The 71,445-nt window shown below is 38.8% G+C and overlaps 5 protein-coding genes across 5 annotated transcripts; 2 read left to right on the top strand and 3 right to left on the bottom strand.

The window, feature by feature from the left end:
• Positions 1 to 26,345: 26,345 nt before the first annotated feature.
• LOC141009729 (uncharacterized) lies at positions 26,346 to 29,772 on the top strand. Its single transcript, XM_073482422.1, has 6 exons — positions 26,346 to 26,395; positions 26,598 to 26,700; positions 26,887 to 27,015; positions 27,558 to 27,614; positions 27,742 to 27,870; positions 28,302 to 29,772. Exons 1-6 carry the CDS (start codon positions 26,346 to 26,348, stop codon positions 28,725 to 28,727), a joined length of 894 nt encoding a protein of 297 aa, XP_073338523.1. The 3' UTR covers positions 28,728 to 29,772.
• Positions 29,773 to 31,835: 2,063 nt separating this feature from the next.
• LOC141009640 (cytochrome c oxidase subunit 5B, mitochondrial-like) lies at positions 31,836 to 33,970 on the top strand. Its single transcript, XM_073482325.1, has 4 exons — positions 31,836 to 32,024; positions 33,392 to 33,462; positions 33,537 to 33,636; positions 33,726 to 33,970. Exons 1-4 carry the CDS (start codon positions 31,922 to 31,924, stop codon positions 33,836 to 33,838), a joined length of 387 nt encoding a protein of 128 aa, XP_073338426.1. The 5' UTR covers positions 31,836 to 31,921; the 3' UTR covers positions 33,839 to 33,970.
• Positions 33,971 to 34,455: 485 nt separating this feature from the next.
• On the bottom strand, positions 34,456 to 50,387 carry herc4 (HECT and RLD domain containing E3 ubiquitin protein ligase 4). The gene is made up of 25 exons (XM_073482326.1): positions 50,256 to 50,387; positions 49,008 to 49,279; positions 48,703 to 48,862; positions 48,394 to 48,470; positions 48,071 to 48,292; positions 47,905 to 47,995; position 47,443; positions 46,395 to 46,525; positions 46,066 to 46,220; positions 44,939 to 45,015; positions 44,198 to 44,322; positions 43,974 to 44,033; positions 43,592 to 43,703; positions 42,510 to 42,699; positions 42,232 to 42,404; positions 42,018 to 42,137; positions 41,826 to 41,924; positions 40,606 to 40,773; positions 39,808 to 39,951; positions 39,384 to 39,550; positions 39,096 to 39,162; positions 36,255 to 36,337; positions 35,933 to 36,116; positions 35,610 to 35,712; positions 34,456 to 35,491 (listed from the first exon to the last, which is right to left on the bottom strand). Exons 2-25 carry the CDS (start codon positions 49,231 to 49,233, stop codon positions 35,283 to 35,285), a joined length of 3,144 nt encoding a protein of 1,047 aa, XP_073338427.1. The 5' UTR covers positions 49,234 to 49,279; positions 50,256 to 50,387; the 3' UTR covers positions 34,456 to 35,282.
• A 4,838-nt stretch (positions 50,388 to 55,225) lies between these two features.
• LOC141009727 (androgen-dependent TFPI-regulating protein) lies at positions 55,226 to 58,215 on the bottom strand. The gene is made up of 6 exons (XM_073482418.1): positions 58,063 to 58,215; positions 57,851 to 57,976; positions 57,654 to 57,755; positions 55,976 to 56,091; positions 55,372 to 55,523; positions 55,226 to 55,263 (listed from the first exon to the last, which is right to left on the bottom strand). The coding sequence occupies exons 1-6, from the start codon at positions 58,213 to 58,215 to the stop codon at positions 55,226 to 55,228; spliced, it is 687 nt and encodes a 228-aa protein (XP_073338519.1).
• Positions 58,216 to 60,412: 2,197 nt separating this feature from the next.
• Positions 60,413 to 70,489, bottom strand: fam83ha (family with sequence similarity 83 member Ha). The gene is made up of 6 exons (XM_073481690.1): positions 70,254 to 70,489; positions 68,322 to 68,773; positions 68,041 to 68,205; positions 66,521 to 66,645; positions 61,727 to 65,759; positions 60,413 to 61,629 (listed from the first exon to the last, which is right to left on the bottom strand). The coding sequence occupies exons 2-6, from the start codon at positions 68,763 to 68,765 to the stop codon at positions 61,618 to 61,620; spliced, it is 4,779 nt and encodes a 1,592-aa protein (XP_073337791.1). The 5' UTR covers positions 68,766 to 68,773; positions 70,254 to 70,489; the 3' UTR covers positions 60,413 to 61,617.
• Between the last annotated feature and the right edge of the window lie 956 nt (positions 70,490 to 71,445).

The raw sequence follows: 71,445 nt of genomic DNA, 5'->3' as shown, positions 1-71,445 counted from the left end.
AAACTGCTGTGTCTCATTCTACCAGTATAACAAGACATGTCGGCATTGATTTCGAGCCGATGGCTCAAATGACCTGGGAGCTATTGAAAAAATCGGGCGGTGTATTCGCCAAAAATGCTGATTTTTCATTCAAATATTCATGAAAAATAGAAATTCCACTAAAATCCAATAAAAACTGCTGTGTCTCATTCTACCAGTATAACAAGACATTTGCCCATTGATTTCGAGTCGATGGCTCAAATGACCTGGGAGCTATTGAAAAAATCGGGCGGTGTATTCGCCAAAAATGGTGATTTTTCATTCAAATATTCATGAAAAATAGAAATTCCACTAAAATCCAATAAAAACTGCTGTGTCTCATTCTACCAGTATAACAAGACATGTCGGCATTGATTTCGAGTCGATGGCTCAAATGACCTGGGAGCTATTGAAAAAATTGGGCGGTGTATTCGCCAAAAATGGTGAATTTTCATACAAATATTCATGAAAAATAGAAATTTCACTAAAATCCAATAAAAACTGCTGTGTCTCATTCTACCAGTATAACAAGACATGTCGGCATTGATTTCGAGTCGATGGCTCAAATGACCTGTGAGCTATTGAAAAAATCGGGCGGTGTATTCGCCAAAAATGGTGATTTTTCATTCAAATATTCATGAAAAATAGAAATTCCACTAAAATCCAATAAAAACTGCTGTGTCTTATTCTACCAGTATAACAAGACATGTCGGCATTGATTTCGAGTCGATGGCTCAAATGACCTGGGAGCTATTGAAAAAATCGGGCGGTGTATTCGCCAAAAATGGTGAATTTTCATTCAAATATTCATAAAAAAAAGAAATTCCACTAAAATCCAATAAAAACTGCTGTGTCTCATTCTACCAGTATAACAAGACATTTGGCCATTGATTTCGAGTCGATGGCTCAAATGACCTGGGAGCTATTGAAAAAATCGGGCGGTGTATTCGCCAAAAATGCTGATTTTTCATTCAAATATTCATGAAAAATAGAAATTCCACTAAAATCCAATAAACACTGCTGTGTCTCATTCTACCAGTATAACAATACATTTGCCCATTGATTTCGAGTCGATGGCTCAAATGACCTGGGAGCTATTGAAAAAATCGGGCGGTGTATTGGCCAAAAATGCTGATTTTTCATTCAAATATTCATGAAAAATAGAAATTCCACTAAAATCCAATAAAAACTGCTGTGTCTCATTCTACCAGTATAACAAGACATTTGCCCATTGATTTCGAGTCGATGGCTCAAATGACCTGGGAGCTATTGAAAAAATCGGGCGGTGTATTCGCCAAAAATGCTGATTTTTCATTCAAATATTCATGAAAAATAGAAATTCCACTAAAATCCAATAAAAACTGCTGTGTCTCATTCTACCAGTATAACAAGACATTTGCCCATTGATTTCGAGTTGATGGCTCAAATGACCTGGGAGCTATTGAAAAAATCGGGCGGTGTATTCGCCAAAAATGGTGATTTTTCATTCAAATATTCATGAAAAATAGAAATTCCACTAAAATCCAATAAAAACTGCTGTGTCTCATTCTACCAGTATAACAAGACATTTGCCCATTGATTTCGAGTCGATGGCTCAAATGACCTGGGAGCTATTGAAAAAATCGGGCGGTGTATTCGCCAAAAATGGTGATTTTTCATTCAAATATTCATGAAAAATAGAAATTCCACTAAAATCCAATAAAAACTGCTGTGTCTCATTCTACCAGTATAACAAGACATGTCGGCATTGATTTCGAGTCGATGGCTCAAATGACCTGGGAGCTATTGAAAAAATCGGGCGGTGTATTCGCCAAAAATGGTGATTTTTCATTCAAATATTCATGAAAAATAGAAATTCCGCTAAAATCCAATAAAAACTGCTGTGTCTCATTCTACCAGTATAACAAGACATTTGGCCATTGATTTCGAGTCGATGGCTCAAATGACCTGGGAGCTATTGAAAAAATCGGACGGTGTATTCGCCAAAAATGCTGATTTTTCATTCAAATATTCATGAAAAATAGAAATTCCACTAAAATCCAATAAAAACTGCTGTGTCTCATTCTACCAGTATAACAATACATTTGCCCATTGATTTCGAGTCGATGGCTCAAATGACCTGGGAGCTATTGAAAAAATCGGGCGGTGTATTGGCCAAAAATGCTGATTTTTCATTCAAATATTCATGAAAAATAGAAATTCCACTAAAATCCAATAAAAACTGCTGTGTCTCATTCTACCAGTATAACAAGACATTTGCCCATTGATTTCGAGTCGATGGCTCAAATGACCTGGGAGCTATTGAAAAAATCGGGCGGTGTATTCGCCAAAAATGCTGATTTTTCATTCAAATATTCATGAAAAATAGAAATTCCACTAAAATCCAATAAAAACTGCTGTGTCTCATTCTACCAGTATAACAAGACATTTGCCCATTGATTTCGAGTTGATGGCTCAAATGACCTGGGAGCTATTGAAAAAATCGGGCGGTGTATTCGCCAAAAATGGTGATTTTTCATTCAAATATTCATGAAAAATAGAAATTCCGCTAAAATCCAATAAAAACTGCTGTGTCTCATTCTACCAGTATAACAAGACATTTGGCCATTGATTTCGAGTCGATGGCTCAAATGACCTGGGAGCTATTGAAAAAATCGGACGGTGTATTCGCCAAAAATGCTGATTTTTCATTCAAATATTCATGAAAAATAGAAATTCCACTAAAATCCAATAAAAACTGCTGTGTCTCATTCTACCAGTATAACAATACATTTGCCCATTGATTTCGAGTCGATGGCTCAAATGACCTGGGAGCTATTGAAAAAATCGGGCGGTGTATTGGCCAAAAATGCTGATTTTTCATTCAAATATTCATGAAAAATAGAAATTCCACTAAAATCCAATAAAAACTGCTGTGTCTCATTCTACCAGTATAACAAGACATTTGCCCATTGATTTCGAGTCGATGGCTCAAATGACCTGGGAGCTATTGAAAAAATCGGGCGGTGTATTCGCCAAAAATGCTGATTTTTCATTCAAATATTCATGAAAAATAGAAATTCCACTAAAATCCAATAAAAACTGCTGTGTCTCATTCTACCAGTATAACAAGACATTTGCCCATTGATTTCGAGTTGATGGCTCAAATGACCTGGGAGCTATTGAAAAAATCGGGCGGTGTATTCGCCAAAAATGGTGATTTTTCATTCAAATATTCATGAAAAATAGAAATTCCACTAAAATCCAATAAAAACTGCTGTGTCTCATTCTACCAGTATAACAAGACATTTGCCCATTGATTTCGAGTCGATGGCTCAAATGACCTGGGAGCTATTGAAAAAATCGGGCGGTGTATTCGCCAAAAATGGTGATTTTTCATTCAAATATTCATGAAAAATAGAAATTCCACTAAAATCCAATAAAAACTGCTGTGTCTCATTCTACCAGTATAACAAGACATGTCGGCATTGATTTCGAGTCGATGGCTCAAATGACCTGGGAGCTATTGAAAAAATCGGACGGTGTATTCGCCAAAAATGCTGATTTTTCATTCAAATATTCATGAAAAATAGAAATTCCACTAAAATCCAATAAAAACTGCTGTGTCTCATTCTACCAGTATAACAATACATTTGCCCATTGATTTCGAGTCGATGGCTCAAATGACCTGGGAGCTATTGAAAAAATCGGGCGGTGTATTGGCCAAAAATGCTGATTTTTCATTCAAATATTCATGAAAAATAGAAATTCCACTAAAATCCAATAAAAACTGCTGTGTCTCATTCTACCAGTATAACAAGACATTTGCCCATTGATTTCGAGTCGATGGCTCAAATGACCTGGGAGCTATTGAAAAAATCGGGCGGTGTATTCGCCAAAAATGCTGATTTTTCATTCAAATATTCATGAAAAATAGAAATTCCACTAAAATCCAATAAAAACTGCTGTGTCTCATTCTACCAGTATAACAAGACATTTGCCCATTGATTTCGAGTTGATGGCTCAAATGACCTGGGAGCTATTGAAAAAATCGGGCGGTGTATTCGCCAAAAATGGTGATTTTTCATTCAAATATTCATGAAAAATAGAAATTCCGCTAAAATCCAATAAAAACTGCTGTGTCTCATTCTACCAGTATAACAAGACATTTGGCCATTGATTTCGAGTCGATGGCTCAAATGACCTGGGAGCTATTGAAAAAATCGGACGGTGTATTCGCCAAAAATGCTGATTTTTCATTCAAATATTCATGAAAAATAGAAATTCCACTAAAATCCAATAAAAACTGCTGTGTCTCATTCTACCAGTATAACAATACATTTGCCCATTGATTTCGAGTCGATGGCTCAAATGACCTGGGAGCTATTGAAAAAATCGGGCGGTGTATTGGCCAAAAATGCTGATTTTTCATTCAAATATTCATGAAAAATAGAAATTCCACTAAAATCCAATAAAAACTGCTGTGTCTCATTCTACCAGTATAACAAGACATTTGCCCATTGATTTCGAGTCGATGGCTCAAATGACCTGGGAGCTATTGAAAAAATCGGGCGGTGTATTCGCCAAAAATGCTGATTTTTCATTCAAATATTCATGAAAAATAGAAATTCCACTAAAATCCAATAAAAACTGCTGTGTCTCATTCTACCAGTATAACAAGACATTTGCCCATTGATTTCGAGTTGATGGCTCAAATGACCTGGGAGCTATTGAAAAAATCGGGCGGTGTATTCGCCAAAAATGGTGATTTTTCATTCAAATATTCATGAAAAATAGAAATTCCACTAAAATCCAATAAAAACTGCTGTGTCTCATTCTACCAGTATAACAAGACATTTGCCCATTGATTTCGAGTCGATGGCTCAAATGACCTGGGAGCTATTGAAAAAATCGGGCGGTGTATTCGCCAAAAATGGTGATTTTTCATTCAAATATTCATGAAAAATAGAAATTCCACTAAAATCCAATAAAAACTGCTGTGTCTCATTCTACCAGTATAACAAGACATGTCGGCATTGATTTCGAGTCGATGGCTCAAATGACCTGGGAGCTATTGAAAAAATCGGGCGGTGTATTCGCCAAAAATGGTGATTTTTCATTCAAATATTCATGAAAAATAGAAATTCCGCTAAAATCCAATAAAAACTGCTGTGTCTCATTCTACCAGTATAACAAGACATTTGGCCATTGATTTCGAGTCGATGGCTCAAATGACCTGGGAGCTATTGAAAAAATCGGACGGTGTATTCGCCAAAAATGCTGATTTTTCATTCAAATATTCATGAAAAATAGAAATTCCACTAAAATCCAATAAAAACTGCTGTGTCTCATTCTACCAGTATAACAAGACATGTCGGCATTGATTTCGAGTCGATGGCTCAAATGACATGGGAGCTATTGAAAAAATCGGGCGGTGTATTCGCCAAAAATGCTGATTTTTCATTCAAATATTCATAAAAAATAGAAATTCCACTAAAATCCAATAAAAACTGCTGTGTCTCATTCTACCAGTATAACAAGACATTTGCCCATTGATTTCGAGTCGATGGCTCAAATGACCTGGGAGCTATTGAAAAAATCGGGCGGTGTATTCGCCAAAAATGGTGATTTTTCATTCAAATATTCATAAAAAATAGAAATTCCACTAAAATCCAATAAAAACTGCTGTGTCTCATTCTACCAGTATAACAAGACATGTCGGCATTGATTTCGAGTCGATGGCTCAAATGACCTGGGAGCTATTGAAAAAATTGGGCGGTGTATTCGCCAAAAATGCTGATTTTTCATTCAAATATTCATAAAAAATAGAAATTCCACTAAAATCCAATAAAAACTGCTGTGTCTCATTCTACCAGTATAACAAGACATTTGGCCATTGATTTCGAGTCGATGGCTCAAATGACCTGGGAGCTATTGAAAAAATTGGGCGGTGTATTCGCCAAAAATGGTGATTTTTCATTCAAATATTCATGAAAAATAGAAATTCCACTAAAATCCAATAAAAACTGCTGTGTCTCATTCTACCAGTATAACAAGACATGTCGGCATTGATTTCGAGTCGATGGCTCAAATGACCTGGGAGCTATTGAAAAAATCGGGCGGTGTATTCGCCAAAAATGGTGATTTTTCATTCAAATATTCATAAAAAATAGAAATTCCACTAAAATCCAATAAAAACAGCTGTGTCTCATTCTACCAGTATAACAAGACATGTCGGCATTGATTTCGAGTCGATGGCTCAAATGACCTGGGAGCTATTGAAAAAATCGGGCGGTGTATTCGCCAAAAATGGTGATTTTTCATTCAAATATTCATGAAAAATAGAAATTCCGCTAAAATCCAATAAAAACTGCTGTGTCTCATTCTACCAGTATAACAAGACATTTGGCCATTGATTTCGAGTCGATGGCTCAAATGACCTGGGAGCTATTGAAAAAATTGGGCGGTGTATTCGCCAAAAATGCTGATTTTTCATTCAAATATTCATGAAAAATAAAAATTCCACTAAAATCCAATAAAAACTGCTGTGTCTCATTCTACCAGTATAACAAGACATGTCGGCATTTATTTCGAGTCAAAGGCTCAAATGACCTGGGAGCTATTGAAAAAATCGGGCGGTGTATTCGCCAAAAATGCTGATTTTTCATTCAAATATTCATGAAAAATAGAAATTCCACTAAAATCCAATAAAAACTGCTGTGTCTCATTCTACCAGTATAACAAGACATGTCGGCATTGATTTCGAGTCGATGGCTCAAATGACCTGGGAGCTATTGAAAAAATCGGGCGGTGTATTCGCCAAAAATGCTGATTTTTCATTCAAATATTCATAAAAAATAGAAATTCCACTAAAATCCAATAAAAACTGCTGTGTCTCATTCTACCAGTATAACAAGACATGTCGGCATTGATTTCGAGTCGATGGCTCAAATGACCTGGGAGCTATTGAAAAAATTGGGCGGTGTATTCGCCAAAAATGCTGATTTTTCATTCAAATATTCATAAAAAATAGAAATTCCACTAAAATCCAATAAAAACTGCTGTGTCTCATTCTACCAGTATAACAAGACATGTCGGCATTGATTTCGAGTCGATGGCTCAAATGACCTGGGAGCTATTGAAAAAATCGGGCGGTGTATTCGCCAAAAATGCTGATTTTTCATTCAAATATTCATAAAAAATAGAAATTCCACTAAAATCCAATAAAAACAGCTGTGTCTCATTCTACCAGTATAACAAGACATGTCGGCATTGATTTCGAGTCGATGGCTCAAATGACCTGGGAGCTATTGAAAAAATCGGGCGGTGTATTCGCCAAAAATGGTGATTTTTCATTCAAATATTCATGAAAAATAGAAATTCCGCTAAAATCCAATAAAAACTGCTGTGTCTCATTCTACCAGTATAACAAGACATTTGCCCATTGATTTCGAGTCGATGGCTCAAATGACCTGGGAGCTATTGAAAAAATCGGGCGGTGTATTCGCCAAAAATGCTGATTTTTCATTCAAATATTCATGAAAAATAAAAATTCCACTAAAATCCAATAAAAACTGCTGTGTCTCATTCTACCAGTATAACAAGACATGTCGGCATTTATTTCGAGTCAAAGGCTCAAATGACCTGGGAGCTATTGAAAAAATCGGGCGGTGTATTCGCCAAAAATGGTGATTTTTCATTCAAATATTCATGAAAAATAGAAATTTCACTAAAATCCAATAAAAACTGCTGTGTCTCATTCTACCAGTATAGCAAGACATGTCGGCATTGATTTCGAGTCGATGGCTCAAATGACCTGGGAGCTATTGAAAAAATCGGGCGGTGTATTCGCCAAAAATGGTGATTTTTCATTCAAATATTCATGAAAAATAGAAATTTCACTAAAATCCAATAAAAACTGCTGTGTCTCATTCTACCAGTATAACAAGACATGTCGGCATTGATTTCGAGTCGATGGCTCAAATGACCTGGGAGCTATTGAAAAAATCGGGCGGTGTATTCGCCAAAAATGCTGATTTTTCATTCAAATATTCATGAAAAATAGAAACTCCACTAAAATCCAATAAACACTGCTGTGTCTCATTCTACCAGTATAACAAGACATGTCGGCATTGATTTCGAGTCGATGGCTCAAATGACCTGGGAGCTATTGAAAAAATTGGGCGGTGTATTCGCCAAAAATGGTGATTTTTCATTCAAATATTCATAAAAAATAGAAATTCCACTAAAATCCAATAAAAACTGCTGTGTCTCATTCTACCAGTATAACAAGACATTTGCCCATTGATTTCGAGTCGATGGCTCAAATGACCTGGGAGCTATTGAAAAAATCGGGCGGTGTATTCGCCAAAAATGGTGAATTTTCATTCAAATATTCATAAAAAAAAGAAATTCCACTAAAATCCAATAAAAACTGCTGTGTCTCATTCTACCAGTATAACAAGACATTTGGCCATTGATTTCGAGTCGATGGCTCAAATGACCTGGGAGCTATTGAAAAAATCGGGCGGTGTATTCGCCAAAAATGCTGATTTTTCATTCAAATATTCATGAAAAATAGAAATTCCACTAAAATCCAATAAAAAACTGCTGTGTCTCATTCTACCAGTATAACAAGACATGTCGGCATTGATTTCGAGTCGATGGCTCAAATGACCTGGGAGCTATTGAAAAAATCGGGCGGTGTATTCGCCAAAAATGGTGATTTTTCATTCAAATATTCATGAAAAATAGAAATTCCACTAAAATCCAATAAAAAACTGCTGTGTCTCATTCTACCAGTATAACAAGACATGTCGGCATTGATTTCGAGTCGATGGCTCAAATGACCTGGGAGCTATTGAAAAAATTGGGCGGTGTATTCGCCAAAAATGCTGATTTTTCATTCAAATATTCATGAAAAATAGAAATTCCGCTAAAATCCAATAAAAACTGCTGTGTCTCATTCTACCAGTATAACAAGACATTTGGCCATTGATTTCGAGTCGATGGCTCAAATGACCTGGGAGCTATTGAAAAAATCGGACGGTGTATTCGCCAAAAATGCTGATTTTTCATTCAAATATTCATGAAAAATAGAAATTCCACTAAAATCCAATAAAAACTGCTGTGTCTCATTCTACCAGTATAACAATACATTTGCCCATTGATTTCGAGTCGATGGCTCAAATGACCTGGGAGCTATTGAAAAAATCGGGCGGTGTATTCGCCAAAAATGCTGATTTTTCATTCAAATATTCATGAAAAATAGAAATTCCACTAAAATCCAATAAAAACTGCTGTGTCTCATTCTACCAGTATAACAAGACATTTGCCCATTGATTTCGAGTCGATGGCTCAAATGACCTGGGAGCTATTGAAAAAATCGGGCGGTGTATTCGCCAAAAATGGTGATTTTTCATTCAAATATTCATGAAAAATAGAAATTCCACTAAAATCCAATAAAAACTGCTGTGTCTCATTCTACCAGTATAACAAGACATGTCGGCATTGATTTCGAGTCGATGGCTCAAATGACCTGGGAGCTATTGAAAAAATTGGGCGGTGTATTCGCCAAAAATGGTGAATTTTCATACAAATATTCATGAAAAATAGAAATTTCACTAAAATCCAATAAAAACTGCTGTGTCTCATTCTACCAGTATAACAAGACATGTCGGCATTGATTTCGAGTCGATGGCTCAAATGACCTGGGAGCTATTGAAAAAATCGGGCGGTGTATTCGCCAAAAATGCTGATTTTTCATTCAAATATTCATGAAAAATAGAAATTCCACTAAAATCCAATAAAAACTGCTGTGTCTCATTCTACCAGTATAACAAGACATTTGCCCATTGATTTCGAGTTGATGGCTCAAATGACCTGGGAGCTATTGAAAAAATCGGGCGGTGTATTCGCCAAAAATGGTGATTTTTCATTCAAATATTCATGAAAAATAGAAATTCCACTAAAATCCAATAAAAACTGCTGTGTCTCATTCTACCAGTATAACAAGACATTTGCCCATTGATTTCGAGTCGATGGCTCAAATGACCTGGGAGCTATTGAAAAAATCGGGCGGTGTATTCGCCAAAAATGGTGATTTTTCATTCAAATATTCATGAAAAATAGAAATTCCACTAAAATCCAATAAAAACTGCTGTGTCTCATTCTACCAGTATAACAAGACATGTCGGCATTGATTTCGAGTCGATGGCTCAAATGACCTGGGAGCTATTGAAAAAATTGGGCGGTGTATTCGCCAAAAATGGTGAATTTTCATACAAATATTCATGAAAAATAGAAATTTCACTAAAATCCAATAAAAACTGCTGTGTCTCATTCTACCAGTATAACAAGACATGTCGGCATTGATTTCGAGTCGATGGCTCAAATGACCTGGGAGCTATTGAAAAAATCGGGCGGTGTATTCGCCAAAAATGGTGATTTTTCATTCAAATATTCATGAAAAATAGAAATTCCACTAAAATCCAATAAAAACTGCTGTGTCTCATTCTACCAGTATAACAAGACATGTCGGCATTGATTTCGAGCCGATGGCTCAAATGACCTGGGAGCTATTGAAAAAATCGGGCGGTGTATTCGCCAAAAATGCTGATTTTTCATTCAAATATTCATGAAAAATAGAAATTCCACTAAAATCCAATAAAAACTGCTGTGTCTCATTCTACCAGTATAACAAGACATTTGCCCATTGATTTCGAGTCGATGGCTCAAATGACCTGGGAGCTATTGAAAAAATCGGGCGGTGTATTCGCCAAAAATGGTGATTTTTCATTCAAATATTCATGAAAAATAGAAATTCCACTAAAATCCAATAAAAACTGCTGTGTCTCATTCTACCAGTATAACAAGACATGTCGGCATTGATTTCGAGTCGATGGCTCAAATGACCTGGCAGCTATTGAAAAAATTGGGCGGTGTATTCGCCAAAAATGGTGAATTTTCATACAAATATTCATGAAAAATAGAAATTTCACTAAAATCCAATAAAAACTGCTGTGTCTCATTCTACCAGTATAACAAGACATGTCGGCATTGATTTCGAGTCGATGGCTCAAATGACCTGTGAGCTATTGAAAAAATCGGGCGGTGTATTCGCCAAAAATGGTGATTTTTCATTCAAATATTCATGAAAAATAGAAATTCCACTAAAATCCAATAAAAACTGCTGTGTCTTATTCTACCAGTATAACAAGACATGTCGGCATTGATTTCGAGTCGATGGCTCAAATGACCTGGGAGCTATTGAAAAAATCGGGCGGTGTATTCGCCAAAAATGGTGAATTTTCATTCAAATATTCATAAAAAAAAGAAATTCCACTAAAATCCAATAAAAACTGCTGTGTCTCATTCTACCAGTATAACAAGACATTTGGCCATTGATTTCGAGTCGATGGCTCAAATGACCTGGGAGCTATTGAAAAAATCGGGCGGTGTATTCGCCAAAAATGCTGATTTTTCATTCAAATATTCATGAAAAATAGAAATTCCACTAAAATCCAATAAACACTGCTGTGTCTCATTCTACCAGTATAACAATACATTTGCCCATTGATTTCGAGTCGATGGCTCAAATGACCTGGGAGCTATTGAAAAAATCGGGCGGTGTATTGGCCAAAAATGCTGATTTTTCATTCAAATATTCATGAAAAATAGAAATTCCACTAAAATCCAATAAAAACTGCTGTGTCTCATTCTACCAGTATAACAAGACATTTGCCCATTGATTTCGAGTCGATGGCTCAAATGACCTGGGAGCTATTGAAAAAATCGGGCGGTGTATTCGCCAAAAATGCTGATTTTTCATTCAAATATTCATGAAAAATAGAAATTCCACTAAAATCCAATAAAAACTGCTGTGTCTCATTCTACCAGTATAACAAGACATTTGCCCATTGATTTCGAGTTGATGGCTCAAATGACCTGGGAGCTATTGAAAAAATCGGGCGGTGTATTCGCCAAAAATGGTGATTTTTCATTCAAATATTCATGAAAAATAGAAATTCCACTAAAATCCAATAAAAACTGCTGTGTCTCATTCTACCAGTATAACAAGACATTTGCCCATTGATTTCGAGTCGATGGCTCAAATGACCTGGGAGCTATTGAAAAAATCGGGCGGTGTATTCGCCAAAAATGGTGATTTTTCATTCAAATATTCATGAAAAATAGAAATTCCACTAAAATCCAATAAAAACTGCTGTGTCTCATTCTACCAGTATAACAAGACATGTCGGCATTGATTTCGAGTCGATGGCTCAAATGACCTGGGAGCTATTGAAAAAATCGGGCGGTGTATTCGCCAAAAATGCTGATTTTTCATTCAAATATTCATGAAAAATAGAAATTCCACTAAAATCCAATAAACACTGCTGTGTCTCATTCTACCAGTATAACAATACATTTGCCCATTGATTTCGAGTCGATGGCTCAAATGACCTGGGAGCTATTGAAAAAATCGGGCGGTGTATTGGCCAAAAATGCTGATTTTTCATTCAAATATTCATGAAAAATAGAAATTCCACTAAAATCCAATAAAAACTGCTGTGTCTCATTCTACCAGTATAACAAGACATTTGCCCATTGATTTCGAGTCGATGGCTCAAATGACCTGGGAGCTATTGAAAAAATCGGGCGGTGTATTCGCCAAAAATGCTGATTTTTCATTCAAATATTCATGAAAAATAGAAATTCCACTAAAATCCAATAAAAACTGCTGTGTCTCATTCTACCAGTATAACAAGACATTTGCCCATTGATTTCGAGTTGATGGCTCAAATGACCTGGGAGCTATTGAAAAAATCGGGCGGTGTATTCGCCAAAAATGGTGATTTTTCATTCAAATATTCATGAAAAATAGAAATTCCACTAAAATCCAATAAAAACTGCTGTGTCTCATTCTACCAGTATAACAAGACATTTGCCCATTGATTTCGAGTCGATGGCTCAAATGACCTGGGAGCTATTGAAAAAATCGGGCGGTGTATTCGCCAAAAATGGTGATTTTTCATTCAAATATTCATGAAAAATAGAAATTCCACTAAAATCCAATAAAAACTGCTGTGTCTCATTCTACCAGTATAACAAGACATGTCGGCATTGATTTCGAGTCGATGGCTCAAATGACCTGGGAGCTATTGAAAAAATCGGGCGGTGTATTCGCCAAAAATGGTGATTTTTCATTCAAATATTCATGAAAAATAGAAATTCCGCTAAAATCCAATAAAAACTGCTGTGTCTCATTCTACCAGTATAACAAGACATTTGGCCATTGATTTCGAGTCGATGGCTCAAATGACCTGGGAGCTATTGAAAAAATCGGACGGTGTATTCGCCAAAAATGCTGATTTTTCATTCAAATATTCATGAAAAATAGAAATTCCACTAAAATCCAATAAAAACTGCTGTGTCTCATTCTACCAGTATAACAATACATTTGCCCATTGATTTCGAGTCGATGGCTCAAATGACCTGGGAGCTATTGAAAAAATCGGGCGGTGTATTGGCCAAAAATGCTGATTTTTCATTCAAATATTCATGAAAAATAGAAATTCCACTAAAATCCAATAAAAACTGCTGTGTCTCATTCTACCAGTATAACAAGACATTTGCCCATTGATTTCGAGTCGATGGCTCAAATGACCTGGGAGCTATTGAAAAAATCGGGCGGTGTATTCGCCAAAAATGCTGATTTTTCATTCAAATATTCATGAAAAATAGAAATTCCACTAAAATCCAATAAAAACTGCTGTGTCTCATTCTACCAGTATAACAAGACATTTGCCCATTGATTTCGAGTTGATGGCTCAAATGACCTGGGAGCTATTGAAAAAATCGGGCGGTGTATTCGCCAAAAATGGTGATTTTTCATTCAAATATTCATGAAAAATAGAAATTCCGCTAAAATCCAATAAAAACTGCTGTGTCTCATTCTACCAGTATAACAAGACATTTGGCCATTGATTTCGAGTCGATGGCTCAAATGACCTGGGAGCTATTGAAAAAATCGGACGGTGTATTCGCCAAAAATGCTGATTTTTCATTCAAATATTCATGAAAAATAGAAATTCCACTAAAATCCAATAAAAACTGCTGTGTCTCATTCTACCAGTATAACAATACATTTGCCCATTGATTTCGAGTCGATGGCTCAAATGACCTGGGAGCTATTGAAAAAATCGGGCGGTGTATTGGCCAAAAATGCTGATTTTTCATTCAAATATTCATGAAAAATAGAAATTCCACTAAAATCCAATAAAAACTGCTGTGTCTCATTCTACCAGTATAACAAGACATTTGCCCATTGATTTCGAGTCGATGGCTCAAATGACCTGGGAGCTATTGAAAAAATCGGGCGGTGTATTCGCCAAAAATGCTGATTTTTCATTCAAATATTCATGAAAAATAGAAATTCCACTAAAATCCAATAAAAACTGCTGTGTCTCATTCTACCAGTATAACAAGACATTTGCCCATTGATTTCGAGTTGATGGCTCAAATGACCTGGGAGCTATTGAAAAAATCGGGCGGTGTATTCGCCAAAAATGGTGATTTTTCATTCAAATATTCATGAAAAATAGAAATTCCACTAAAATCCAATAAAAACTGCTGTGTCTCATTCTACCAGTATAACAAGACATTTGCCCATTGATTTCGAGTCGATGGCTCAAATGACCTGGGAGCTATTGAAAAAATCGGGCGGTGTATTCGCCAAAAATGGTGATTTTTCATTCAAATATTCATGAAAAATAGAAATTCCACTAAAATCCAATAAAAACTGCTGTGTCTCATTCTACCAGTATAACAAGACATGTCGGCATTGATTTCGAGTCGATGGCTCAAATGACCTGGGAGCTATTGAAAAAATCGGACGGTGTATTCGCCAAAAATGCTGATTTTTCATTCAAATATTCATGAAAAATAGAAATTCCACTAAAATCCAATAAAAACTGCTGTGTCTCATTCTACCAGTATAACAATACATTTGCCCATTGATTTCGAGTCGATGGCTCAAATGACCTGGGAGCTATTGAAAAAATCGGGCGGTGTATTGGCCAAAAATGCTGATTTTTCATTCAAATATTCATGAAAAATAGAAATTCCACTAAAATCCAATAAAAACTGCTGTGTCTCATTCTACCAGTATAACAAGACATTTGCCCATTGATTTCGAGTCGATGGCTCAAATGACCTGGGAGCTATTGAAAAAATCGGGCGGTGTATTCGCCAAAAATGCTGATTTTTCATTCAAATATTCATGAAAAATAGAAATTCCACTAAAATCCAATAAAAACTGCTGTGTCTCATTCTACCAGTATAACAAGACATTTGCCCATTGATTTCGAGTTGATGGCTCAAATGACCTGGGAGCTATTGAAAAAATCGGGCGGTGTATTCGCCAAAAATGGTGATTTTTCATTCAAATATTCATGAAAAATAGAAATTCCGCTAAAATCCAATAAAAACTGCTGTGTCTCATTCTACCAGTATAACAAGACATTTGGCCATTGATTTCGAGTCGATGGCTCAAATGACCTGGGAGCTATTGAAAAAATCGGACGGTGTATTCGCCAAAAATGCTGATTTTTCATTCAAATATTCATGAAAAATAGAAATTCCACTAAAATCCAATAAAAACTGCTGTGTCTCATTCTACCAGTATAACAATACATTTGCCCATTGATTTCGAGTCGATGGCTCAAATGACCTGGGAGCTATTGAAAAAATCGGGCGGTGTATTGGCCAAAAATGCTGATTTTTCATTCAAATATTCATGAAAAATAGAAATTCCACTAAAATCCAATAAAAACTGCTGTGTCTCATTCTACCAGTATAACAAGACATTTGCCCATTGATTTCGAGTCGATGGCTCAAATGACCTGGGAGCTATTGAAAAAATCGGGCGGTGTATTCGCCAAAAATGCTGATTTTTCATTCAAATATTCATGAAAAATAGAAATTCCACTAAAATCCAATAAAAACTGCTGTGTCTCATTCTACCAGTATAACAAGACATTTGCCCATTGATTTCGAGTCGATGGCTCAAATGACCTGGGAGCTATTGAAAAAATCGGGCGGTGTATTCGCCAAAAATGGTGATTTTTCATTCAAATATTCATGAAAAATAGAAATTCCACTAAAATCCAATAAAAACTGCTGTGTCTCATTCTACCAGTATAACAAGACATTTGCCCATTGATTTCGAGTCGATGGCTCAAATGACCTGGGAGCTATTGAAAAAATCGGGCGGTGTATTCGCCAAAAATGGTGATTTTTCATTCAAATATTCATAAAAAAAAGAAATTCCACTAAAATCCAATGAAAACTGCTGTGTCTCATTCTACCAGTATAACAAGACATTTGGCCATTGATTTCGAGTCGATGGCTCAAATGACCTGGGAGCTATTGAAAAAATCGGGCGGTGTATTCGCCAAAAATGGTGATTTTTCATTCAAATATTCATGAAAAATAGAAATTCCACTAAAATCCAATAAAAACTGCTGTGTCTCATTCTACCAGTATAACAAGACATTTGGCCATTGATTTCGAGTCGATGGCTCAAATGACCTGGGAGCTATTGAAAAAATCGGGCGGTGTATTCGCCAAAAATGGTGATTTTTCATTCAAATATTCATGAAAAATAGAAATTCCACTAAAATCCAATAAAAACTGCTGTGTCTCATTCTACCAGTATAACAAGACATGTCGGCATTGATTTCGAGTCGATGGCTCAAATGACCTGGGAGCTATTGAAAAAATCGGGCGGTGTATTCGCCAAAAATGGTGATTTTTCATTCAAATATTCATGAAAAATAGAAATTCCACTAAAATCCAATAAAAACTGCTGTGTCTCATTCTACCAGTATAACAAGACATGTCGGCATTGATTTCGAGTCGATGGCTCAAATGACCTGGCAGCTTTTGAAAAAATCGGGCGGTGTATTCGCCAAAAATGGTGATTTTTCATTCAAATATTCATGAAAAATAGAAATTCCACTAAAATCCAATAAAAACTGCTGTGTCTCATTCTACCAGTATAACAAGACATTTGCCCATTGATTTCGAGTCGATGGCTCAAATGACCTGGGAGCTATTGAAAAATTGGGCGGTGTATTCGCCAAAAATGCTGATTTTTCCATCAAATATTCATGAAAAATAGAAATTCCACTAAAATCCAATAAAAACTGCTGTGTCTCATTCTACCAGTATAACAAGACATTTGCCCATTGATTTCGAGTCGATGGCTCAAATGACCTGGGAGCTATTGAAAAAATCGGGCGGTGTATTCGCCAAAAATGCTGATTTTTCATTCAAATATTCATGAAAAATAGAAATTCCACTAAAATCCAATAAAAACTGCTGTGTCTCATTCTACCAGTATAACAAGACATTTGCCCATTGATTTCGAGTTGATGGCTCAAATGACCTGGGAGCTATTGAAAAAATCGGGCGGTGTATTCGCCAAAAATGCTGATTTTTCATTCAAATATTCATGAAAAATAGAAATTCCACTAAAATCCAATAAAAACTGCTGTGTCTCATTCTACCAGTATAACAAGACATTTGCCCATTGATTTCGAGTCGATGGCTCAAATGACCTGGGAGCTATTGAAAAAATCGGGCGGTGTATTCGCCAAAAATGGTGATTTTTCATTCAAATATTCATGAAAAATAGAAATTCCACTAAAATCCAATAAAAACTGCTGTGTCTCATTCTACCAGTATAACAAGACATGTCGGCATTGATTTCGAGTCGATGGCTCAAATGACCTGGGAGCTATTGAAAAAATCGGACGGTGTATTCGCCAAAAATGCTGATTTTTCATTCAAATATTCATGAAAAATAGAAATTCCACTAAAATCCAATAAAAACTGCTGTGTCTCATTCTACCAGTATAACAATACATTTGCCCATTGATTTCGAGTCGATGGCTCAAATGACCTGGGAGCTATTGAAAAAATCGGGCGGTGTATTGGCCAAAAATGCTGATTTTTCATTCAAATATTCATGAAAAATAGAAATTCCACTAAAATCCAATAAAAACTGCTGTGTCTCATTCTACCAGTATAACAAGACATTTGCCCATTGATTTCGAGTCGATGGCTCAAATGACCTGGGAGCTATTGAAAAAATCGGGCGGTGTATTCGCCAAAAATGCTGATTTTTCATTCAAATATTCATGAAAAATAGAAATTCCACTAAAATCCAATAAAAACTGCTGTGTCTCATTCTACCAGTATAACAAGACATTTGCCCATTGATTTCGAGTTGATGGCTCAAATGACCTGGGAGCTATTGAAAAAATCGGGCGGTGTATTCGCCAAAAATGGTGATTTTTCATTCAAATATTCATGAAAAATAGAAATTCCACTAAAATCCAATAAAAACTGCTGTGTCTCATTCTACCAGTATAACAAGACATTTGCCCATTGATTTCGAGTCGATGGCTCAAATGACCTGGGAGCTATTGAAAAAATCGGGCGGTGTATTCGCCAAAAATGGTGATTTTTCATTCAAATATTCATGAAAAATAGAAATTCCACTAAAATCCAATAAAAACTGCTGTGTCTCATTCTACCAGTATAACAAGACATGTCGGCATTGATTTCGAGTCGATGGCTCAAATGACCTGGGAGCTATTGAAAAAATCGGACGGTGTATTCGCCAAAAATGCTGATTTTTCATTCAAATATTCATGAAAAATAGAAATTCCACTAAAATCCAATAAAAACTGCTGTGTCTCATTCTACCAGTATAACAATACATTTGCCCATTGATTTCGAGTCGATGGCTCAAATGACCTGGGAGCTATTGAAAAAATCGGGCGGTGTATTGGCCAAAAATGCTGATTTTTCATTCAAATATTCATGAAAAATAGAAATTCCACTAAAATCCAATAAAAACTGCTGTGTCTCATTCTACCAGTATAACAAGACATTTGCCCATTGATTTCGAGTCGATGGCTCAAATGACCTGGGAGCTATTGAAAAAATCGGGCGGTGTATTCGCCAAAAATGCTGATTTTTCATTCAAATATTCATGAAAAATAGAAATTCCACTAAAATCCAATAAAAACTGCTGTGTCTCATTCTACCAGTATAACAAGACATGTCGGCATTGATTTCGAGTCGATGGCTCAAATGACCTGGCAGCTTTTGAAAAAATCGGGCGGTGTATTCGCCAAAAATGGTGATTTTTCATTCAAATATTCATAAAAAAAAGAAATTCCACTAAAATCCAATGAAAACTGCTGTGTCTCATTCTACCAGTATAACAAGACATTTGCCCATTGATTTCGAGTCGATGGCTCAAATGACCTGGGAGCTATTGAAAAAATCGGGCGGTGTATTCGCCAAAAATGGTGATTTTTCATTCAAATATTCATGAAAAATAGAAATTCCACTAAAATCCAATAAAAACTGCTGTGTCTCATTCTACCAGTATAACAAGACATTTGCCCATTGATTTCGAGTCGATGGCTCAAATGACCTGGGAGCTATTGAAAAAATCGGGCGGTGTATTCGCCAAAAATGGTGATTTTTCATTCAAATATTCATAAAAAAAAGAAATTCCACTAAAATCCAATGAAAACTGCTGTGTCTCATTCTACCAGTATAACAAGACATTTGGCCATTGATTTCGAGTCGATGGCTCAAATGACCTGGGAGCTATTGAAAAAATCGGGCGGTGTATTCGCCAAAAATGGTGATTTTTCATTCAAATATTCATGAAAAATAGAAATTCCACTAAAATCCAATAAAAACTGCTGTGTCTCATTCTACCAGTATAACAAGACATTTGGCCATTGATTTCGAGTCGATGGCTCAAATGACCTGGGAGCTATTGAAAAAATCGGGCGGTGTATTCGCCAAAAATGGTGATTTTTCATTCAAATATTCATGAAAAATAGAAATTCCACTAAAATCCAATAAAAACTGCTGTGTCTCATTCTACCAGTATAACAAGACATGTCGGCATTGATTTCGAGTCGATGGCTCAAATGACCTGGGAGCTATTGAAAAAATCGGGCGGTGTATTCGCCAAAAATGGTGATTTTTCATTCAAATATTCATGAAAAATAGAAATTCCACTAAAATCCAATAAAAACTGCTGTGTCTCATTCTACCAGTATAACAAGACATGTCGGCATTGATTTCGAGTCGATGGCTCAAATGACCTGGCAGCTTTTGAAAAAATCGGGCGGTGTATTCGCCAAAAATGGTGATTTTTCATTCAAATATTCATGAAAAATAGAAATTCCACTAAAATCCAATAAAAACTGCTGTGTCTCATTCTACCAGTATAACAAGACATTTGCCCATTGATTTCGAGTCGATGGCTCAAATGACCTGGGAGCTATTGAAAAATTGGGCGGTGTATTCGCCAAAAATGCTGATTTTTCCATCAAATATTCATGAAAAATAGAAATTCCACTAAAATCCAATAAAAACTGCTGTGTCTCATTCTACCAGTATAACAAGACATTTGCCCATTGATTTCGAGTCGATGGCTCAAATGACCTGGGAGCTATTGAAAAAATCGGGCGGTGTATTCGCCAAAAATGGTGATTTTTCCATCAAATATTCATGAATAATAGAAATTCCACTAAAATCCAATAAAAACTGCTGTGTCTCATTCTACCAGTATAACAAGACATGTCGGCATTGATTTCGAGCCGATGGCTCAAATGACCTGGGAGCTATTGAAAAAATCGGGCGGTGTATTCGCCAAAAATGGTGATTTTTCATTCGAATATTCATGAAAAATAGAAATTCCAATAAAATCCAATAAAAACTGCTGTGTCTCATTCTACCAGTATAACAAGACATGTCGGCATTGATTTCGAGTCGATGGCTCAAATGACCTGGGAGCTATTGAAAAAATTGGGCGGTGTATTCGCCAAAAATGGTGATTTTTCATTCAAATATTCATGAAAAATAGAAATTCCACTAAAATCCAATAAAAACTGCTGTGTCTCATTCTACCAGTATAACAAGACATTTGCCCATTGATTTCGAGTCGATGGCTCAAATGACCTGGGAGCTATTGAAAAAAACGGGCGGTGTATTCGCCAAAAATGCTGATTTTTCCATCAAATATTCATGAAAAATAGAAATTCCACTAAAATCCAATAAAAACTGCTGTGTCTCATTCTACCAGTATAACAAGACATTTGCCCATTGATTTCGAGTCGATGGCTCAAATGACCTGGGAGCTATTGAAAAAATCAGGCGGTGTATTCGCCAAAAATGCTGATTTTTCATTCAAATATTCATGAAAAATAGAAATTCCACTAAAATCCAATAAAAACTGCTGTGTCTCATTCTACCAGTATAACAAGACATGTCGCCATTGATTTCGAGTCGATGGCTCAAATGACCTGGGAGCTATTGAAAAAATCGGGCGGTGTATCCGCCAAAAATGCTGATTTTTCATTCAAATATTCATGAAAAATAGAAATTCCACTAAAATCCAATAAAAACTGCTATGTCTCATTCTACCAGTATAACAAGACATGTCGGCATTGATTTCGAGTTGATGGCTCAAATGACCAGAGGCCTCATGTACTAAGACTTGTGTGGATTTCCTACTGAAACATGGCGTAAGATAGAATCCAGAAACTGTCATACACACAAAAAAAAATCAGATGTATCAAAGTGTGCTTACCCATGGATCCAAGCACTTTTCCTTTGTACATCCCAATCAACGTGGAATTGAGCGCATATGTAGAAGTGCTAAACTCCTCCCTTTCCACGCCTCCATTTAAATATGCAAATTAATTTAAATAGGGCCTGCACCTGAGATTTTCCTCTCTGCACCATCAGATTTACACCATGAGTAAAGGGAAGAAGCGCAACTTCACCGAGTCTGAGCTCGAAACGCTATTAAATGAAGTCGAGACACGAAGATCTGTATTATTTGGTAGCCTCTCGTCAGGGATAAACACCAAAAAAAAGAAATGAGTGGGAGCGTGTGTGTGAGGCAGTGAACGCTGTGGGGTCGGAGCAGCGCACACTCACTGAAATATATATATATATATATATATATATATATATATATATATATATATATATATATATATATATATATATATATATATATATGCTACCGTTAGTGGGAAACAAACAGGAGGACAAAACAACTTCATTACATGGATTGACAAGACTGATCGCACTTATATTGATGACTGCAGAAGTGCGCCGTGGCTATTGCAGTGTGACATTTCCAACTTTACGCACGCGTTTATTGACACAAATACTGAACACAAGGAGACAATAAAGGGCTTGTTAGATAGCTCTGCCGCTCTATTTTCACCAGGGAAAAACAAATGCACATATTTGAATGCACGTGCCCAAATGGGCATTGTGCTGGTTTACATTCGGGGCGCAATTAAACAGATACATTATTTACTCACCGAGAAGCCACCCATCGCGCACCGTGCCAGCCTCCAGCCTGTTACCAACCATGCTATTGGTAAGAATGAACGAGTCATGCGTTGAACCAGGCCACCTTGCCACGGTGTTGGTGAGCTGCATTTGCGCATCACATATTATTTGAACATTAATTGAATGAAAATGTTTCCTGTTGACAAAAACAAATTCATCCTGTGATGGCGCTTTTATAGCAACATGTGTGCAGTCAATAGCTCCGATTACATTAGGGAAACCGGCTCTTGCTGCAAATTGCGCTTTAATGTTGGCCTGTTCAACAGCATTGTATGGGAATTTGATGTACCTGGATGACATTCTTATGATCCCGTCCCACACAGCTGGCATGGCTCGGCTCAGAGTGGACTGGTGCACTCCTGACCGGTCGGCCAGTTCCCTCTGGAAGGCTCCTGTTGCCAGAAACCCCAGAATGGTCAGCACCTGTGTGGGCACGGACAACCCCTGGCTCCTGGCTGTGCCGCAGCTCTGCGCACAGCTCCAGTACACTGGCCTCGGCAACCTAAAACGACTCATGAGCCAGTTGTCGTCATTTGCCAACAGATCTTCCCGTTCTCTAAACACCCTCTCACGTCTGATATTACCATTTGCGATGTCTTCTAACAAGGCCAAGGCTGCCATTGTTAATGCCATTTTTTCATCACTTTGCGCATGCTTTTATATCCATCCATATGATTGCAAACACGTGTGTGTTAATTGACCATTAATGTGTCTCTGATGTGCACATTACTCTGAGGACTAATTGTTTTCACATAATTAACAGTTTCCCAGCATCACCTCAAAGTGTCGCCAAAGGAACAATAGCTGTAGAAACGTGCGCACGCCAGCCATGAAGCTGGCGTGGGGCACCGCACATTTCCACGGTCATTTCACTTTTGATACATCTGACCGTTGGCGTGGAAAATGACGTACGCCACGTTTTTGTGCGTACGCAACATTGATACATGAGGCCTCTGGAAGCTATTGAAAAAAACGGCCAGTAAACCTGAGAGTGATAGTGGTAAAGTGAATTACTGAAGACAGCACTAAGAATATTGAGTCATCTTTCATATAGTCAAACACTGATCAAACCAAGCACTGATGTCAAAGTTGGAATTGCATCCTTAATTGCGGGAAGTCATGAATATGCCTTATAGATCAGTAATAAGGCATTAAAGTGACAGTTCACCCCAAAATCAAAACACATTTTTCCCTTTTACCTGTTGTGTAACTTATCCATCTACATTGTTTCAGTGTGAGTTGCTGAGATGTAGAGATATAGTTAATAACAATAATAATAAATATAGTAGAACTAGGTGGCAATCCACAGAACTATTTTCTTTCTGTATCACTGCAGAGAGAAGCGTTCATCTACTCACCAAAGGCTACCTAACTCAGCCAGCTAATGTTACAGCTCAGCTGAGGAGGACACCATTATTGTTTACATTGTTGTAATAAGCATGAGCCTCTTGTCCATGAGTAGATGCAGCTTCACTCTGCACTGTGATGTGGTGCAGTTTGGTAGAAAGAAAATAATTGGAGTTGGACTCTTTGATATATAGTTTTACTAATTATAGGAGTATTTAGAGAAGGTGAAACTTCCTTAATTTGAATTATCTGACAACCCATAATACAATTGTACTTACATGAACTGATTGTTTGCCTGTTGGTGAGTGTATATAAACACTGCAGATCAACCTGACTCATCAACTCCTTCACTTTGGGTTTGAAAATCTCCTAAAATCTCATGTCCACCAGATTTTCAGATAGTTGTGTGGGCATATGTGGCTGATATTTCTTGGGAAGTATTTGCATACAATTAACATTTAATGCGCCAAGTTTCATGTGTCCAGCTCATTCCAGCTCGCGGCAATTTGAGCCGTGGCAGAGACAAATAGTTATGAATCAACAAAAAAACAACAGGGCTACAACGCTGATAATGAATTCAAACAAAGATAGGACCAATGGCCCATAATGACTGAGAGTGAATCTCTGTGATAGGTTAGGCTCCAGTATGAACCAGAAAGTCAGAGCAACATGACCCGGTGAGCTGCTCTGTCAGAGGAAGGCTCGCTCTTCCAAAACGCCGAATCGTTGTGGCCCACCGCAACAAGCTGCTGTAAGTCATAGGGGAGGAGGCTGGAGGCTGCACTGTTTGACTCGTGTCTCATGCGGCGGCTGCTTTCAAACGGAGCTCGACTGTTAACAAATGCTCCGCTCTGAAATGTATATCATGAATGAAAGTCCGAAAACTCCTGGAGCCCAGGGAATAAAAAGAAGAAGAGGAGAAGAGGAAAAAGACAGAGGTAACGTGATGAATGAATAGTTTATTCATTGCAGTTGAAGCGCTCCGTTGGAATTGAGCGTCATCCGCTAAATGTACTTTTTGTTTACTGCGTTTCTATGCTGTGGTTAGTTCAGGTTGTACAGATTTTAACTTCAACATACTGTTGGGCAGTTTAATCTGCAGACATGCTTCATATTCTAAGATCATCTAAGGTTTGTAGCGTCGCTGTCCTGTGAGAGAAGTCAACTTTGAATGAACATTGCTTTATTTTTCTCGTTTTGTAGCCGGTTTGTAATGTATGCAAACAGGTGCTCCTCTGCTCGGCTTTATTTCCCCTCTCCCCTCTTTCCATGTGAAAACAGCTCTCTACGCCTTCATGCGGTTGTGTGCGATTTAGTACACACTTGCAACTCAACTTGTTCAGAGAGAGAAGCAGGCAGTTATCGTAAGGGACAGCACACTGTGGACAGTTTGAACAGTTTAGTAAAAAGTTTTGACAGACATTTAAAATCCAATACATTAAATAATATACAAGTAATTATTGATTACTTTGCCTAATTATTTGTACCCCACACCAGTACACCAAATAAACAACAACAACAGCAACAATAACAATAATAATAATAAAAATAAGATATTTATTAGGGGTGCAACGATACAGTTAGCTCACTGTTTCATACGTACCTCGGCTTTTGGATCGGTTCAGTTTGGTACGCGTGTTTGTGTGAGGAGAAAAAAAGCTATAATATTATATCTGAGTGGACTGGTTATAGTGGGACAGAGACTGAGTGGACTGGTTATAGTGGGACAGAGACTGAGTGGACTGGTTATAGTGGGACAGAGACTGAGTGGACTGGTTATAGTGAGACAGAGACTGAGTGGACTGGTTATAGTGGGACAGAGAGACTGAGGTTATAGTGGGACAGAGACTGAGTGGACTGGTTATAGTGGGACAGAGAGACTGAGGTTATAGTGGGACAGAGACTGAGTGGACTGGTTATAATATGAGCTGAGTCAAGCAAAGAAGCAGACTATGGAGGACTTCCTGGTGCTCGAGGCTCACTGAATGAAGTTCAGACAGGTGAGTACATTCACTGCGTTGCCAGTGGTCCAACATGGCGTTGTGCATGTGCATGCAGTGCAGTCTGTAAAAACTGTGCAGCTCTTTTTGTTTTAATGTTTGTGTTTGTGGCTGCAGCTGCAGCTGCTGTGGACTTGATATTGTTAATATTGTCGACTTTGTTGATGTTTTATTCTGCAGTTAAAGTGGCACTTCAGTTCATTTCATTTCTGTTTATTACTTTTTACACATTGTTTTGCAATTGGTCTTATATGAGTAGCAGACACCATGACACCATGTGAGAGGAATGCTCATTTTGTGCATGAATGCTCGGTGTAATCACTCTCACTGTTTGTGTTTACAATGCTGTAGTCTATAATGTGGCTGACTGATCGGGTTTCACCATCAGGAGCTGTTTTTTAATAAAATGTCAACCAGTGGTGACATATACTCCTCTTCTCTCTTCAGATGCACTTTTGAAAGATTTGAGTCCCTCCCCTGTCCATACTGGGCCACCTGCAGACACTTTCTCCACCTCAGCACCTTCCAGCGATGCAGCATCAGGTTCTCCTGTCCCCTCCACCTCAGCAGAGCCCAGCAATGTAGCATCAGGCATCTACAAAGAGGCTGCACGAGTAGACCAGACTGACTGTTGTTGCGGCCCTGCATGTGTGTGTGTGGTGTGTATATGCCTTGTGTCCTTTTTTGGTGTCCCTCTCCTGCTAAATCGCTCTCCGGCCCGGATCAGGCTCCTCCCTCATCCGGTTCCAGTGGCAGTTTCTGATTGGTGCGGCTCTGGTGCAGGCCAATCCGAAGTCGACAATCAAGGGCTGGAGTTTTGAAATGGTCTGTCAGCTTGTCGGGGCGACTGATCCCGGTGGCCAATTCGGCTCATTTGCTTTGGACGGTACTCTGTGTTGTTGACTGTGGTTTGTGTCGGGGGCACTGGGCCAGAGTTAATACATTCGCTTCGGCGATCACATACATTAGATGGTTTCCTGTGTTAGTTTTCAACAGTATTAGGGGTGCTGTTCACGTTGGTTCCGTTCACTCTTCTTGTAAAGCCTCATCCTAACATGTTTGTGTGTTGTAGCTGTGTGATGTGCCGATCCACCTGAAAGACCACACTTACTATGAAAGAGGGAGAGTCTCTGCACGCTGGGCAAAGAGAGCAAGGCAGCCTGGAGGCAACAACAAGAGTCTATGCTGCAGGGACGACCAGGTTAGACATTTGATTCTTATATTTTGGAGGATCCAAAACCTCCCAGTGGAAGAGTACCAGCAAGTCTACCATGAAGTGGCAGAGCCAATGCTGAGGTTTGCTTGTGTCAAAAATCACTTATCACATTTTAATTACATATGTGTCACTAAATTCTTTCATTCATACGCTTTTTAATCACATGTACACAAACAGATCAAAAGTTTGGGGTCCCATAGAAATGTTCTTACTTTTGAAATAAAAGCACAATTTTATTTAATCATTAATGGAATATCTACACCTGTGTACAGAGGACCATTTCAGCAACCATCACTCCTGTGGTCCAATGGCACATTGTGTTGATTAATCCTCGTGTGTCATGTTTAAAGGATGGTGGATCAGTAGAAAACCCTTGTGCTATAATGTTGGTATAGCTGAAAACTGCTGTGCTGATTAAAGAGGCGATCAAACTGGCCTTTGTTTGTTAGTAAGATTGGGTTGATCCCAAACTTTTGAGAGGTAGTGTATCCCTCTGATTTAATTTCTGTTTTTTCTGCTCCTCACAGGTACAAGAGGCTGCACTAGTAGACCAGACTGACTGTAAATCTGTTTTGACTGATAAGGTAAGAACAGTTTTTCCAATTTTAGTTATTTACAGGAAATGACAGAATAAAATTCACATTATTAAGTTTTGTTGGTTCCGTTCACTCTTCTTGTAAAGCCTCATCCTAACATGTTTGTGTGTTGTAGCTGTGTGATGTGCCGATCCACCTGAAAGTCCACAGCTACTACAAAAGAGGGAGAGTCTCTGCACGCAGGGCAAAGAGAGCAAGGCAGCCTGGAGGCAACATCAAGAGTCCATGCTGCAGGGACGACCAGGTTAGACATTTGATTCTCATATTTTGGAAGATTAAAATGTTTATGGCCCAAATGTTCCACAATGTTACCCTCAAGAACCAGAGAATTAGACAGCTTTATAAAATGGCAAACAAATGGTTGATAATATTTTGATGATTGAATGTTTTGTGGCACCGTACAGGCCTGTTGTACTGCTTATTGGACTGGTTTCCATTACAGCAACTTCCCGGTTTAGTTCACATCAAAGTTTTATTGATATTCACATTTAATTTTAGTTTAATGTTTTGGTCCTTAAAATTTAAAATGTCTTGCAGCCAGGTGAAAAATAAAATAAAGCAGTGCCCTGCAGTTCATCTGATGTAGTTATATTTCCAGTGAGATTATATATCTATGTTGTTAAAAATAGTTTACTGGAAGCTGACATCCTCTCATCTGTTGTCGACCTTCTTCAGGTGCTCAATGTAAACCCAAAGCTGCAGCACTCTGCTCGTACTGCCAGCCTCCCTCAGAAGAGGAAGCGGACCTCTGCAGCCCGTCCTTCCAAACCTTCTGCTAAACATCCAGAGGTGCTGAATCAGGTTCCCACTCATCCATCCTCCACCACAGCTGGTGGCAGTCCAGGCTTGAATTTGGTCCCAAGGTCTCGGTCCACCATCCCACCTGCTGACCTGCCAGTGGTCTCAAATGTGGCCCCCAGCACCATACCCTCCACTGCTCCACTGCAGCATGGCAGCCCTCTGAAAATCCACAACCTCCCAGTGGAAGAGTACCAGCAAGTCTATCACGAAGTGGCAGATCCAATGCTGAGGTTTGCTTGTGTCAAAAATCACTTATCACATTTTAATTACAAATCTGTCACTAAATTCTTTCATTCATAAGCCTTTTATCACATGTACACTAACAGCTCAAAAGTTTGGGGTCACTTAGAAATTTTCTTACTTTTGAAATAAAAGCACAATTTTATTTAATTATTAATGGAATATCTACACCTGTGTACAGAGGACCATTTCAGCAACCATCACTCCTGTAGTCCAATGGCACATTGTGTTGATTAATCCTCGCTTGTCATGTTCAAAGGATAGTGGATCAGTAGGAAACCCTTGTGCTATGATTGTTTACATAGAAAAACAAAGTTTTTTGCTACCAGGGGAGACCATATATGAAAGAAATGGACGTTACCTTCTGGTGTTGCTCAGGGAAGCTGCCTCGGTGCTCTTTTTTTGTCATTGTTCATGCTTCTGTCAGGTGAGATAATCTGCTGGATTTTTCATCTGACACAGAAGTCACGAGCCTGGGCATTATCCTAGAAAATTAAATTCCACATAAAGATTTTGACCAAAGCACCTTTTATCATTTAAGCAATGGACCAAAGGTACAGCCGTCCTTAACCCAACAAGATGCCAAAAACTTGTTCTTGCATTTATTTCAAATAGATACAATCACTGTAATTTTCTTTTCACCGGTCTTCCAAGACAATCCATTGATAAACTACAATTAATTGGGAACTCTGCAGCCAGGCTTTTAACTACAACAAGAAGTAGAGAGCACATCACTCCAGTTTTAGTTTACCTGCGCTGGCTCCCAGTGCCTTTTAGAATTGATTTTCAAGTCCTATTAATTGTTTACAAGGCTCTTATTGGCTTGGGACCGGCCTACATGACCAACCGTTTGTATTTTTATAATTCCTCTCAACCTCTTAGAGACTCTGCTGTAATTTTTTAATATGAAAACCAACTGCTGCCTGCTTTTCTTAACTATGCAACGAAACTATAGAACTTAATGCACTATGGACTGCTTGGTTTTATCACCTGGTATTGCACTTGTTCTGTTACATTTTCTTTTCTTGTTGACCTGTTGTAAAGCACTTTGACCTGCAGCTCTTGTATGTAAGGTGATAAATAAAGATGATGATTATTATTATTATTATTATTATTATTATTATTGTTTGTTTGAGTTTGAGAAAATCAGTCTCAAACGAGACACTCTGTCTTCAGTTTGTTGTTTAAATAAAGAAAATCTGTCGACATTGTGATCTGCTGTTCAGATGCTCAGCTTTTACTGTCACATTTTTGTACTATGATTTATTGTGTTACAACACATTGCTTTATCCACAGTGAGTATGTAAAGTAGTGACGATATTACTGCTTTATGAGTTGATCTTGTAATTCCCATAAGTATCAGAGTACAGCGTACAGTATACTCCTGTGTTCACAAGTATTAACCTTTTACAAAAATCCTAATTAATTTGATTTAATTGTCTGCAGCACCTTCCTGTTCCTGTTTTGAAGAACTGTTATTTACTTTGGGAGTGACAGATACCACTCCTGTGTTTTTATTTCTGGTGGTAGAGTTACTTTATGAACATTTGAATCACAGATTTTGCATATGGGCTGAGTTATGCAACCCCCTGAAATTATGAACATCCATTGTGTATCAATGCAATTCAACAGAAAAGAATGATAAGTCCATAAAAAGGAACCATTAATATTAGCTTTCATCAGTGAGGAGCTTTAGGAAAATTGTATTTTAACTTTGCAGCTGCAGGTTTTTGTCGTCACTAAATGAAACCTTAGGTAAAAACTGTAATAATGCTGAAGGATATGCAGACCTCAACACTGCAGCTACGATCTTCCGTCGCTAGATGCCACTGTGGGGGTTTTTTTGTGACGTTGATGACGTCACGTTCGCACAAGTTAAATGGCCGATGAGCACCACAGTTTCTCGCCGGGCGTGGTGGCGCGCGCCTGTAATCCAAGTTACTGGGAGGCTGAGGCTGGCGGATCGTTTGAGCTCAGGAGTTCTGAGCTGCAGCGGACTATGCCGATCGGGTGTCCGCACTAAGTTCGGTATCGATATGGTGCTCCTGGGGGAGCCCGGGACCACCAGGTCGTCTAAGGAGGGGTGCACCGGCCCAGGTCGGAAACGGAGCAGGTCAAAGCCCCCGTGCCGCTCAGTAGTGGGTTCGCGCCTGTGAATAGACGCTGTAGTGCAGCCTGAGTAATACAGCGGGACTCAGTCTTTTTACACTCTTTCTACTCTTCAACTAACTGCTGTCACAACAACAATGTGTTTACATGTTACAACAGCTTCATCGCTGCTTCGTTATTGTCTTGTTTCCATTAAAAACCTTCACAAAGTACTTTGTCCTGCAGCGCCTCCACCTGGAGGAGAGGAGCAATGACACCAACCACAGCAATTCATGTTTGAACTCATGTTTCTTTCTCCATGTCTGTCTGTGTTTTGATTTTTCTAATGTCCTGTGTAAAGTAATAAAAACAGTTAAGTACTTAAATACATTTTTGAGGTAGGCTTCTATTCTATATAGGCACATATTGTACCTTATATTCTACTATATTCATTTGACACCTATAAAAGTATTTTGAAGATCATATCATATCATACAGTATAAAATATTATTCACGGTTAGAATAATAAATTACTTATTTTCAATAAAGTATTTAAAAGTACCTTTACCTCTAATCATCTACAACGCAAAATTCGCCATATACAGTAATACATTTGTAATAACAGACCAATGACATAATATCACACTGATAGGGGTCATTTTGCCTGTGAGTACTACTTTTGATAGCGTACTTTAAGTATATACTTAATATAGTATATTTTTTATGTACCATGTTTCACCTTGCTTTATCATACCTTTACTTCCATGACCTACGTAAACGGGCTACCTATGATATATTCTATTATATTAACTATCTAACTTGTATAAAATGCCTAGTGACTTTTACTTTGCAATTTCAGCTATATTTTCATATTCAGAAGTAGAGATGTTTAGGAAGTGTAGTACCTCCCTTTGAGTATTTCTAAAATGTGTATTAGGTATCAGAACCAATTTAAAATACAAAGTACACGACTTTCTTCATGTTGCCATTAGAGTTTCACTAGTTATTTACCACCTGTGTCTCTATTCATTTTCATTGGTTAGCGCTGCCATACGTCTGCTCCCATTGGTCAGACCAGCTGTCACTCAGCGGGCTGTCGGGGTCATCTCAGGACAGCTGATACAGTTGTGTCAGGTCGCTCTCAGTAACAGAGCTTGTCACCAAGAATGGCGGGACGTCTTCTTCTCCGAGCTTGTGCAACAACAACACTGCAGCTGAGGAGCAATGTGGCGGCCAGACCGTTACACCGTGCTCTGGCCACGGCGAGAGGCAAGTGTTTATAACCGACTGACTGAAGGCTTCAGCCCGTCAGACAGGCCCGCACACTACCGCAGACATACATGTGGGAGGTCAGCTGAGGCAGCTGGACTGTAAGTCAGGCTTATTATGGCGATGTTTTTTAGTTACTGCGCAGTTGTGTGGCTCAACCGCTGACTTATATCAGACACGACGTCTGTAATGGTGACAGTAGTTAGCTACCAATGATGTTTTATCACACAGAGGATAAATAACATTGAATTTTGACAAGTAATATTTATTCGCGGTAATAAAATATATGTGGTCACTTTTGGTGCTATGAGTGAGATTGCTGTGTTCAAACATGTTCCGCTTAAATGTGACTACAGCATTTGAATCAAATACTGAAGGTCATTTGGACTTTAACTCGAGGAAAGGCCTTTGATAGACCCACCTCCTCTGGCAGGCGCCTGTTGGTTTGGTGCCAGTTTCCTGATGGGGGCAGGAACAGGTTGGTGTGGGTGGCGTCCAGTGTCGACGTGCACTTTCACTGGTATTCAAGACTGTGATGTGCATACAGCACGACCTGGCTATAAGACTGTAGTGGTTTCTAATGTAAGATAAATCATTTGCTCAAACTCAAACTGAAACTAGGATGATTAAAGGTGCGCTATGTAGTTTTGGTGAGGAAATCTTAATCAGAAGAAAAAGATGTTCATCAACTGTTTTTTTAATGTCTCAACAAACTAAATAAACAAACTATTTGTTTTCATAACTGAATAAACTGAATAAACAAACTGACTTTAAAGGACAACACACTTTCATACTGTGATTCATGCTTTGTTTATATGTGGCAGACCCTGCCACCTTTCTAGCTTCAAACAGTGTTCTGGGGACCTTATTTTCCGCTGAGAACATCTTGTTTATTCAGTTATGGGAAAGATAAATATTTCTCAGTTTGTATTATTACCTCATTAGTATTGTAAATATTAAAACTATGAGTTTGAATTTCTTCTCCAAAACTACATAGTGCCCCATTAAAGATTAGTTCTCACCTTTTGTCCATGACACTAAAATCTAGAAACCGAGCTGGAAATCTTGTCTATCATCACCTTAAAAACTAAATTGGAAAAAAAAACTTGTTCATGCATTTATTTCCAGCAGGCCAGACTAATGTAAAGGTGTGTTCACAGGTGTTAGTAAAGCTACAGCTTGTCCAGAATGCTGCTGTCCTCATTAACACCAAGAAAGTGGAACACCAGTCTCTTTAAATCACTGCTCAAAAGGATAGATTTTATTTTTGCATTTGTTTTAATGTCATTTGAAGGCAATTTTAGCACTTGAAGCACTTTTGAATGGTGCTATATAAGTAAACTTGCCTCTGCCATATACATTTTCAGGAATACCAACAGATGAGGAACAGGCCACTGGACTGGAGCGTCGCGCCCTGCAGGGCTTCAAACATGGAAAGGTGGGCTGCTTTACACATCAGTATACAGTGCTTCAACCTTACAAGTACTCATTTTCTTTAAATTCTCATTACAGGATCCCTACAGTATACTGAAGCCCAAGGAGTACGCAGGCACCAAAGAGGACCCTCACATTGTGCCATGTATTGGAACCAAGAGGCTGGTGGGCTGTCTTTGTAAGTGATGTACAATAAAGGTGACGTCCGGTCATCTGTATGAATGTGTACATTGAAAACCAGGTGAACCATATTATCATTTTTTGCAGGTGAGGAAGACAACACAGCGATTGTGTGGTTCTGGCTTCATCAGGGAGATGCCCAGCGCTGTCCTTCCTGTGGTTCCCACTATCAGCTGGTCCACCATGAGCTGCCCCATTGAAACAAAATTTAACACAAACTCTGTACAAACGAGACAACACAGGCATTCATATTTGCCTCCTTCATGGCCATGTACTCCGATGTGTGCATATCATTTAACATGTACAGTTTATCATTAAAATGTAATCCTGAACTGAAGTGTCTTGACAGAAATCTGTTGTCAGGTTTTTTTAAATTTGGGAATAGATTAACATCAGGGGCATATATGGAATAAAATATTTATAACTATGTTTTCATTAGTGTACAATCACCTGAAACTGAGAACCACTGTGTTTTTTACCTTACAATGAGCCTTTTATATCTACAGAGGGAGCGGGTCCTCTTCTACGGACTCTACCATGTTTGTCGCCCAGAAGACACTGGCCCAAGAGAGGAACTTTTATATTTTTAGCAGCCAACATATGACAGGGTGACAAAAGGGCTCTGCAGTTGATTGTAAAACGGTGCTTAATACTAAACACTGGACCTTTAAGATGCACATCATTGCTATAAGTTTCATGTTAAAATTACTTTAAGCTGTGAATCCCACAGGCAAGATGTTAAAAGATGATCTAGTATAAAAACCAAACAAGCAGAAGACAGTAGTTAACAATGCCTTTAACAAACAATACTCATGTATTTCAGTGGCTGTACTATGTTTTATTTGTGGATTGTTTAAGGCTTACAGCCAAGAAAATCCACTCAGGATCTAAAGCAAACGCTTCACACTGCTCTCAATCAAACGGTTACAACAGAACTTAGATCAAACATAAAGAGAGTTAGTTTACAATGTCTGGGTTCAAACATTTTATGTACAGGGGTGAACACAACATCATCAACTCCTGTAAAATACAGTAGGAATCATTGCAGTAGCCATGCAGCAACTACTACCCCAGTGGAGCTTAAAATGTTACATTTCTGTCAGGACCCTGTCAGAGAGGTGTAATTTTAATGTGGTCATTTTGAGGCCACAGTGTGGATTATAATATAATTTGAGGTTTTTCTGATAAAATTTTCCACCAGTATAAACATAAGAGAAACATCTCACTATTACATGACACCTTAAGCTTCAGAGAGGTAATGCTACTACTTTTAACTTATATTTTACAGGTGTTTATGTTGCTGTATGCATGCCCTGTGTTGGTAAATACCAGTAGTTTGCTTCATCATACTTGTCTTATCCAAACATGAATAAAAGCATATCTACAAGAGCAATATCAAATGTAAATGGACTTGTAATAGGGCATACTATTATATACTACAGGGCAAATACTGTGATGGAAAAGCTGGAAAATCAATGTTAACGTGAAAGTCTAGACATCCAACTCATTTCTAGCGTCATGTGGCCGCCTCTTCTTTCCCAGAGTTCAAGTCTTAATGCAGGATTCAAGTCTGCAAAACGAAACATTTGGGAACGTGGTTGTCACCGACAGTCCGGCCATTGAGTTCGAGGCATTTATGTGTTTTCAGGCAAGATTAAAGCCTTGATTGTGATCAATCGCCTGGAGAAGCTTCTCACGGAGTGTTTCTCGACTCGTGTACTTGGGCAGGTCCAGCAGGTTGAAGCAGGTGTGGGCAACAGGTAAGTAATGCTCCCCTCCGCCAGTGGGCTGGATCACCAGCTTCAGGCTTTTCATGCCCAAGATGGGTATGCGGTCACTTCCTGTGAGGAACACTGTAGACACAAGGGACATTGTTTTACTTTTCCAGCATTAAACATGAGTTAATTCACCTTTCCAGAACAACATCTCTGATATTCTTTCAACACGTCATGCATGGTGGGCAGCACTTACACAGGAACTGTTTTTTCTTCTCCAAAGGAAGATCGTGGAACACCTCCCAGAAGAGCCTGATAGTGGGATGGTCCGTCCAGTACTCCCCTTTGTATTCAGTACTCTGAAGAGAGGAGACAAAATTTGTGCTATTCATAACTACTCCACAAATTTTGTGACATCAATATTTGCTTCTTTTAATGTGCATGTAAAAATAAATTAACATTTCTAATTTAAGAAAAACATTTTTTGTTTTTACACAGGCAGGAGTGGACACATTTTATCTAGTTATAGTTAAGGTTACATCAAAATCTAAACATGAATTGTTCAGATTGAAACAAGACCTTTTGGAGCTCCGTCCAGTCATAGTTGGTGTTCCCGATGACCATGGCTTGCAGTTCATTTGGCTGGAACAACTCAAGAACTTTTCCACCGCACACCTTGTGAAAGCCTGCATAGAAGCACTCAAATAGCGGCGCCACTGACGTGTTGAAAACGTAGTCTACGTATGCGGTGACAAATTCCTGCCTAAAAGAAGAAAAAGGGAATTAATTGAAAAGTAAATCGATTTTTATTAACATTATAAATGTAAAATAAAGTAGGGGACTTGATGCAGCAATATGACCACATTTCCAAAACTGAAAGAGTTTTTCATGAGAGTTTTACCTGTTTGATTTATTGACATTAATGTCTTCGCCGTTAGGTACTAGTTCCAAGACCTCTGTAGCACCGTAGTTTTCCTCAGTGATCTGAAAATATAGTGTTCAGATTTTATAAGGGTGCTCTGATCAGGTCATTGATCGTTGATCACCAATTTATTTTGATCAATTCAAAGAAATAGGTTGAAAACAAAATGAAAAGTCATCTATGAACTGTGAAACAACAGAATTAATATGAAATAAATGGGTTTATCTGATTTGCTCTTCTGATTTAGCTTTACAGAGACCACTGATCCAACTTTTTAGAGTGAATATCGGCTGATATAGTGGGGCTGCTTAAGTCCATTTTTGAGCCGAATCGTTCACTTCATGGTACAAGCACCAAATTTGGTACAAATGATGTCCAGGACATACCTTCTAATAAAAGTACGTTGCCCAGCTGAAAATCCAAGAGGGCCGCCAGTTTTCAAGATGGCCGCCTCGTCAAGCGCCAAAAAAAGGTTTTCGCGGTAGAACTTGAATTAACAGAAGAATGTTAATGATCCAAGCATCAAAATGAATGTATTATGACTGGAATAACTCGATGGTGTCAATTGAATTCCAATATGGCCACCAATTTTCAAGATAATGGCTATTAAATGACTAAAAAGTAGCGTTTTTGCGTTTTTTCTTCAGTTTTCTGCAATGATCTTAAGTGAAAATCTGCAGAATTCTGAGGGATGTGTTTTTTGTGTGAATCATTTGTGAAAATGTGTCCAAACTTTTGACTGTCACTCACCACACACACACACACACGCACACACACACATACAGCAACACAAGCGTTCTTTACTGAAATAAAAGTACTAATTTAGCAATATAAATGATAATTCATTAAAATTCTGTGGTCAACATTTATTGGTTAGTAATTTTTTATAAGAGTGATGTCAAAGCACAACCAGGGCACACTGGTGACATCACTGCTGTGAGACTCAGCATGGGGTTCAGTGTCAGCTTGTAGTGTACTAACTGTAGTTGTAGTTTACTAACTGTTGTAGTGGTGTACTCACTGTAGTTGTAGTATACTTTAGTGTCCCAAATGCTATCTAATAAGCCCCTGTATAGACTCAACTAGAAGTTTAGTTAGTTGTAGTATTGTAGTTAGATAGCCGCACCTGAATTGACAGGATGTGCCAGCGCGGGATAGCCGAGCCAAGGGTAACGGGGCTTTAGTTACCTGGATGGTGTACAGATCGCACGGGATTTATGGCACTGGATGAACGATCGGGCTAGGTGTAGGGCACCAGATACTTGAACCTAGTTGCATCCCATATTCCAATGTGCTATGATATTTTGTATGTTTGGGTGGTAAAAGGATAATCCCTCGACCTTCAACTGTATAAGATGTCTGCCGATAATCCATTGAGTTGTGCTACTAAAACTGACTGGAGCAAGTGTTGCCTCTGTCAGACAGATACAAAAGCAGCGTTGAAGTCTCCCCCTACCCGTTATGAGTGTAGTTCTGACGGCTATTCCATGATAGCCAAAAACATACCTCTATTTCAGGCAATCAACCTGTTGCCCATCAGGTTAGACACATCCAGATTGGATGATGGAGGTGGCATTGAGGATACATTGAGGCGAAACGGTGCAATGTATCACCAAAATTGTCGCAAAATGTTTAGCAACTACAAACTCAAGCGTGCCACTAAAAGAGCAGCTGAAACTCAAAATGATCCTGGTGAAGGACATCAAAAAATTCGAAGGGCTAGCACTGAAGTACAGCAAACTGAAAGCTGAAAGTCCTGCCAACTGGGGCTGGCAAAAAGATGGTCAGATCTGGCAAGTTCTCTGGACAACCCTTCCACCCATTGCTCAGACTTGTGAGCAGTTGACAAAATGTGGCTGCAAGACTGAATGCCAAGGACGATGCAAATGCTATCGCTTCGGCCTGAAGTGCACACAGTTGTGTGCCTGTGCATGTGAGGGCTAAGAAAATAGAACAACCAAGTTTAAGTTGAATGTTTGAGTTGGATATTTGTATTATTATTTTTTAAGTTATGTTGATTCAAGTTCTGGATCGTAAAACATGCAGCCTATGCTTTGACACCTTTTCTGTGTTTTTATACCGTTATCTAAAAATTTAAAAAAAAAAAAAAAAAAAAATAGCCTATGTGACCAGGGCAGCTATAGACCCCAGACAATGCAACAACGCCACTCTGGGAATTTCACCCAGAGAATACCACACCGGTTCTTGATTTAAAGTAGGAAGGAGCAGAGAGGTGCGTTTCTAGTTTTGCAAAATTAGTTTTATTATTTTTTTTTAAAGTTTTATTTAGACAAAACACATTTGACGTATCAGCTTGTATTAAAAAGATGTTGTTGGTCCAAAAGCTTTAAGTGAAACTAATGTCTTTGTTTGTGAGTGTTTTTTTCATTTAATTCGCATTGTATCATCATAATATTCAATAATTTTGATTTTCTAAATGCAGAGTTGTATTTCTCATGTGCAAAAACACATATTTCAATGTATAAACCATCAGAATAGGACTATTCAATCAAAATATAGTTCAAACGCTGTTTCAAACCACTTCGAATGGCGGCCATCTTGAAAAATGGTGGCCACTTTGTTTGTTCAAGTGGGCAACGTACTTTTATGAGATAGTAGGTCCAAAAGCACTTGTGTACCAAATTTGGCGCTTGTACCACAAAGTGAACGATTTTTCATTAATGTGCTCCACTAATAACGGTTGGTGCATGATCAAGAGGAGCACCCAGAAGATTTTGCGAATATGACATACAGATGTATCATGACTATTTATTTCACACTTGATGCACCACAGAGAGTGTCATTTGACAATCATCTTACTGTGAAGTTCAAGCAGAAGGTTTCCTCAAGGTCATCTTCTGTGTAGTCCAGTAACAGCTGCAGACTCCTAGTTTAAGAGGAAACAGAAACAGACATATTTTATGCTATTATTTTCTCATCAAGACGTTTGTTAAACACTTATGTTATCTTTCAATTAGCACTTTGTTTGGTATTACAACTGCAGCATTTAAAGAATACATTTTGGATGCAGTTAAGAAAATACCAAGGCAAACTGACATTCATAAACATGATAAATGGGAACCTCAGATGACTGTTCCTTGATCTGACCTTCCCACATCTGGCATTAGCTCTTTCAGGTCATCTAGTGTCGGCTTCCTCTTCAGAAGCTTCTTGTAAAGGGCCACAGGGAAGTGGAGCTCCACTATAGTGAGATTGTAGATGGCCAGGCCACAGATGACCCCGATGAGGTTGAACAAGTCAATGTCCTCAAAGGTCTGCAAGTGACAGTCAAGGATTGTCATCAAACATTGTATAGAAGGCAGGCTCAATGTGTCACATATTTACATTTATTTGGAAGCAAACAATAACAGGTGCACGTAAAGAATGTGTGCCTGTACTGCATCTGTCCCTTCAATTACTGGCCATAATGTTTCTCCAGGTTCTAAACAGGATATATACATTTAGTTCATTAATTTATTATATTTTTATTCCATCAGCATGAGCTAACAAATGGGAACTACACAGCAAGTACCTTGTTTGAAAACCAGATGAGCCTAGACTCCTCGTAGTAACGGAACATCCCATATTTGGGATCCAGCAGCTCTTTCATGATCAGGAGGAAGAACTCCTTTCTCACACCTCCTGCATCGACGGCCTCTTCTCCCACGAAAATCACCTGCCACCAATGTGTCACACATTAGAATGACAGCAGTGCCTTTTATGTCTAAATTTAAATGGAAACACAGATTTGTATGTAAACTGTGTGAAGAATACTTGAAGCAACACATTTGATTATTCCATTGCTCTATGACAGATAATTCACTATTTAATTGATGACATAAGCCCTTTAATTACTTTTATGAAATCAATTTTAATATAAACCTACATTTATAGATGTTAAGTCACTTTAGGCATTAGAAACAAGCTATTAACACAACATGGAAATATTATCTAATATTAAATATTATCACACATAACATTGAGAGGGCAAACATAAGAGTTCAATAATGACTCTCTTTTTAGCTCCGTTTTGGTTTCAACCAACTCCTGAAGGAAATATCTGTCTCTTCAGCAGCTAAATGCTCCGCTGTGTGTGTTCACCAGCAAGCTATTAATTTTCTCTATGTGCTGGATGGTGCTAGGAAGTGCGTTTTTTGAGTCTTTTCGCTGGAAACAGCTGCCTGCTGCAATGAGACTGCATAACTGAGGGTAACTACGAGTTACAGGGGAATTTTCTGTGGGTTCGTCACAATGAGCAACATCTTTGAAATGGACGTAACTCCTGTGATTCATTGTCAATATAAAAATACTAATTTTAAACAGCTTTTACCTTGAGTGGTTTCTTGTAGTCAACATTCTTAGACTTCCTGAGGACTTCCATGGTGTCTCCGACAATATTTTCCCTCCTTACGATGAGGATGAGGCACGGGTTGACCGATTCCACTGCTGGCATGAACATGGAGCTGAAGTTCTGCATCTGTGCCTGGTCCACTGCCATCTATAAATATAACAGGAGAAGGATGAACCAGGACCACATGGAATCTGCGGCCTCAGAATTTTGGTGATTTTCCGCAGATTTTGAACAAGTAGAGCTGCTCAAAAAGTCTTAAATGAATATTGTCTGTTACTTTCCAAGTAAAAAGTCTGCTGAATTCCACAGATTTTCATTCTGGATCACCGCTGAAAAGTGGGAAAAAAAGCTGCAGATTCCGTTTGGGTCTGATGATCCCAAATCATTTGACTGCACTTTTTGATGGAGTGAAACCAATCAAATGGAGGAAAACGCAAAAATGACGATTGAGACCTTAATTCTGTCATTTACTGCATTCTATCTTTTATCTATCGTTTAAACTTCAATGTGGCGTAACTCTCCTTTTGGTTGTGAAAAGAAAAGAAAAAAAAACACGAGAAAGACTTACAGGGACAGCTATCAGGTAAAACTGAGGTGTCAAATTACAGTAGAGTTAAGCTGATGTGCTAGCTTGCCGTCCATCTCTCTCCAGTCTGTCTGTCTTGTTAACCTAGCTGGGCATTGTGTTCGTTGGTCTGTGTTTTATCAAGCCCAGTATTCTGTGACCAGAACATACATTCATATGCACATGCATGAAATGAAGCATTTTCCAGGAGCAATTTGTGCGGGGACCAGACCAGATGATATACAGGCACTATAGTACTCCTCGATGGCATACATGATTTTAAAACAAGACTATGATAATCTAGTCTTTTAGTCATGGTTTAGTTAAAACTCTGGATTAATGCACAATGGAAAGCAAAAGATTGATATCGACTTCAGCCTATAGACTTGTGGTAATAACGTATAGGCAAAGCTGTGTTATATAGCGGCTTAGGAGGACTCGACTAAGCTCAGTGTTATATTTGATCATTTTCTACAATTTCTTATTTATGTTCACATTATTTATGATACAGCCAAATTGGTGCATTTCACTTTAAAATATGCAAAATCTTCTTCTGGGTGAGCACGTCCAAGGACCCGCTAGAAGGTCCAGGGTCCACCCACCAGTCTCACAAAACCCTGCAGAAAACACTGACCTGCATCTGTATGACAGCATCAGTCTGAAGGAGTGTTGTTTTCGCTTGTGCATCAAATACAAATGGATACCTGCACAGAGTCACGACACCATCATGACCCTGAGGATACAGAGGCATAAACAAATGGTTCATACCGATGCCTAAACATAGACAAATGTTACAACGTGAAACTGACATCAATAGTAGACTCACCATTGGGTACATCTGCCTCTGAATCCATGTGACGTAGTCATTTCTGATGTCTATCAAGTCATCCAACTCATGGATGTAGAATTTATCATACTGAATGATGTGTCCTGCTCTCTCACTCACCTGATACGACAGGAAAATGGATGTTATCAACAGTTCTTCATGGTACTGTATGATGTACAGTACACAAATCCACAGATTTGTTTAAATTTCTCACCGTGTGCAGGATCTCCAGGAATCGGAGGGACGTGTCCAGGAAACAAGTGAAAATTCTCTGCTCTTCTGAGGGAATGCCCACTTTGTGCATCTGAAGGAGATATACCACCACTTCCTTGTACAACTCAACCAGCCGCTGGAAGACTCTGGGCTCAAACGTAGCCCACCAGTTTCCTGATGCAAATACAAACATTTTGTGAAAAAAGTTGAAAAAAAAATGTCAGAGATATTGTTGCATCATGTGTGGCCTGAGGCATAACAAAACGTTCTTCATCCTACCTAGCACCTTCAGTGGAGTCTCTTTCAAGCTGATGACTGATTTGGCAAATGGGATGGCGATGGTGACATAATTATTTCGGTCACTGAGAAGAGGGCATTCTGGAAGAGTGAGGTAGATTCTCAGGGCTTCAATGTCTGGGGGAGAGTTGCTTAGTCTGGGAAGAAGATGTTTCTCCAGACTGGCAGCAATCTGAGGGAGACAGAAGAAAGACACTGTGATTAAACAATGATAAGCCAAAGTGCAACAATGACACACTCAGGCGGGGCAGGGTGCTCATAGAGGCAGAGAGTGGAAAAAGAAAATTATCCGATTCAAATTGTCTTTATTAAAGGGACTTCGTGGTGCATTCAGGTGCACCTCGTAAACTCAAAAATCTATATTGGAATCGTCATCAAGATATTTTTTTTCCTTTGCTGAAATACATTAGTCTGCATACTTTCTTGCTCTTTCTACAGCATTTTTAATAACTGGATGCTAAAATCATAAAAAATATCAATTTCTCCATAGGCAGGATTTTAACCAAAAAACTGGAAAACATTTCATCAAATTCTTAGCGTAAACATTCATATTTTTTAATAACACACCAAGATAGAGAGTTTCTTCAGTGTTTCCCTCTCATAGACTTTACTTAGGCATGCCGTCCAGGTACATTAACAGCCGCCCAAGTATATTTGGCAACCCATTTGAGCATTTTTCTTTTACTTTTTTCTTCATTTGTTCAAGAGAAAGACGCCATCTGCGATCAATTAACTAGTTGAAAATCTACCATACCTCTGCCCCTCCCGTCTACTGACATCTGCACATACGCTGCAGAGAGAGACACACACACACACTTTGTGATTGTGATGCCATCACTCCTATTAAATGTAGGCTTTTAGCACCCCCAAGGTGTCGGGGAAGGGGGCCCACTGAGACTGCATACTTTATGTATGAGGCCCACATATATAATATATATTGCGCCCACATATACATTACATCCAAATCTAAACTAAATCCAACCGTTTCCAGGCACAAAATCTAAATTATATGAGCATCCAGCTCAGCCACACTGTTGACAAGAATGTGAGGAATATTGGGTTACCTGCTGAGTGATCTCAGGGTGATCTTGTTGGACCACTCTGTGAAACAGGAGGCGAGCCATGTTCATATCCACCCCTGAACATTTGCTGCTGGTACTGTAGTGATCTGGATGACTGTGTAAAAGACATTGACAGTGATTTACAGTAAATACACTGTCGCAATGTAGCATCCCAAAAAGTTAAAGAATGAATTGCAAAGAAATCAAATAAGCAGACCCCAACCTGGGAGTAGGTTTGAAAACTCTAGGTTGATAAATAAAGTTCTAAGGATTTGTTAATTCTGACATATATCAGTCGTAAATAGAGTGTGAATACGAGGGATAAAAGAGGTCTGTTGGAAAACAGAACGAAAATAACAATGGACTTAATCTTAAACGTAATTACCTCGTTGACAGAAATGATCCATTGAGGCAGCTTGCTGAGGAGAACACGAGGTCAATCTCACTAAAGGAATCATAAAAGGCAAGTAATAAGTGTGACTACTTTTGACAAGCACATCTTCACAAAGAACTTCAAATCATGACGTCTTGTGACTACAATGAACCAAAACTAGCAATAACACCAATAACATGTGGTCAGCCAAGGTTCTTGTGAAGAGAGGACTTTACTTGGAGATTTCTTGTGGGAGTCTTCCTGGTGAGTGACTCAACCATTTTTGTATGATGTTCTCATTTAAGGTGCAAATCTTTCTGTGGGAATTGTGTATCTTCACGTCGTGTATGTTCTGGAGCTTCTACAACAACAAAGAATTAAAAGTTATGAGGAAGGATCCAGTGAAAAGCATTAACTTGTGTAAACTAAAGTTAAGTAGAGGGCAAAGCAGAGAAATCAGTTTTAAATGTGCAAAATCTAAGTGGTGTTCACTTCGATTATGTAGCATTTTGAGAAATTTCAGGTCACACATGTTTAAAACAAAAAAGAAGAGCTAGTTGGATCGAAGCAAAATAAATTACAAAGAAGCGGGCGCTCCTGACCCAGAGATGAACATTGTTTTACAAGAGAGAGAACAAGATCATGCAAAAAACATTTTGCTTTCATGTAATGTAAAAAAAGTTAGAAAGCATTTATACACATGGCCACATTATTAAAAACAAAATGTCTCAACTATGCAGGATCGGGTGAAGCAGTCTTCCCTCCCCTGTATGACACAGTTATGCCATCTTAAAAATTCCAAGTATGATTGTTAGAAAAAAGTCCCATACAGCTGTTTGTCAAAAACAAGGAGCTAACAAATCATTTTATAATGAGTTAAGAGAAAAGAGGCTTGCAATTTACCAAAAATACCTAAGCACCTCTAAGAAACCTCAATGATTCATTAAGCGAGACTCCCTTTGTTTATGAAAACTTACATTGGCAGTGAAATAGTGAGAAAAGCTCTGGTCTCCTCCAGCATAAATCCTCGTGACACAACAGCCCTGCTCCAAGTCTGCAATGAAATTTAATGACAGCAAGAAATAAATGTATGGATAAATAAAGTCATTGGAATGACCTAAGTGTACATAGAAGTATAACGTGTCAGGGACAGTTCACCCCAAAATCAAAAATACATGTATTTCCTCTTACCTGTAGAGCTATTTATCCATCTAGATTGTTTTGGTGTGAGTTGCTCAGTTTTGGATATCGGTCGAAAAGATGTCTGCGTTCACTCCAAATTAAAAGGACTCGGCTTGGCGGACTGGCACTCAGCTTGTGGTGCTCAAAACACCAAAAAATACATTTGTAAAACTCAAGAGCAATGTGTCTTTCAACAAATCATGGCCCAGTTACTCAAAATAACCAATAGACCTTGTTTTAAGCAGTTTCACGGAGGAACTATTTTCCTCCCGTGTTACTGTGCAGAAGGAAGTGAGCATCCACTCATGGACGAGAGGCAATATTGACATACACAAAGCTAATTAAGCTTGCTAACATTAAAGCTCAGCCGATGTCATTAATGTTTAAATCCTATGCTTTAGTGCGCACAAGCCTCTTGTCCATTAGTAGATGCTCACTTTCTCCTTTACAGTGTTACAGTTGGCAGTTCTGTTCAGTAGAAAGAAAATACAAGAAACTGCTCACAACAGGGTCTGTGGGTTATCTTGTGTAAGTGGGTCATGATTTCCGGAAACAAACATTGCTGTTGAGTTATTTTAAATGTTTTGAGCAAGACAAGCCAAATGCCATTTGTTCCATTATTTTCCAGAAAAGGCAAGACATCTCTACAGCCGTTATCTCCAAAACTCACGCAAAACAATTAAGTTGGATAAATAACTAAACAGGTAAGAGGAAAAATAAAAATAAAAATTCCCACTGAGAATCAACATTCAACCATGTAGCTTTTGGCAACTTTCCACATTCAACCAAACCAGGAATAAAATAAAAAAATGTTTGACTTCCATCCATCAGATAGAAAAAAACCCTTCTCCAATGAGATACTCCGTTTCTACAATAAGATCTTGATAAGTTTTAAATTACAACAATTATTAACTTGTCTTACCTGTATCGGTTGGAGCAGTGAAGGCTACGAAGGGGCCTTTGACCGGGGCAGGGCTTTTTCTGTTGCAGGTGGAGCGAGTACCAAGCTGCCCGTTACCACCAAGCCCAAAAGAGTACATCTTTCCAGAGGAGGGCGTGAAAGCCAACGTGTGCTGCCTTATAATTGCAAAAATATTTACTTTATGACATTTTAATAATATTCAACTATGCCTGTTTATCTTTTAGACTGCTCATTTAATGACAGTATGTACATTGTTGGCAATACACAAAAAATGTGATATGTCATCCATGTTTGAGATAAAACTTAAAAATAAACAAAGTAAATTTTACCTTCCACATGAAATCTGTGTAACTACATTTCCCATGAGCTCAAACACTTTCCTGGGGTTGATTTCATGGTTTGTAGAGTAATGTCCAAGTTGTCCGTATCCTCCTGCTCCAAATGTAAACACTCCTCCTTCCTGTAAAATCAGCAACACCTGTTGTTCTGATGTTTTCATGGTCGGGAGCACTGGAAGGCCAACTTTTTTGCAGACACTGAAGAATACAGGGCTGGACCCAACTGAGACGGCATGTAGGACCAGTTATCCACTTATTTATTAATAGGAAACAACCAGCCCTGTCACAGGGTTTATTTTCACCTGCAAGTCGGAAAACAGGGATCTACTTCTACAACCTAAAACCACTACTGAAACTCACTTTGCTCCGGGCACTTAGGCAGCATATAAGCCTTTTCATCTACCAGCCATGAGATTTTAAAACACTTAAACTAGCCAAAGTAAAAGACTTCTTTATTTTGTTGGAGTCTTACTTCTTGAATTATGTCCAGCCAGTCCATATGGGGTCATTTGTATGAGAAGATTGAGCTGGATGTAAAAAGCCGATACCAATACTGATTATGAGTAATCAAGGAGACTGATAACTGATAACTGGAACCGATTTGCAGTAAAAATAAAAATCTTAGTGTCAAAGCTGAGAATAACCAGTGATGGAATGTAACCAAGTCCTATTTACTCAAGCATTGTAATTAAGTAGAATTTTGAGGTTCTTTAGTATTTCCATTTTCAGCTCTCCCACCCCACTACATTTATTTGATAACTTTAGTTACAAGTAACTTTGTAGATTCAGATTATTCAGTGCTAATAGGCTATGACTTGTGATGTGTAACCAATTAGATAGTGTTGTGGGTGGGACATTAAGTGAGACCACAGAATGGTGAATACAGACTGAGAAAGAATGCCACATCAGAGCCAAAATAGTGCATTTTTAAATCAATTTATGTTTTTTGGCAATCAAATCCCAAAAACACCAATACCAATGATTGGAAAAATGCTGAATCTCGGCCCTGATAATTGGCCAGGCCGATAATCGGTCTTACCCTAACTAAAACTGTCAATTAATACAATTTTGAAGGGCTACTTCTTGCTTCAACATTGACACACTCCACTGGGCATTATAATGCCATAGAAAGTTTAACAATGCAACTGATGAGACACTCATCTTCATTCATTTGCCACAATCTTCAGTCTCAAATTAGTGGTTTCGATATTTTAGTCAAACTGTAATTGTTTAAAACCTGTCAGAGTGGCCTGCCAGGTTGAATTTGCAAAGCCCTGAAGACTTAATTGTACAAGTTAACTTGAGTCTTTGTGACCCCAGATCTCAGCAATTAGGCTGGCCAATAAAATACAAAAAATATGAATGGTAGTTAATTGTGGTAAAAAAAAAACCAATGAATTCACCACCACTAATCACACCACTTTAGGTGACCACAGATTAAATTCACGGTCTTACAAATAACACTGTACATTTATCAAATGACCGAGAAGTATAACTTAACTTGGTTAGTGCTGCTGTGTGATCTTCTCCACAGGAGATGTATATCACTCTCTGCGATCTAAGGGACTTCAGCAGGGCTGGGAAACACCGATCTGCAAAAGACCTCTCAATTAGTCAGAGTCAAGGGATTAAATGCTCACAACTGCTTCAGAGTTTTGACCACCCACCATTGGTGTCATTGAGACCCAGCTGACCAAACTTGTTGCGCCCCCAGCCAAACACCGCTCCTGAGAGTGTGAGGGCAAAGCTGTGAGCGCCACCTGCAGATATCTGGGCAAACGGAATGCCCTGCAGAGACTGAATGATTTGGGGTGTGGAAATACTTTGTCCGTTTAATCCCAGCCCAAGTTGTCCATATCGATTCTGGCCCCAAGAGAAGACTTGGCCTCCTATGAAAAGAATTAGGCATAACATGTAATGTCTTCACGTGAGGGAAACATAATAAGCTGAATGAATAAATGTGCACTCTGTGGGTTCAATCTATCCTCACCTCTTGAAAGTGCATGGGAGTGCCAATACCCGCAGGCTACCTGAGCAATTTGTACATCTGACAAACTCTTGATGTTTCTGGCATTTTCACAGTGAGAAGAAAATTACAATTATTTTTGTTCAAATTAGTTTCAATTAACAATTTAATTGAGAATGTTTCTTTGATATTTAGACAATAAACATGCAGATAGAGTTAAGATGTTTTAATTACGTGCTTTTTTACATAAGAAAGCATGGGAAAATAGTTTATTATGCAGAACAAACAAGAGAGGTGTCACACAAATCAGTATCAAAACACTGCTGAATTTACCTAGGCACACGAACACATTCTTCAAAGTTATTTAGGCCCAACTGCCCATCTGAGCCCAGACCCCATGAGAAAATCTGCCCTTTGTCATTCAGGGCAAGCGTGTGGGACTGTCCACACGACACTGCCACTATGATCTGTGCATCCAGAGCCACAACCTGTTCTGATGGAAGACAAAGAGAAATGTTTATGTGATGATGACTGATTTTTACCATGTGTTATCATACAACATAATAGACATACACACACACACACACACACACACACACACACACACACACACACACACACACAAGAATATCACGAACCTGGTTTCTTTCTGGACTTCTCATGTCCCAGCTGCCCCAGGTCATTGCAGCCACAGGTGTATACTGTCCCATCCTCCAGCAGGAAGGCTGTGTGTCTGTGGCCACACCCCACATCGCACACTTGCTTACCGTGAAAGAATTCACATTTCCGTGGCTCAACCACAATCTCTTCATCAATCCCACCCAAGCCTAGTTGTCCGTAGGAAGCATTTCCCCAGCACAGCATTGTAACTCTCCCCCTTTGGCTATACACGCCAGCAGGATCCCCGTCTCTGTGAAAACGAAAGAGACACCTCGGTTAATCCAACCTTACGGAGCCCATAGTTTTGTTTGCTAGATACACTTCAGCTGGCAACACCTAGCAAGGTAGCCAAATAACGTCATGGCTAAATAACATTACTAACGCTACATAAAGACAGACGCGTACGTGTGCTTAGCTTAATTATTGTATTTATGATTTAATAATATATTTATAACCTAATAAAAAATACAGTGAACTCGTGGCTGACTAGGTAGCATGTAAACAGATTAGCCAAGTGAGCTACAGTTAGATTAACGGTCGTAGATGAAATACTTTGCTAGCTAAAATCAGCGAATGACTTCCGGTTAGGGCGTATGGAATTTCAAATTAAAGCAAAAGTCTAAACATGTTTAAATCAATGTATTCTTAATATGTATATTCAACCACATTTGATAAACAGGTAAGAGCTCAACGTATTGTCTGGTGTCATAAAAGTAACAACTGCGACGTTTCTTCTAAGATTTATATGAATTATTGTAAACGGAAGTACATTCTTGATCCGACCGGAGGACGGCAGATAAAGACAGCTAGCGTCCCTCTTGACGTTACTCTACCATGATTAAAAGCGAGCCAGAGCAGTCATGACTGACGCAACTTGACCAAGTTAATTTGCCATTCTTTAGTAGTTAATGATATTAGCAATGAAGGTGAAAGAAATAACGTGAGCTAAGGGAACAATTTGTAGAAAGGCGTTCGACACGTGGCGACATTAATATAGCATGGCTTTCCTCAAACACTGCTGTTATGTTAGCAAGCTAACGTAGTCACAACATAATACAGTCAGCTATCAGCTATCAGTCCGTGTAGTAAGGTGACTGCATAGCTAACGTTAAGTGTGGCAACTTAAAAATCTGTACTCTTTTTATGTCACATTTTTCGAAAGCAATTACCAAGTTACAAACATGTCTAAGTCTGCTATAACGTGAAAGCCAAATAGCAAAGCTTACCAAACCCGCCAGGTCTGACAGTGTTGCTGGCTTCCAGTGTTTTTGCTTGCTAGCTCTCCTGAGTGTTAAAAATGAACATGCCAGCACATTTCAGTATTTAATATCGAAAGCCAGCTGCCAGCTAGTTGTAAAAAATCCTACCCAGTCGCAATACCTCTGTCAACAACTGCTGGAAAGCCGCTAAGTTAGCAGTAATACACTCTGAATGTCCGGTTTTTCCTTTAGAAATAAAACATCTTGTAATTGACTCTCAAACAGACAGTGCAACTGTGCATTTCTACTTTACCTATACACTGAGAGTAATGTCTGAAAAATGTGAACGCCTTATTTATAACGTGCTGTGTAACCGTAGTGAAGCTTAAGCGTGAAAGTGGTGACTTTTAATATTTGAACGTATGCTCATCTAACCGGAAGTAACATCGCTTTTCCGTAAACTTCACTGGTGAAGAAATGTCGCGATGCATCAGCAATGTTCTAGATGGAGCACACGCGCATGCGCCTTCCTGCAACTGTTTATGTGTAGTATATACATACTATAAAACACACACACACACAAGCATTTTATGTATCCACATTATGTACACACAGCAGTGTATAATCTGTCAAGTTCAAACATATACTATAAACAACACTAAGAATGGGCTATACAATAGTCTGCATATTACAATATGACAGGGGCACAATGTAGTGTAGAAGAAATTCAAACTCAGAATTTAAATCTTTACAATATTTATGAGGTAATAATACAAACTTAAAAATATGTATTTTTCCATAACTGAATAAACAAGCTGTTCTCAGAGGAAAATAAGGTCCCCAGAACACTGTTTGAAGCTAGAAAGGTGGCAGGGTCCGCCAAGTATACTTAATCAAACAGTATGAAATTGTGTTGTCCTTTAACAAAGATAGTTTCTTTATTTAGTTTGTTCAGGCATAAACAATCAGTCAAAGAAATTCTTTCTGTTCTAAAATTTCATACCAGGAACTACATAGTGCACCTTTAATATTATCTAAATTATAATAATTGTTTTCAGTCTGTGAAAATGTTGTTTACCTTGTGAAATTATGGGTATACTAGAAGGAAGTTGTTTTTTAATACTCGTCCACCTGACATGTGGTAAATAAAGTAAGGTGGTCTATGAAACATTTGGCTCCCTCTGGTGGAAGATATACACAAATAAAATCACTCACTCACCAATGCATTTATTTTTATGAAAAAAGATTAAGGGCATGGTATAGTGGTGTTTACTCACATATTAGATTAACTGTTCCAACTTTGCTACCAAGGAATGTTGTGGCGGTACTGGCTGTAAATTGCTTACAAGCCAGCCCAACCTACATAAAAATATAAACAAAAAACATGAAAGTCTAGGGGGAAATGCCCAATGTCCGCTACTCGGACAATAAATCAACAAACAAAATGCTTCCTACAAGCCCCAGGGAAATAAAATGGTAAACTGAAAGTGTATAGGGGCTTGGGGTTTTAAGGGGTTCCCAAATAAACAAAGTTTCCTCACTATAAAGATGTGGGTAGCCAAGAAAACCCAATAGGGCCTAAACAGACCAGAGTTTCTGGCTGCCAATCTAAGGGGAATGAGGTTCTCAGTGATTCAGTGAGAGCTTCAGCATGAGGGTGGGAGCCACCAGTGTGCCATTTCCCACCTCTCTTAAGCCTTTACAAAAAGGGTGTCATCACACCATGATTGGCTGGGAGGGAAATGCCCCAAGCTGCTTCCACTCCTCAATCAGGAGTCAGTCTCCCCACCTGTGCACAGGTGATCTGAATCCCCTGCAATTAGTCCAGAGGGAAAATCAGCCCAAACAAAGAAAAATAGCAAGTCACAAACAATTGGACTGCTACAATATAAAGAATAATATGTCTGTACTACAGGACAACAATAAAAACATATTTTCTCCTCTCTGGTGGGGGTGATTAACAAAACTAATAGTGTAGCGGTCCCTGCCACAATATTACTACATGCTTGGTGGAAGAAGGTAGTCCTATCACGGTGAAAGTAGCAATACAACAATGAAAAAAAGCTCATTTACAAGTAAAAGTCATTAAAATCTTACTGAAGTATGCAATCACATTTTTACTTGATGTATTCACAGTAAAAGCACTAAAAATGCTGAAATGTGGCCCTGGGGAACCTAACAATGTCATTGAACATATATAATTTGATTGTTTAACAAGGTATTACAGCATAATATATTACCAATAAACGTGAAAGCAGTATTTGAATACTCTTGTAGTTAAATTTCAATCCTTTGTATACTGTTGGGTAGATTTATAGGTGTTTCATAATACTTGCCAATTAAATTTGTGGACATACGCCACCATACGAAGGGCTTTACTGCTGCCATTTTGATGAGTAAATAAGTAAAATAAGATCTATCACAACGCAGAGTTGGTTAAATAACACATCAGTAAGTTATGGCTTTAAAATAGGAACGGTTAAAGCAGAACCAGATGTTTGCCAACTCCATCAGTACACATTCAAAGTATGTTAGGTGTAAACCTAATTCAAATGGACAGGTGGTGACACTCTTCAGAAGTGTTTCTTAACACTGCATTACAGTATGAAATCATACGTCACTGCTGCAACTCTTCTTTCATTGCTATTGCAGGTGACAGGGACTTGCGTTCTTACTGGAAACTCGTTTACGTAACAACACATGATGTCTGACGATTAACATCTTTCAGGTGTAGTTTCTCCTGAAATGCAGTGAATCCTGTACAGCTGGTTCTTCATGGGTGTTAATCCCTCGTGACTCTCACTGTGGTCTGATGTCTCAGAGCTGGAGGATCTTATTTTACTGACAGTCGTTTACAAATCAGGGTGCATTCAGGACATAACCAAGAGAAATACACATGTGGCACCTTCTGGGGGTAAGTAAAAACCTCTTTATACGTTATTTAAATCTCTTACAGCTGTGAGTTGCATCAGTGTGAATTAATCAGAGTTTTTGTCAGAGGACTAATATTAACTGGCGTTTTCTTTTAACTTGCTCAGATTGTTGTTGGCCTCCTCTTCATCATAATGTGCTTTTCAAAAGGACTCAAAGAGGTGAGTAAACCTTTGCCCTGTTTTCTTTTGCATGATGAAATGTTTTTGGTTCTAAAATGTAATTTGGATGAAGAATAAGACATGAATCAACCTTTAAAAGACAGAAACCAACTGAAGCTGCACTGCAACTGCTAGAGGAAATGACCAGTGTTACCATGACGGAAATAAAGTGTGATTGTCTGTAACGATTGTTATCTTTGACAGGAAAATAAACCTCAAAAATCACAACCTGAATCATCTGCCAACAACAAGAAGGTGAGTAATCATCCAAAGTTAAATGCTGTAGTTATTTATGATAATTGAGATGAAATATTTAACATTCACCTCTTCGGCAGAAGGATCTGAGTGAAGAAGATGTGCACTTATTGGCCAGGATCCTTTCAGTTGGATTGGTGGATGCGGATCCAAACTATCTCCACCATCTTAAAGGCTACAGAGACCTGCATGGTGGATGAGCTCCTCTTTAAAGAAATCACCCCACAAATCGGAATTAATGGACAAAACATAGCTGTCCTGGATATATCGATGGATTTGTGATGAAATCAAATCAAGACTGTTCAGCATTGTGTTTTGGATTACAACAAGTCAAGTTGTTCTCCCAACCCCCCCAGATGTTCCATGATTAATGGGAAAATGTGCACTTTTATTCAGGTCAAAGATGACACTGCTAATGAATTAGGGGCAATGGTGCTTTATGTGGATCATTTGAATGGTGCATCCTGACTGCTTCATTTATTGCCAGATTGTATCAGTTGATAATTGTGAATAAGTGAAAAAAAGAATCTCTGATATATACCTATTACATTCAACATCGACCTGTTTTTAATATGGGTAATACATAAGATGAAAATATAGAAACTAGAGGATTACTTGTTGTTGTTGTTGTTGTCATGCTTGCTTTATTAGGCTCGCTTCGATGTTTAAACTACTTTATTTAAGTGTTGTGCAATGTTAAAGGGGCTCTGTGGAACATTTGTGTTGTGCAGGATGCCGGTCATTAGTTTATGTTGGCGGACTCTATTTCTAAACATCCTTTGTATAGTCATGGAAAATCCAACATAAATCCTTCACAAAGAAATCCACAGTCCAACCAAGAGAGACAGGGAGGGTTTAATTTTTCATGTCACGTTACAATCTGCTCACATATAGCCAATAAAAATGTGATTAATACATGTAAACTGCTACAGATTGTGACATAGAGCCCCTTTAAACGCCCCTTGTTGAACTGTAAAGCCATTCATCCCATAAAGGCCTACAACAGGTAGCCAGGCTACACAATTTAGCTGTTGAAGCCAGTTTCAGTAGCTACTGTTTTTTTTTTTCTATTTATTTTCTATTTAGCTTTATGCATATTTTTCTGATTCTTTGTCCTTTATTTTTGCATCTCGAGCTGTTGTAACAAGTAAATTTCCCCGTTGTGGGATAAATAAAGCCAATCTTAATCTTAATCTTACAGAGAGCAGATAGCCCCTTTAAAGTGAGACTGTAGCTTTTTCTTGACAGCGGATACTGAATTGGGATAATACTAAGTAGATTTTAGCTAAATGCTAAGTTTTTACTGCTAAATTGCTGAGCTAATGTAACAGTAAATAAATGAAGAAGAATCACACAGTCAGTGAAGTGAATCAGTGTTGTGTGTTATACAGCAATATGTAGTCTATCTAAGGTTTGCTAACTTTAGCTCACATTAGTCACCATGAGTACTGGTCATACCAGACCGACAAAGACTGTAGCAGCAAAAGCTTGAGAGTGTTTTATCGAACAATGGTGTGTGTTATTCCTTTGAAATTCAACTTTTCACTTGTAACAGGAAATATGTGTTATCGCTTCTACCAAAAGTTACATACTCTTGCTATTAGGGATAACTATTCGACCATTTTTATGTGCCACAGACGTTGAATTTGGCTACTTTGCTTTGGTTGTCATTCTGGTTCTGCCCTTACCTAAAGGAGACAAAAGCAAAAGAGAGACACAGACAAAGAGAGAGATTAGTGACAAATAAACATGCATTCCTTTGTTTGTCTACAGTGGTAAATTTGCTTGTCTCTTACTCCAGACATGGCTGTTGAGTTTGTCCCCGAGCACGTAGAGCAATGTCACCACTGACATGTTGAAAAAGAAGAAGCCCATGAGACCATTGGTGCTGAAGTGCCCAAGAAGGGGATACACCCAAATCCCAACAGACAAGTACACCCATATAATCCTGCAGAGCATGTTTAGAGAGAGGGAAAAGAAACTTCAGTGTATCTGTCAGATCATCTTGCACTGTCTTGTCTCAACAATCTAGTATGGCATGTGCAAATATTCACTGCAGCAGAGTAATAAATCTCCTCAACATAGCTATGGTCTGTACCATCAGACAGATGAGGATATGTAGGTAGCTACTGTATGTGAGCCAGAACTGTTAAAGGTACAAAGGAAGCTTTTCAGCCCTCCAGCTGTTTGCATTATGAACTGATAAATGCTGCTGCGCTGGACTAGTCCAGACTAGTTACAGTGGGAACATTTAGACACTGCTGTGCTATTTTACCACATTAACTCAAGAAGGACTACATTGTCCTGAAATGCTTTGATATTTGTGTATCAACTATGTGCCTATTAAAGTTTGGAAATGCTTTGTTATGGTTCTACTGTGTGTGCTGACTCAACACTTACCAGAATAAGTAAGACAGGCCAACAACTCCTAATGCTGCCAGCGCATGTTTAGTCTGAGGGTAGGTGTGAGGCTGCACCAGCACTTCTCCAAGTAAAACAGGAAGGACAAATGTGTGCTGAGGAAACAGTGTAGAATAACTCATTTATTTTTTATTACAGGAGAATCTGGGTTATTTAAATTTTGAGTCAAGCTTTATGTTAAGGTCCTTGTAATAAGCATTAGTTAATAGTTAGGCCCTTATAAGTCATTATCACCATCTATAATCATTTATAATACTAAGCATCTATTAACTCAGACATTTGTTCTCTCTGTAGTAAAATAGAAGACACATAACTGGAAACAGAATGGAGAATAAAGACAAAGAGATAAAAAGCTAGTAAATAGAACAGAAAAACAATAAATAAGTAAGTAAAAGCAACGTCAGACGGAAAGAGCAAAGTATCCCGAGTGCAGTTTGTTAGTCCTTGGCTGTTTGTGTGCTTGTGTGTTGATGTGTGTTCACCAGGAGTGGAAGTAACTAACAACATCTACTCAAATAACTGTAAGTAAGTCTGTAATTTAACTCATACCATTACACCATGTAATCTAGTAAGTTTTTGTTTTGTTTTTTTACAAAAAACAAAACTGTACAGCAGGTGCAGGTTTGGAACAGAAATCCCTCTGACTGAACCGCTGCTACTGATAATGGATTACACATCAACGGTTGAAAAGTAACTAATACTCTGAGTAGAGTTTGAGAAGAGTATGTTGTACTTTTACTTAAGTATTATTCTAACACCAGTAGTTTTACATGTTATTGAGTAATATTTCAGTAATGTAACTGTAATCATACTTGAGTATAGATATTCAGTACTCTTTCCACCACTGGTGCTCACAGTTCCCTTATTATTGCTCTGTGGGAGAGCTGTGATGGAGGCCACAGCTCTTGGATAGAAGCTGTTTCTCAGTCTGTTTGTCCTGGATGCATAATGCATAAAAAATTCTGTATAAATCTCAATAAATCAACAAAAAAGCTCAAGAGTTAGCAATGACATTATAGGTCAGTTGGTTAAACTCAACAAATGTGTTTGCAATGCTGTTATAAACAAATATAAGCTATTAATTAGATATTAGACACTCATAAGGCTTTTATTAATATTATTAAAGATATGATATGTAACATTTCTGTATCAAAATGTCTCAAAACGATTAGACCTTTGTTATATTGTTTGTTGAGTTGTGTGCTTATATTATCACAAATGTTTCTAACTACCCAGAGAAATTTTTAAAAAAGGTTCACTTTTCATTTGGTCGCTTGTCACAAGAGGGAAACTAAAATATATGTACAGTTTCCTTGAACAGAGTCAGAGAATGAGGAAGAAAGTCGGCGAATGACACTTAGGGTCAGAATAGCCAATCAGAAGCAAGGGATGGTTATCATGGCACTACACCAGCTCTCTGTCTTTTGTTTTGTTTTGGATGAGAGATCCCTTTCAGCAGAATTTATGTATTGTGCGTTTCATTCAACTATTTCTAATAAGTTACATTTTTTATGCTATTATTAACACTTATACAGTCTTATTAATGTTAATAAACATATGATAAGGACTTATAAGGGCCTTATTACCTATTAGCTCACGCTCATCAAAGGGTTATTAAATTTTAGGCAAAAAATAGTTGAAATGCTTACAAACAGACCATAGCATGGTTCATCCAGGGGGGGAAGAAGGTGTCAATGGTAGCTGGGTAGACTAGTTCACGGTCATAGGCAAAGATGGTCCAGAAAAGTAGAACAACAAACTAAACAAAATGCATAGAACATGAATTAATGTGTAGCACATTTCTTATTTTATGATTTTACAACAATGTTGGATTTTCAAAAATGTGTTTCTCACCATGCCCACAGGGAAGGCAAAGACAGAGAAGAGAAGGTCTTTACATCTGTTCAGAGTGCTCTCAGACTTCTTCCCAGGTTGTAGATCATTCACTGTGGCCAGTCCAAAGAATGTCATTTGTAGTAACTGAAATATTAAAAGCAACATTATTATTTCCTTTTTCATATATACTATTGAACATTTTATTAATATAATATTTGGAATTTACTTACCAAATTCAAAAAAGTAAGGTACTTCCAAGGTCCTCCGTAAACAAAGATTCCTGGTGGTAACTCCTCTCCATCCTTAGCAGCGAGATTCTTAACAATGAAAGCGTACCAGGTGAATGCTGTGATGTGGTACACTCTTCTCAGGGTTGAAGTCATTGTACTGTAAATGTATACTGATCCTCAACAAACAACAAAAAACAAAATAAAAACTAGCAAAAACTTCTCTTCAGAGTGTGAGTTTTCCCTTCAAACTTGAGGTACTTCAGGCAGTGAGGGTTCTTGAGAGATTAGTGTAATTCAGCGAGAGCTTATCGAAATCAGTGAGCAGTGGATGTAAAGCGACATTCGCAGACAAGAGGCCCACTGTTTCATACAAAGCACTGGAGTCTCTCTTTCATAACTGACGCGCTGTAGCATGTGACAATTTCATTCGCAGTGAGAGCTTAATCGGTTTCATAGCGTTTTGCAATAGAAGTTAAGTGAGTAAATCAGTTCAAGTTAAGTACGTCATTTGCAAAATAGTTGATTCTCTGTTGTCATAAAGTGTTGTGAAATCCTGATCTTGTCCTTAAACAACACACTTAATCCCAGCCAGCATCAGGTGTGCTGTTACGTGTTTGTCCTTGACCTCTGACCTCCCTTTGGAGGGACAGCGATTTTGCATTGTCAAATTTTTGGAAATTATATGATGAGTCATATTTTGTTCTCCAGTTAACATAAATTAGATCGTAAGGTAGAAATACACTAGACAAATATTTATATTATAAAATGCAGAAAATGCAGAATTCATTTATAAATGAATTCTGCATTTTTCTACTAAGGGTGCCTCGACTAGAAGGCTGAAGCAAGCTAGCAGCCTTTTGAAGCTGTAATGCTCATTTCACATCAGGAAACAGTTGTATGACAGATGGAGAAAAAAAAGACAATTTTTTTTCCCATCTGAAGTTTGGTACTGGTAACAGGCTGAAGTGAATGGGGCTTTTCATTTTTTTTGTGGGTTCTCGACAGCATGACCATGTTCAGGGATTTGCATGGTGGGAGTAACGGACACTTTTGACCTGAGGGTGGTGCTAGAGTTAATGTCATTGTGGTGAGACACTCATGACACTTTTGGGATGTCATGTGAAGGCTTGTGAATGACAGGTTAGTACGCCATCATTTTTTATGTTGTGTTTCAGTCAGTGTGTCAGAAATAACATGCTGTGCGTTATACAACTATTTGTTATTCCATACGTCCCTGCACTTTATATATATATTTAAACAATATAGCGACACATTATCAAATGTTAAAAACAAAACAAAAAAAAATTATTGAGACTTTTAAGTTATTAAATGAATGTAACATTTATAAAATTAACTCTGGCCCTTTAAATTGTGAATGTAGTTTTATGTTTAAATGTCCAGTTCGTAAGAAATGTATCTATCTTGATAACATCTTGGGCAACATGTCACGGTGGTATCAAATTATGACTAACTTTTGAGATACAGATACGTCGACGCAACACAGTACAAAAAAAGAGACAAAATTAAAGGTCCATTTTGTGAGGAAGTTGATTTTTGAATCTCATTCCCAACTCGTCAAATACTGACATTTTGAGATTGTAGGTCGGGTCGGCTGCCATCCCAAAGCGTCACTATTTGAGGTGTGAATGAGACTCAAAAATCAACTTCCTCAAGAAACCAGACCTTTAATTTTGTCTCTTTTTTTGTTCTGTGTCATCGTCCATGTATCTGTTTGTACAATAAAATAGAAAAAAAAAGTTAGTCAGTCATAATTTGATACCATCATGACATGCCCAAGACGTTATGAAGATAGAGATGATTCTACTACAATTACAACACAGAATCTTATGTATGTAAAATGGCTCGGTATTATAGTATTACATAAACAACGCCCAGTGTAATCAATCATCTCCATCATAGTGCAGAAACAAGTGATGGGGGTAGAGTGGCTGAGACAGACACCATTCACCCTGTTACAAGACACTGTACCATCAACATGATGTTGAAACGGTTACAAAAACAAAAAGTTTTAAGAGAACAGGTTTTGAAAAAAAAAAAGCAGAGGTGTCAGTAATAAAATGAAAGATGGCTGAGTTCCTTTAGCTGCTTCAGTTTCAGGTTCCAGGTATTTTGCATGTTGGCTCACTGTCACACTTTCGTGGCTGACTGTTGTCAGTAACACCTGTGCTTTTCCTGTTGTGACAAATCAAAAATGTCTGCAGGTAGTGAATGCCAAAACATGATATATGTAAATTTGCCACACTTGCCTAATGTTATTAACTGTGAATCAGTTAATCTTCTCTCAGTAACTTCCTTCTGCAATGTCAGGCGCACAGAAGGCAGAAAAACACAACATTTTAAAGAAGTTTTATTTATAAATGCCAGGTGTTTGTGGTCCATAAATCCATTGTAAAACTTTCAGAGCACAATTCCACATACTGTTACGTAAAGTCTTTGCAGTTTCAGAATTCCTTGTTTCTCTGTACAGGTATGACAAGTTGTGATTTAAAAAGGCACATTTTCAGAGACAATTAAAGGGTTGGTTCCAGCATATTTTCTCACCTACCCCTGGTGGAATCTAGCCATACGGGTAGCTACACTGAAACAACTACAAAGCAAACTATCTTTCCTCATGCTTGTTTCACAAGCCTTGTAAATACAATAAAAAACATTTGGCTGGTGTGGGTAAATTGGGTGTATTGACCCTTTAGGGTAACTAGGCACAACTTGAAAATCAGACCAACATCCCCTCTGGATAATGTTCAAAAGAAAAAAAAAAAATCTGACATGCTATCTGGTGTACAATGATTTATACATTAATATTTTAAAAACATGACGTTTAAGCTGCAATTCTGTTTCAATCAAAGTTTGTTCAACATTTCCAAGTTTGATTTAGATAACAAAGAATACATGTTATTTACACCAGAACAATAACAGTCCTGCGTGGATATGAATTTATATACCCACTTCTTTCACAAACACATGTAATATAAACATCTTTGTTTAACATGATCGTGAAATACTACAATATAAACTACAGTATCTTACAGTTTTACAACCCACTTTAGATTATCTTATCTATTACAGCTTAACATCACATTTTGTCTTAAAACCAGCTAACATTAATGTAATGGCTGTCAGTGCTGTATTAAAGGCATGGACAGACCTCATCGTAGAAACAACCTGCTGCACACATTGCACTTTACCCATGCAGTCAGTAAAAATATATTTGCTCACACACATATAGTTTCAGTCCTTGTAGTTTTCACACAGTAAAAACCCCTTTGTTGGTCGTGGCACATTGGATTTGTACATCAGGGTTTGTATTCATTTGTATTACAAGTACTTTTACCCTTTAAAATTCAGTGCCACTGATACACGCATCCCTTTTTCTTCGCATAACGTGCCTTTTTGGAGCGAGGCCACCGTGAAATCAAATTTCTCTTGAATGTCTTTGGTGAGAAAATATCTTGGTCATCATTTCAGCTTTCTATCTGCTTCTCCTTACACATACTGTATGCACTGTTCATCCTCTCTTCTTTCTTTGGATCCCATTTAAGGTGCCATCTGTGAAAGTGACCGAAACACAAAATGATTTAGTACAGGGGAAACAAAAAGTACTTTTAAACAGGTAATAGTAACAATGGTGTTAATGCATTCATACCTCAAATCGACTGTAAACTTTCCTCTCCTTCCTCATGCTCTGAATCCTCTCGAGCAGCTTGTCGCGCTCCTGATTTGACTTGACTGGTTGCCCTCTGTTTAATGACCTCATCCCTCTTTCTTTCTCCCTTTTGGCGTTTTTGTCCGCTTCGTCTTCCTTCTCGTCATCGGTGACAGGAGACTCTTTGGTTGCTTCAGTCCTGCTTTGGCTATTAGCAGATATTTGCTCTAGGAGCAGCTTTGTGTCGTCTCTGAGGTTGCTGCTCGAGAGCACGTTGGCTGTTGATGACTGGTAGCGAGACTGGCTTGATTTTGGCTGCTTGGACTGCGGTGACTGAGGCACGGCTTCATCTGATGTGATCTCTGGCATCTCGGAGCAGTTATTTTGCTTTACTTGGTCGTTTGTTTTCTCACTGCAGTCTGACTCCTGTGTAGTAGCTTTATCAACCTTATTAGTGGTCTCAGTATCACGAGTTTTGTTCTCACCAGGGTCAGGCTTTTCAGGCTCTTGGCTTACTTCTTTCTCACTGTCCTTACCATTTCCAGCAGGTACAGGGGACTCTAAGGAGTGAGTTTCAGAAGTCACAGATTCAGGTGTTTTACATGGCAATTTAGACTCTGTTGGGACTTCTGAGGTGGGCTCAGCTGGACTAGAAGTTGGAGTTTCGTTGGAGTCTGTTGTAACCTGCTCTGGAAGAGAGTTAGTATGCGAGGGGCTATGCAATGCAGACAGTGTTTTTTCAGCCTCAGGGGACAAAACAGATCCAACAGACTCAGTTTGAGGAGTAGAACATGACACTGTTTCAGCAGGACAGGGGGCGACAGGTCCAGTCAGGTTAAGTCTGGATGGAGGGGTCACTTGTATTGGTGCATCTTGAGGAGACGCAGTCTTTTCTGACTGGGGTGCTTTCGGAGTTAAATCTGGATGGACAGGAGAGCTTGTCTCTGCTGGAGACTGCTCAGGTGGAAGGTCTGCTGGGGAGGGAGTAGGTTTAATGCTCTCATTTTGATCAGATCTGGATTTACTTTCCACATCAGCTACATTAGGTAAACATGACTCAGGGGGTGTGCTATCATCTTTGGCATCCTTTAATGCTCCAAGAACAGCAAATTCATCTCCAACAACTTGTGGAACAGAGCTGTTTTCAGATTCAGGAACATCTTTTTGGGAACGAGATTCTTTAGATTCTGTCTCTGCAGTGGACTGTAATGAGGATACCTTTGGCTCTGGACTAGCAGCACATGTGTCTGGGGAAATATCAGATTCCACATGTGCAGAGTCAACTGCTGAAGGTTTCTCGGTTGACGTCAGATGGGAAACAGAATCTAGATGAGCTTGGGTGGACTCAGATTCTGTTTGGCTGATAGAAGAAGCGGTAGATTTTTGTGACGATTCCTCAACTGATTGGGCAAAGGGGCTGGCATTTTTCTGTGCATTTGGGGACAATATGCTGGAAGTTGGGGTTGAGTTTGAGTCTTCTAGGGGAACATTAGAAGATATTGTTTCTGCTGGAGTGGTAAGAGGACTTGGACTGATCTGTGAACCACCAGTGTTCTGCTCAGAAAGCAGAGGCGGAGACGAGACGCTGGTTTTTAACTGAACAGATTCTTGATTTGGGGCTTTAGAATTCACTGCAGCAGAAGACGGTGGCACCTTCACTGAACTGGAAGTGAGTGAATGTGACTCTTTTGAGGTAGTATCAAGGCTTGGTGGGTTTTTACTTTTATTGATACCTTGAGCAAGAGAAGGAACATTAGCAGGAGTAGCATTCGTTGGTGTAGGTGGATGACTTGGGCTACTCTTTCCTACAGCAAGATTTGACAGCTTTGGTTCTGGAGGCACTACTGGTTGTGAAGAAACAGGTACAGTTGATGCTGTTTGGCTGTTCTCAAGCTCTGTCTTCTTTGAAACTGTTGAAACTCTGGTTTGTTCTCCTTTACAGCTTTGGGTGGTGTTGGGATCATTCTTGACCTGGCTGTCAGCCTCGTTAGTCTTATCACTGGCATCTAAAGATGGATTGACTAACTTACATGCTTCTGTGGATACTGTTTTCCCTGCATCATCTGCAGAGGCATTTCTTTCTGGTAAACCCGCAGATGTTGTGGTATCAGCCATCTTTTCTGCAGTTTCTTGTGGTACAGGTTCAGTTGGTGGTTTCATTGGAAGTTTCTCTTTGCTCTTTTCAGCCTCTGTAGCCTTAGCAGCTCTGCGTTTTGCTGCCAGCTCTTTGAAAAACATTAGCCTTGTATCAGGATCACTCATGTCTACATACAATGGATTGGCTAGCAAAGGTTTGGGTGGCTGGATCGGTTGATCTGTTTTGGGCAGTTCAGCCTCAGAAGGCTTGGATTGGGGCACTGGTGGTGAAGGATTTGCTTGCTCTTCATCTGGTGGTGATGACTCTTGTACCTTCCGTTTTTCTGACAGATCCTTAGAATTTTCATCCTTTGATGAGTCTTTATCATCTGCTTTAGTGTTCCCATCATCTGGCGAGTCTGTGGTAGAGTTATCAAAAGTGGATGACTTCATGTAACGGCTCCATTCAAAAGGTCCTCTTGCAGCAGACCTCCTTTGTCCCAATGCCTGAGAAACAAAAGGTTGTTTTGCCTGTTCAGCCTCATTTTTGTCACTTTCCTCATCCTGCTGATCTTGGGTAGTATTCTGCTGCTCCAGAGAGCTGAATATCAGAGAGGATCTTAACCTCGAGCTCCTCTGTACAGCTGGATTGTATTTCCTACGGAATGATTCCTCCCTATGAAGAGCAGGTTTTGGTTCCTTTTGCTCGGCCTCCTCTGTCTTTTCCCCTTCAGTTGTGGATGATGATTCTGAAGGTGTCGGGGTTGTTTTGGTGTCTGCTGCCGCTGCTGTAGGTTCATCAGGCAATTTCTTCGGCTTCTCTCGTCCAGAGGTTATGGCATAACTTGGCATCTGACTCGCCCTGGGTATTGCAGGGACCTTAAACTCTCTGACATTAGGGATTTTAGGGACTGAAAACTCTATGCCTGGCATTGTTTGCTGTATGGGGTTAGAGGGTTCCTCAAAGGCATCTGGGGCATTAGATGGTTCAAATGGCAGGCCTTCATCTTCTGGATTTTCATATGCACTGAGATATGAGCTAATCCTCCAGTCTCTTAGTCCCCGTTTCACCAGAGGATCCTTGCGGTTAGTGTTAGGTTCCAGGTAAAACTGCTTCTGCTCAGATAGATTTGAAGGTGTGGGAGACGTTTGACAGGCGTGTGGCTGGCCTAAACTCAATCTTTTTGGGTGAGATGAACTAAAAGGTACATCCGCTGCAGGTGGTAATTTCTCTGAGCCCTGGTCAAAGTCTACATTTCTGGTGGTTGACAAATAGTTAAGCACAGGGTCAAATTCAGGCAGTTCTATCTCTTGTGGTAAACCAGGGTCAGAATACTGATCTGCTAAATGATAGTCTTGGTTCCAGAACTTGTCATAGGCACTGTGATCTGGTTCATTTCCTGGTCTAGGTCCTGGTCCTGGATAAGGCAGCTGCCCCCTTTGGAACAGCCTTCCCTGGTTCTCCGCCTCTGGCATTCCTTGTTGCTGCAGGAATGGGTGAGAGTATTTACCAGGAACACCTTCAGCATAACTGTGACGTTTGAAGGCAGGATTCTCCATCAGCCTAGAAGGGCCCTGATCAAAAAACGGATCCATGCGTGTTTGCTGGGATGGAAACCTGCTGTACATATCTGCAGGGTTTTGCATTGGTTCCTTTCTTTTAAGGGGCTTCATCCTCCAATCCATATCCATACGTTCATCATAGGAATGTCTCGCCCAGTCCTCCAGATGAGCTGGGTCCGGTTTCCGTGGCTCTCTGTACAGTGAAGTTCTTTCACTTGGGTATGGCCTCTTTTGTAAGAGGCTATAGTCTTCCATTGGAGCATGCACATTTTCAATCACCAGCGGTTTGGACTGAGCAAACAGAATACGAAACTCTTCATCAAAGGTCGATACAAGCTGTCCAAGGAAAAGGTGTGCCATACAGCGGTGGAGCTTCTCAAAAGACCACATAAAGCTGGAAGAAGACATGACAATACGTATTATTATTATCAGTGCTTTTTAGTCCTGACATACATGAGCAAACGGACACAAACAAAATACATTCACATAAACTAGGGGTGTCACAATTTTGATACTGAAGGGAAAAGCAATCGAAATTAACTTTCACTTGAAAGACGACAGAGCTAGCCTACCAGTAACTGCAGCTGTACTTCCAGACACTTATCCGCTGGATCAACTGACTGGCACCAGAGGTAACTCTGACAGTCTCCGAGATGTTTGATTTATTTTTTATTTATTTTCTTTTTCAGAGAACCTTTATTGATTTGTTTGGGAAAAAGGGGTTTACTCTGGACAGATTTGAGAAACTTAACTTGCGGTACATTTGTTTAACTCTGGAATCTTTCATTTTGATGAATACTATCTGAACTTGCCTAACCTCTAAAAAGCCCCCAGGATAAAGTCAAGTTGTTGTTGTAAAATACTACCTTCTTTTGAAAGAAGAATTTAATCAAATGTAAATGACAGTTGTAATGGCATAAATCCAATACTCTGTTCATCTTTACAAATCAAATGCATAATTCTAACTATGGCATAGCTCCCAGTGTAAAAACAATCATAATTTAATTGAATGGTGACCTTAAATTGAAAATTCAAACTGAATCAGGGATTTAGAGAATCATGACACCACTTATAAAAACATACTGTACATGAATCACTCAACCCCTTGTGTGATATGTATAATGGTATGGCGTTTTCAGTTTTAAATAGGCTCACCTGTAGTTTCCACTCAGCACAGCCCTGCAGTCTGTCAACAAGAAGCGATCCATCATCTGACCTTGGAAGGATTTCCCTGACCGGCAGTGATACGTGATGCCAGACACTGTTCTCACACGTAAAAACTGCAAGATACACAGCAAATCACCCGAAAATGAAAATTAAGCTAAAGTAGCACATATGGTGTTTTAACTGACTGCAATCCAAGCTAGGTGGCAGCATTGCGTTAGTACTAACACTTTGAAAATAAGGAGATAGAAAATGGCTGCATTTCAAGTTCCCTTTTACAGTAATATGCAGCCACTGTGATTTCTTTCAGTGGGAAAATACTGTTTAGTCAGGACATAAGACACATTAATTAACATCAGATGTGCCAGATTCGTTCATATGGCTTAATATCCTCTGAGCGGGCATCTAAAAACAAACATGACAGACGGAACTGAACTGAACATTATAAAGGATGACATAGGATAATGTTATAGGCGTAAAAAGAGGCGTAAAAAGAGGCATAAAGCAGTAAAAGCATGTAACATTCAGCATATAAAGCAAATGACAAACACGATAACACAACCGGTCACACACACTGAAACATCATGGGAAGCCTAAAAGCTTGATAATGTTGCTTATGATTTGTAACATGTAAGATTCACAATGCCGGACAAAGAGAAACTTTCTATTAAATATCTTGTTTACTGTTATTTGTTCAATAACGTTCTAATAACAGTAACTAATACATTTCTAACAAAAGTTCTCTCAAGTTAAGGGGAAGTGCATGCCAGCCACGTGATGTACGGAAAGAAAAGGCTGCTTTATTTATTTATTTATTTGTATGATGGAGTCACCCGTAGCAACAGCTGTGGTGTGCCCACTGTACTTGTGCTTTTGCTCACAGGTTCTGTCAATAGGGACAGAGCAGATGTTAAAGGATAAGTCTATCCTATATGTTTGTTATTGTCTAACTAATAATGAAAAAAGACAAAAAACAACCATATGTTAGTCTGTCTCTCAGCACTTTGTGGCTCTCAGCCCAAAGCCCATTTGTTTCTACTGGAGATGTAAATCTTTAAAGTGAGTCACAAATATATAGCTGGGGACATGTGAGGTATTTACAGCAGGGCAGCAACAAGTGTTTATTTTCATTATTGATTGATCTGTCGATTATTTTCATGATCTCTTAGTCTCTTAGTTTGCTGTCATTAATGACAAAGAAAAGCAGAAAATCCTCACATTTAAGAAGCTGGAGCCAGCAATTTAAAAAAAAGATTTTGCTTGAAAAAGGCACAAGTCGTGTTTTTCAGCTTCTTTAGTAAAACTGCGTGAGATGAATATTAAAGTAGTTGGTTAAATGTTACTGCATTTAAGTTTCTTCATTTGTTTTTTAAAATATTAAAACTTATTTACTACCTCATCTACTACTAGTAGTAGTAGTTTCAGGTTCTTGATTGAATTGAAAGTTATAACGCAGCTTTATTACAGTACCTATGCCAAAATGTAACATTTTAACAGGAATATCAACTCACCTGAATGCATTGTAGATTGACTCTGCAGTTGGACACCATGCTGACGAAGTGATGTGCATTTTGTTCGTCTAGAAGGACGTAGACGGCAACATTCCTCATGGCAGCGTTCAGAATATCATGAAAAATGTCAACGTCAGTAAACATGTCCATCGCTATAGCAATCACCTGCGGAGATAAAAGACACAACACCACCAATGTCAAAACAACGCTTTCAGGAGAATGACACATCAAAGACACATTTGGCACAAAGTCGTCCCACATACAGAAAGCGAAAGAAATACCTGCTGAGCATTCTTGATAAGTCGTCGGGCCTGCTCCTTGATACTCGGCATGTTAGGCTCAGGGGGGTTGACCAGAGTGGTGACCTCTGTGGGCCCAATCAAGTGATGCAGTTGAGGCCAGCCGAGGTCCAAACCTGGGGCGTCCAGGTCAGAGTGAATCGGCCAGTAAGTGTCTGAGGAGCCATCTCCGCCACTGTCCAGAAAGCGTTGTTCAGGGTGGTTGCTCTGCTGAGGGACCTGAACCAAGTCTTGAATATACTGAATCTCAGATGAGGACAGGAAGTCCACCACATCTGCTTTTTGGAGAAACTGATAGTATCCATCCAAGTCCTCCTCAACCAGTGCGTCAATAGCCAGGCGATACTCTTCCCGATAGTGGGGAGGGAGGTAGTTGGGGTCCAGGGGGTTATCCCCAGCAGAGGAACACTGAGAGCGACGTGCCATACTGTACTCTAAAGAGAGGGCGAGGGCAAAAGGAAACATGAAGAATTGAATGTATATAGTATGAATCATTTTCACACTACGCATCTGTTTTAGTGTCTCAAAGAAGCACAACAAGAATACCAGCTAGATAGCCATGAACATCAACTCAGTTACAGTTGAATCACTTAATCGAAAAATGTATCTGAAACAATTTTGATGATCAGTTAACTGTTCAAAATTAATTTTCAAGCAAAAATAGCCAAAATTAATTGATTCCAGGTTTGCAAATGTGAATTCTATGCCTTATATAGGGTTACAATGGTATGAGAGTTTCACGGTACAAAAACCATCCCAGAAACTATCACGGTTTCACAGTATTACTCAATTGTTATTAATATCTGTTACAATGACCCTTAGAGGAATGAAAATAGAAGGGTTTTTGGTTGAACAAATGTTATGTCCATAGGACTAATTTAAGGAGATAGATATGTGATTAAAAACAAACAAAATGAGATACTGCAGTTGCTGTTTTATATATTTGAAGTGTTATGTCAGCTCATTGACTGTTTCATTTGACTGGAAACATCACAAACTAGCACGGGACAGGAAGGCTCTGCAGCGGCCGATTAAAAACCACCCAGAACATCATTAGCACCCCTCTGGCAAAAGATACAGAAGTATCCGCTGTCGTACCACCAAACTACAGAGCAGCTTCTTTCCTGAGGCTGCGATCCTCCTGAACTCATCTGTAACACCCCACTGTGAATTATTTTTCTTACTTGATTATTGTTGATTAATACATCTGTATAACTTTTGGTTTTGTTTCTGTGTGTGTGTGTGTGTGTGTGTGTGTGTGTGTGTGTGTGGCTCAGGGAATTAACAACAGAAATTAAATGAACCTTGAACTGAATGTGCTGTTGAATGCATTTGCCATATTGTGATATCTAAAAAAAATGACCTTATCAATATGATAACATTTTTTCCTACCATGTCACCTTGTTCAAAGCTTATGTGACCCTAAAAACCTTGAATCAAAGGGTTCAACTCCTCCTGCTTGGATCTTCAGCTTCCATACAAGAGCTGCAGCCCTCACCACAGCTATGATACTGTCCTAGTACAGCACTCTGAATGAGGGGAGATGAAAGCTAACCACAGGATAGATGGGTTATGGGTGTGGCTTCTCCCTCTGGCCAAAAAAACCTAAGTCTCCATTTGCAAGTTCATGTGAAACCTCACATAAGAGAAAACATCTCAGCCCAACACAAAACACCAACAAAACAACACAGACAAGACACAGGAGCGAACTTAAGGAATAAATAACCCATTAAGTCACCGTTAAGTGCTGAAAGTCCAACCCAGACTTCACCCACAAACTTATATTTCCACTGAGACCGAGTTAAAAACTTCACTGTAGTGCGACTGAATGCGTGCCAGCCATATGTTCAACTTCATATAGTCAAAACATACAAAACCGTAGAAGACAAACGTGGTTTGGTGAACTGAACTCACCCCGCTGAAGTTCACTCGTCAAGCTTCCCGTCGGTTAAACTTTAATCCGGTCATCTCGCCTCGCTCACCATGTTTTTCTCCACAGCTGTGTCCTGCTCCTAGTCCAGGTGGGACTTGTCGAGAGTTTTCTGTTACATCGCTTTTCCCCCGTAACCCAGCTAAACCAGTTTATTGTCATGCTTGAGGCATGTTGGCGAGAATGTCAGACACGGAGCACACCGAGAGGAAAAAAAGTGCTGTCGACTTCACTCCGCCCCGCCTCAGCTCGGCTCGGCTCGGCTCCAGCTCCTCTGTTGGCTCACTTCTGCTCCTGACAGCTCTCTCTCTGTGTCTGTGTGTCCACGCTTGTCCTCACACAGCTGAACTCTGCACACATGTTATCTGCCCACTGACTGCTGCTATCAGATACTGTATGACCATACTGCTGAGTGGCTCTTGGCAACTTAATTGTGTGATGTCTGCAAAATATATATATATATTGAATGTGGAGTTACTCTCTAATAAACTGACCCAAAGGATGCCACATTCTGATGGGGGCACAAGCTGTAACTAGGCTTAAAGGGGCAATAAGTAAAATAAAGATTTAGTTGAAAATGCGCAAAACCTATCAACAGAAAGTGACAAAACAACAGTTTTTATATTATGATCTAATATGTTGTTGTTGTCTATGTTATTGTGTTGCAGAGATGTCTACAGAAGTTAGCATGCTAACCAGCTAGCCTATCACGGTCCAAACATCCTACCAGTAAACATCAACACTCCCCTGATCTCCGCGACCCCAGTCCAGACCGCTAGCTACACAGCTAACTGAGCTAACTGGCTAACAGCAGCTACATTTAGCGGTTACTCTGGTGGCCAATTCTTACATATTGCACCTTTAGATAATAAAGAATTTACCGCTGCCGAAATAATAATTTGCAAATGCAATCATAATCATCATGAAAGATAACACATTTCCGTGTTTACTGCAGTTCTGCATGTGGTTTGTCCACGTGGTGTTGCTATACTTAGCTGTAGACATAAAAGGCTCATTCTAAGGTAATGAAAACAATAACTTTTCTTAGTTTCAGGTGATTATACCCTCATGATAACATAATGATGATTACTGTATTTAATTTCTCCCAGTTGATCCCCCGAAATTCTTCACACTGGATCTTTAATAGAGCCACTACAACAGGTTGTACCCGCCTTG

The sequence above is a fragment of the Pagrus major genome, chromosome 15, assembly GCF_040436345.1.
Source record: "Pagrus major chromosome 15, Pma_NU_1.0".
Lineage (NCBI taxonomy): Eukaryota > Metazoa > Chordata > Actinopteri > Spariformes > Sparidae > Pagrus > Pagrus major.
Note: the sequence above shows the minus strand (reverse complement) of the source record. Positions and strands in the feature narration are given on the sequence as shown.

Coding starts and splice junctions, on each gene's coding strand:
- herc4 (XM_073482326.1), bottom strand. CDS start 49,233: ATGCTGTGCTGGGGAAATGCTTCCTACGGACAACTAGGCTTGGGTGGG. Junction 44,323..44,938: donor CTCACTATTTCACTGCCAAT/GTAAGTTTTCAT, acceptor TTGTTGTTGTAG/AAGCTCCAGAACATACACGA. Junction 36,117..36,254: donor AATGTCAATAAATCAAACAG/GTAAAACTCTCA, acceptor TTCTTCTTTTAG/GCAGGAATTTGTCACCGCAT.
- LOC141009729 (XM_073482422.1), top strand. CDS start 26,346: ATGCAGCATCAGGTTCTCCTGTCCCCTCCACCTCAGCAGAGCCCAGCA. Junction 27,016..27,557: donor TATGCTGCAGGGACGACCAG/GTTAGACATTTG, acceptor TGCTCCTCACAG/GTACAAGAGGCTGCACTAGT. Junction 27,615..27,741: donor AATCTGTTTTGACTGATAAG/GTAAGAACAGTT, acceptor TGTGTGTTGTAG/CTGTGTGATGTGCCGATCCA.
- LOC141009640 (XM_073482325.1), top strand. CDS start 31,922: ATGGCGGGACGTCTTCTTCTCCGAGCTTGTGCAACAACAACACTGCAG. Junction 32,025..33,391: donor TGCTCTGGCCACGGCGAGAG/GCAAGTGTTTAT, acceptor ATACATTTTCAG/GAATACCAACAGATGAGGAA. Junction 33,463..33,536: donor AGGGCTTCAAACATGGAAAG/GTGGGCTGCTTT, acceptor TTCTCATTACAG/GATCCCTACAGTATACTGAA.
- fam83ha (XM_073481690.1), bottom strand. CDS start 68,765: ATGGCACGTCGCTCTCAGTGTTCCTCTGCTGGGGATAACCCCCTGGAC. Junction 68,206..68,321: donor TTATCAAGAATGCTCAGCAG/GTATTTCTTTCG, acceptor TTATCTCCGCAG/GTGATTGCTATAGCGATGGA. Junction 66,646..68,040: donor TCAATCTACAATGCATTCAG/GTGAGTTGATAT, acceptor TGTATCTTGCAG/TTTTTACGTGTGAGAACAGT.
- LOC141009727 (XM_073482418.1), bottom strand. CDS start 58,215: ATGACTTCAACCCTGAGAAGAGTGTACCACATCACAGCATTCACCTGG. Junction 55,524..55,975: donor GGCCTGTCTTACTTATTCTG/GTAAGTGTTGAG, acceptor CATGCTCTGCAG/GATTATATGGGTGTACTTGT. Junction 55,264..55,371: donor ACTCAACAGCCATGTCTGGA/GTAAGAGACAAG, acceptor TGTCTCCTTTAG/GTAAGGGCAGAACCAGAATG.